Source organism: Triticum urartu, chromosome 1A, assembly GCF_056163025.1.
Source record: "Triticum urartu cultivar PI428250 chromosome 1A, HENAU_Tu73, whole genome shotgun sequence".
Taxonomy (NCBI): domain Eukaryota; kingdom Viridiplantae; phylum Streptophyta; class Magnoliopsida; order Poales; family Poaceae; genus Triticum; species Triticum urartu.
The window spans coordinates 206,329,724-206,401,812 of NC_141873.1; the positions used below are offsets into that span (position 1 = coordinate 206,329,724).

Below are 72,089 nucleotides of genomic sequence, written 5' to 3' on the forward strand. Positions count from 1 at the left end.
GTGCCAACCCCTATGCATAGGTTCATGGGCGGAACCCGCAAGTTGATCACCAAAACATACATCAAGTGAATCACGTGATATCCCATTGTCACCACAGATATCCACGGCAAGACATACATCAAGTGTTCTCAAATCTTTAAAGACTCAATCCGATAAGATAACTTCATAGGGGAAACTAAATTCATTACAAGAGAGTAGAGGGGGAAGAAACATCATAGGATCCAACTATAATAGCAAAGCTCGTGATACATCAAGATCGTACCACCTCAAGAACACGAGGGAGAGAGAGATCAAACACATAGCTACTGGTACATACCCTCAGACCGAGGGAGAACTACTCCCTCCTCGTCATGGAGAGCACCAGGATGATGAACATGACCATCGGAGAGGGATTCCCGCTCCGGCAGGGTGCCAGAACGGGTCTAGATTGGCTTTTAATGGCTACGGAGGCTTCTGGCGGCGGAACCCCCGGTCTATTGCGCTCCCGGATGTTTTTAGGGTATATGGAGATATATAGGCGGAAGAAGTACGTCAGGGGGGCACGAGGGGCCCAAGAGGGGTGGAGGGTGCGCCCTAGGGGGGTGGGCGCGCCCCCTGCCTCGTGGCCTCCTCGTAAGTCCCCTGGTGTGCACTCCAAGTCTTCTGGGCTTCTTTCCTTCCAAAAATGAGTTCCGTGAAGTTTCAGGTCAATTGGACTCCGTTTGATTTTCCTTTTCTTCGAAACCCTAAAACAGGGTGAAAAAACAGAAAGTGGCACTGGGCTCTGGGTTAATAGGTTAGTCCCAAAAATAATATAAAAGTGGATAATAAAGCCCAATATTGTCCATAACAGTAGATAATATAGCATGGAGCAATCAAAAATTATAGATACGTTGGAGATGTATCAAGCATCCCCAGGCTTAATTCCTGCTCGTCCTCGAGTAGGTAAATGAGAAAAACAGAATTTTTGATGCGGAGTGCTACTTGGCATAATTTCAATGTGATTCTTCTTAATTGTGGCATGAATATTCAGATCCATAAGATTCAAGACAAAAGTTCATATTGACATAAAAATAATAATACTTCAAGAATACTAACTAAGCAATTATGTCTTCTCAAAATAACATGGCCAAAGAAAGTTCATCCCTACAAAATCATATAGTTTGGTCATGCTCCATTTTCGTCACACAAGAATGCTCTCATCATGCACAACCCCGATGACAAGCCAAGCAATTGTTTCATACTTTACTAATCTCAAACATGTAAACTTTCATGCAATACATGAGCGCGAGCCATGGATATAGAACTATGGGTGGAATAGAATATAATGAGGGGGTTATGTGGAGAAGACAAAAAGGAAGAAAGTCTCACATCAACGAGGCTAATCAATGGGCTATGGAAATGCCCATCGATTGATGTTAATGCGAGGAGTAGGGATTGCCATGCAAAAGATGCACTAGAGCTATAAATGTATGAAAGCTCAACAAAAGAAACTAAGTGGGTGTGCATCCAACTTGCTTGCTCACAAAGACCTAGGGCACTTGAGGAGGCCCATTGTGGGAATATACAAGCCAAGTTCTATAATGAAAAATTCCCACTAGTATATGAATGTGACAAAACAAGAGACTCTCTATCATGAAGATCATGATGCTACTTTGAAGCACAAGTGTGACAAAGGATAGTAGCATTGTCCCTTCTCTCTTTTTCTCTCATTTTTTATTTTTTTATATTTTTTTATTTGGGCCTTTTTCTTTTTATGGACTTTCTCTTTTTTTGGGCCTTCTCTTTTTTATGGCCTTTCTCTTTTTTTTATTCCTCACTTGGGACAATGCTCTAGAAAATGATGATCATCACACTTCTATTTACTTACAACTCAAGAATTACAACTCGATACTTAGAACAAGATATGACTCTATATGAATGCCTCCGGCGGTATACCGGGATGTGCAATGATGCATGAGTGACATGTATGAAAGAATTATGAATGGTAGCTTTGCCACAAATACTATGTCAACTACATGATCATGCTAAGCAATATGACAATGATGATGCGTGTCATAATAAATGGAATGGTGGAAAGTTGCATGGCAGTATATCTTGGAATGGCTATGGAAATGCCATAATAGGTAGGTATGGTGGCTGTTTTGAGGAAGATATAAGGAGGTTTATGTGTGAAAGAGCATATCATATCACGGGGTTTGGATTCACCGGCGAAGTTTGCGCCAACTCTCAATGTGAGAAAGGGCAATGCATGGTACCGAAGAGGCTAGCAAGGATGGAAGGGTGAGAGTGCGTATAATCCATGGACTCAACATTAGTCATAAAGAACTCACAATCTTATTGCAAAAATCTACAAGTCATCAAAAACCTCGGTACTACGCGCATGCTCCTAGGGGGATAGATGTAACGCCCCAAACACACCTGCCGGTGGTCGTTACTCCTGGCGGGATATAGACTGGCCCCATAGATCAATACTAGTATTTTCTGCGCACTTTGTGCTCACTCATGCGCACCCCGGAGCAACTTCCCGGTCAGTCACCCATCCTGACACTACTCCAAGCTGAGCACGCTTAACTTTGGAGTTCTGTCTGAATGGGCTACCAGAAAAGAAGGAATTCCTTATTGATATGAGTAGTCTATCATCCCTAATAAGCCAGGTCATCACATACACCCCCACTCAGAGGAACCGATGTCCTCGTCGGGCCACAGGAACGTTCCCTCTTGGCACATACGTATGTGCTTCCAGTCCAGTACATGTGCCATGCCGTGTGCCACGACGGGTCACAAACGTCATTAACAACATGACCATGCACCTATCCGCAACCATCCATGTAACCGCGAGGGTCGGCTCTAATACCAACTTGTAACGCCCCAGACACACCCGCCGATGGTCATTACTCCTGGCGGGATATAGACTGGCCCCACAGATCAATACTAGTCTTTTCTGCGCACTTTGTCCTCACTCATGCGCACCCGGGAACAACTTCCCGATCGGTCACCCATCCTGACACTACTCCAAGCTGAGCACGCTTAACTTTGGAGTTCTGTCAGAATGGGCTACCGGAAAAGAAGGAATTCCTTATTGATATGAGTATTCTATCATCCCTAATAAGCCAGGCCATCATAATAGATTGGTAGGAAAAGACCATCGCTCGTCCCCGACCGCCACTCATAAGGAAGACAATCAAATAACAGCTCATGTTTCAAATTTGTTACACAACGTTTACCATACGTGCATGCTACGGGACTTGCAAACTTCAACGCAAGTATTTCTCAATTTCACAACTACTCAACTAGCATGAATTTGATATTATTGCCTCCATATCTCAAAGCAATCATCAAGCATCAAACTTCTCTTAGTATTCAAAACACTCATAAGAGAATTTTATTATTAATCTTGTATACCTAGCATATTAGGATTATTTAAGAAAATTACCATGCTATTTAAGACTCTCGAAATAATATAAGTGAAGCATGAGAGTTCATTAATTTCTATAAAATAAAACCACCACCATGCTCCAAAAAGATATACGTGAAGCACTAGAGCAACAGACAAACTACTCCGAAAGATATAAGTGAAGATCAATGAGTAGTCGAATAATTATGCAACTATGTGAAGATTCTCTAACATTTAATAATTTCAGATCTTGATACTTTATTCAAAAAGCAAGCAAAACAAAAGAAAATGGCATTCTAAGAATGGCAAACATCATGTTAAGAAGCAAAAACTTAGGATCAACCAAAACTAACCGATAGTTGTTGAAGAAGAAAGGTGGGATGCCAACCGGGGCATCCCCAAACTTAGATGCTTGAGACTTCTTGAAATATTATCTTGGGGTGCCTTGGGCATCCCCAAGCTTGAGCTTTTGTGTCTCCTTAATTCCTCTCATATCAAGGTCTCCCTAAATCTCAAAAGCTTCATCCACACAAAACTCAACAAGGACTCGTGAGATAAGTTAGTATAAACCATTGCCAAAACCTTATCAAACTCTACTGTAGCAAATACCTAAAATTATTATTCAACATTGCATACTAAATGCCTCTGCATATTTAATAGTCCTATCCCTCAAATAGAATCATTAAAGAGGCAAACATATGCAAACAATGCAAACATCCAAGAGGTTCAAAACATGCGTGTTGTGCCATTGTAGTTTCGATTGGATCATTCAAATTTGAAATTAGTTTGTATGAGTAAATATAGTGATGCAATAGCAAAGGAGTATGCACCATAGCTATGGAGTCTGACCTGAGAACAATTGTACTTCTTCTTGAAGCATGGAGTTAGGGTTCATTGTGGTGGTCCTCGTGCTTTAGGAATTGCTAGCGTTTGGGTGCCCTGTGGTGAAGATGGTGTTGTGTCAACTGGAACTGGGTTACTATCTGCCGGAGTTGGAATTAGATAGGATGTAGCTGGTTCTCTAAACAATGGGGTAGGGGTACAATCTACAAGTGTCTAGGTTATTTTTGGTGGGGCTTGTTCTTGGGAAATTACAACCATGGTTTTAGTTGCATCGACAGGTAGCACTCTCTTTTCTAAAGACCGTGTTTTTACTCCCTTAGATACTGCCATCACCCTCTCCAATTCAAATGGCTGATATATGGGAATAGTAATTGGATGCATAGACCTTGTATGATAGATAGATGAATGCATAGTGTTAAATAAAATAGGGCATCGAATAATTAACATATGTTTTGTCTAAACAAACAGGATAGCATGACACAATTTCACATATATGTTGGCTAACTAAACATGATAGCATGACATAATTTCACATATATGATGGCTAACTAAACAGGATATAATGACATAATTCAAAATATAATGACTATCTAAACAACATGACATGACATAACCATATGATGTCTTTACTAAATATGTTGGCATGACATAATTCACATACATGTAGTCTAAGTAAACAAGATGGCATGTTATAATTCACATATATGATGTATATACTAAGCAGATGACATAAGCATGTATGATGTCTAAATTAAGTAAGTGGCATTGAATACTGTGTATATGATGTTGAAAGATTGAGAATAGGGGTCTAGAGGGGGGTGATTGGACCCTTAACAAGTAAAAGTGGCAGTTTTTACGATTCTTCAAGTTAAGGTTGAGTTTAGCACATGTTAATGGGAACACAATACATTTTACACAAGCATAGAAAGCGTATGGGCAGCAGAAAGATTAAAGCATGCAAGTGCAAGAATGTAAAGGGATGGGAATGGAAAGTGCAAACAAAATGGTGACGTGGAGATTTTTGGCGTGGTACCGATAGGTGGTGCTATCGTACGTCCACGCTGATGGAGACTTCAACCCATGAAGGGTAACGACTGCGCAAGTCCATGAAGGGTCCACCCACGAGGGGTCTGATTGCTTGTATATGCATTGGTATTTCCCCGAAGAGGAGAGGATGATGCATCACAACAATGGTAAGTATTTCCCTAAGTTATGAAACCAAGGTTATCAACCCATTAGGAGAACCAAGCAACACTATGTATACAACACCTGCACACAAATAACAAATACTTGCAAGCCAACGCATAAGAGGGGTTGTCAATCCCTCCTTGGTATTGAGATAGATAAAATTGTATGTGATTTGATAAATAGATCTGGCAAAAACACAAAATAAAATAGATAAATAAAAGGTGCAACAAGGTATTTTTGGGTTTTAGGAATAATAGATCTGAAAATAAGATGATAGGAAATAGATGTGGGGGCCGTAGATTTCACTAGTGGCTTCTCTCGAGAAAATAGCATACGGTGGGTAAACAAATTACTGTTGGGCAATTGATAGAAGAGTAAATAATTATGACAATTTCCAAGGCAATGATCATGTATATAGGCATCACGTCCAAGATTAGTAGACCGACTCCTTCCTGCATCTACTATTATTACTCCACACATCGACCGCTATACAACATGCATCTAGTGTAAGTTCATGGAAAAACGGGTTAATGCAATAAGAATGATGACATGATGTAGACAAGATGTATTCATGTAGGAATAGACCCCATATTTTTATCCTTACTGGCAACGATACATGCGTGTCATGTCTCCTTCTGTCACTGAGAATAAGCACTTCAAGATTGAACCCATCACAAAGCACCTCTTCCCGTTGCAACAAAATCAATCTAGTTGGTTAAACCAAACCAAAGTTTTGAAGAAGAAATACGAGGCTATAAAGATCATGCATAAAAGTATTTGGAGGAGACTCAGAAAATATTCATAGATAGAACTAATCATAAACTCACAATTCATTGGATCCAACAAACACACCATAAAAAGACATTACATCAAATAGATCTCCAAGAACATCGAGGAGAACATTGTATTGAAGATCAAAGAGAGAGGGAGAGAGAGGAAGCCATCTAGCTACTGCCTATAGACCCATAGGTTTGTGGTAAACTACTCACGCATCATCAAAGGATCACCAATGAGGATGATGAACCCCTCCGTGATCGTTTCCCCCTCCGGCAAGGTGCTGTAATAAGGCTCTATATTGGATCTCATGGTTCTAGAACTTGCGACGGCTGGAATTGTTTTTCGTTAACTCCTCTAGGATTTCAAGAATATATGGTTATTTCTAGAGCTGAGAGGCGCTGGAAAAGATCACCATAGGCCCCACAAGGCACCATGACGCGCCTGGGCCTCTGGTGCACCCTGGATTCTTGCGGGCCCCACGGGCCTCCACTGGTACACATCCTAGGCTCACTGGTCTCCTCTGGGCAGAAAAAATCTCCAAAAAGTTTTGCTGCATTTGGACTTCATTTGATATGGATATTCTGCGAAGTAAAAAACCAGCAAAAAACAACAACTGGCACTGGGCACTATGTCAATAGGTTAGTCCCAAAAAATGATATAAAGTTGCTATAAAATGAATGTAAAACAACCATTGGCGAGCGCGCGAAGGCCAGAAGCACTCGTGAGATGCGGCCCTGTTGAGCCCTAGGATGTCGATGCAGACGCGCAGCTCACCACCCTCGCCTAGGTGGGGAGCAACGCCAGGTGGGCGGCGGTTGCCGCATATTGCTCTTGCTTCCTAAAGCTCCTGAGATGCCTTGGTGATGAACTCCTGAGCGCCAGGCGCTCCTCGACCAGTGTCCTCCTGAGGGAAATGTGCCACGAAGCAGGCCTCCACGTGGTGCCCGAGCGCCTCCCTCGTGATGTTGGCCAGGTCCGAGTCCCCCCAGAAGAGAGCCCTCGAGGATGGCGCCGGGCACGCCTCCCTATGCGAGGGAGGGAGGTGCCTGATACGTCTCCAACGTATCTATAATTTTTGATTGCTCCATGCTATATTATCTACTGTTTTGGACAATATTGGGATTTATTATCCACTTTTATATTATTTTTGGGACTAACCTATTAACCCAGAGCCCAGTGCCAGTTTCTGTTTTTACCCTGTTTTAGGGTTTCTAAGAAAAGGAAAATCAAACGGAGTCCAATTGATCTGAAACTTAACGGAGCTCATTTTTGGAAGGAAAGAAGCCCAGAAGACTTGGAGTGCATGCCAGGGGACTTACGAGGAGGCCACGAGGCAGGGGCGCGCACACCCCCCTCGTGCCCCCCCTGACGTACTTCTTCTGCCTATATATCTCCATATACCCTAAAAACATCCGGGAGCACAATAGATCGGGAGTTCCGCCGCCAGAAGCCTCCGTAGCCACCGAAAGCCAATCTAGACCCGTTCCGGCACCCTGCAGGAGGGGGAATCCCTCTCCGGTGGCCATGTTCATCATCCCGGTGCTCTCCATGACGAGGAGGGAGTAGTTCTCCCTTGGGGATGAGGGTATGTACCAGTAGCTATGTGTTTGATCTCTCTCTCTCGTGTTCTTGAGGTGGTACGATCTTGATGTATCGCGAGCTTTGCTATTATAGTTGGATCCTATGATGTTTCTTCCCCCCTCTACTCTCTTGTAATGAATTGAGTTTCCCCTTTGAAGTTATCTTATCGGATTGAGTCTTTAAAGATTTGAGAACACTTGATGTATGTCTTGTCGTGGATATCTGTGGTGACAATGGGATATCACGTGATTCACTTGATGTATGTTTTGGTGATCAACTTGCGGGTGCCACCCATGAACCTATGCATAGGGGTTGGCACACGTTTTTGTCGTGATTCTCCAGTAGAAACTTTGGGGCACTCTTTGAGGTTCTATGTGTTGGTTGAATAGATGAATCTGAGATTGTGTGATGCATATCGTATAATCATACCCACGGATACTAGAGGTGACATTGGAGTATCTAGAAGACATTAGGGTTTTGGTTGATTTGTTTCTTAAGGTGTTATTCTAGTATGAACTCTAGGGCTGTTTGTGACACTTATAGGAATAGCCCAACGGATTGATTGGAAAGAGTAACTACCCTACCCTAATCTCTTCGTTCGTTCTCCGCTATTAGTAACTTTGGAGTGACTCTTTGTTGCATGTTGAGGGATAGTTATGTGATCCAATTATGTTATTATTGTTGAGAGGACTTGCACTAGTGAAAGTATGAACCCTAGGCGTTATTTCCACACATTGAAATACCATTTACGCCCGCTTTTATCATTAGTTAACTTGCTGTTTTTATATTTTCAGATTACAAAAACTATTATCTACTATCCATATTGCACTTGTATCACCATCTCTTCACCGAACTAGTGCACCTATACAATTTACCATTGTATTGGGTGTGTTGGGGACACAAGAGACTCTTTGTTATTTGGTTGCAGGGTTGCTTGAGAGAGACCATCTTCATCCTACGCCTCCTACGGATTGATAAACCTTAGGTCATCCACTTGAGGGAAATTTGCTACTGTCCTACAAACCTCTGCACTTGGAGGCCCAACAATGTCTACAAGAAGAAGGTTGTGTAGTAGACATCAATCTCTATTGTGGCGCCATTGCCGGGGAGGTGAGTGCTTGAAGGTATATCTTTAGATTTTGCAATCAAGTCTTTTAGTTTCTTGTTTTATCACTAGTTTAGTTTATAAAAGAAAACTATAAAAAAATGGAATTGAGTTTGTCTCATACGCTTCACCTTTTTAATATCTTTCGTGAGTATGATGGAAAGGATAATTGTGCTCAAGTGCTAGAACAAGAAATCTATAAAATGTTTGGCACTAAATACTTGAATGATGAGCATGATTGCAATGTTGTTAGTATGAATTCCTTGAATATCCATGATGCTAATGATATTCAAAGCCACAAGCTTGGGGAAGCTATGTTTGATGAAGATGATATTTTTTGTCCCCCAAGTTTTGATGAGCAAATTTATTATGATGAAAGCATGCCTCCTATCTATGATGATTATTGTGATGACACGTATGCTTTAAAGAATAATGATAACAATGAACCTTGTCATCTTGATCTTAATTTTCAATCACATGATAGTTATTTTGTTGAGTTTGCTCCCACTATTATTCATGAGAAGAAATTTGCTTATGTGGAGAGTAGTAAATTTTCTATGCTTGTAGATCATGAAAATAATGCTTTAGGTGCTGGTTATATTGTTTAATTCATTCATGATGCTACTGAAATTTATTACGAGGGAGGAATATATGCTTGTAGGCATTGCAATAATATCAAGTTTCCTCTGTATGTGCTTAAAATTTTGAAGTTATGCTTGTTTTGCTTTCCTATGCAAGTTGATTCTTGTTCCCACAAGTTGTTTGCTCACAAAATCCCTATGCATAGGAAGTGGGTTAGGCTTAAATGTGCTAGTCATATTCTTCATGATGCTCTCTTTATTTTTCAATTCTTATCTTTTATGTGAGCATCATTGAAATCATCGTGCCTAGCTAGGGGCGTTAAACGATAGCGCTTGTTGGGAGGCAACCCAACTTTATTTTTATTCCTTGCTTTTTGTTCCTGTTTAGTAATAAATAATTCATATAGACTCTGTTTAGATGTGGTTTTATGCTTTTAATTAGTGTTTGTGCCAAGTAGAACCTTTGGGAAGACTTGGGGAAAGTCTTGTTGATCATGCTGTAAAAAAGCAGAAACTTTAGCGCTGACGAGAATTGCTGCCATTTTTATTTGGAGAGTTATTTTTAGTTAATTCCTTTTGAAGATGACTAATAGATAAATTCCTCAGGTCCAGAAATTTATTTGAGAATTTTATGAGTTCCATAAGTATACGTTTGATCCAGATTACTACAGACTGTTCTGTTTTTGACAGATTCTGTTTTTCATGTGTTGTTTACTTATTTTGATGAATCTATGGCTAGTAAAATAGTTTATAAACCATACAGAAGTTGTAATAAAGTAGGTTTAACACCAATATAAATAAAGAATGAGTTCATTACAGTAGCTTGAAGTGGTGATTTATTTTCTTATACTAACGGAGCTTACAAGTTTTCTGTTAAGTTTTGTGTTGTGAAGTTTTCAAGTTTTGGGTAAGGATTCGATGGACTATGGAATAAGGAGTGGCAAGAGCCGAAGCTTGGGGATGCCCAAGGCACACCAAGGTAATATTCAAGGATAGCCAAGAGCCTAAGCTTGGGGATGCCCCGGAAGGCATCCCCTCTTTCGTCTTCGTTCATCGGTAACTTTACTTGGAGCTATACTTTTATTTACCACATGATATGTGGTTTGCTTGGAGCGTCAATTTATTTTGTTAGTATTTTCTTGCTGTTATTTAGAACAATGTTGTGCATCTTTTATTTCAATAAAAGTGGCATTGATACCTTTACTATGCCTAATTTAGAAGTCCACATGTTGCTGTTTGAAAACAGAAAGTTTACCGTTGTTGCAATAATTCCCTAGAAAAGTCAGAATGCGATAAAATGTTGAAACTTTTGCATATTAAGCTCTGATAAATTTACTACAGTGGGAATTTTCTTTAATAATTTTTGGAGCTAGGGAAGTATGGATGTTGCTGCATTCTTTACAGACTGTCCTGTTTAGGCAGATTGCTGCATTCTTTACAGACTGTCCTGCTTATGCTTCTCAAAAATTAAAATAGATTGATAATATGTCAATAGGCCTCCACAATGAACCCTAACTCCATGCTTAAAGAAGAAGTACAATTGTTCTCAGGTCAGACTCCATAGCTATGGTGCATACTCCTTTGCTATTGCATCACTATATTTACTCATACAAACTAATTTCAAATTTGAATGATCCAATCGAAACTACAATGGCACAACACGCATGTTTTGAACCTTTTTTTAATTGGTTTGTTGTTGTAACTTATTACTCTATGTTGATTTTAGTTTCAATTGTATAAATAGTATCTTCTCATATCATGAACAATACAACTGTTGTTAGTGATCTGTAGTTTCCCACACTTATATTATGTCTATGTTGCTTTGTCGTAAACAGATATGATTTGAACTATGTCTCTATCTTGATTTGGCAACATAAAGTAGGATGTTATATACAATACAGTGACCATAGTACATAAATCTAGGTTTGTTTCATGTTGTTATTATGTATTACTTTGCAAGGCAAGACATCTAGTATAATCATGTCCACCTTACTATTGAACTGGTTTACGAAAATGAGTTTCATATACTACATTCTAAACATGTTATGTGTCTTCTTGTTCCTCTTTTAGAATGTTGATAGAATATTGGAGAGAGTACCCCATTATGCAATGGTAAAGGAAGTAATGCAGATAAGGTTCAAGATAGTGAGATAACCCTAAACCAATTGGTTTGTTGTTGTAAGGAAAACTATCTTGAAGATAAAGAGACAACCCCACAGTATTATCTTGATGTAGTGTTCGAGTTACTAGCCAATAGTATTGGCACAAGCTCTTCAAAATCACGACCTGAATCAGTAAGGCTTCTTAAGTCTCAACTACAAGTTGAAAGCCATCGATCAATTGTGTTGCGACAAGAATCCAAATGACTCAGGAAGTCCCTACAGAATACAGATGCATACTTTCTGGTGCAATAGCATGTGCTAGAGGATTTAGTGCAAAACAAGGGAAAGCTAATAAGCTTGTTAAGCTTATTGACAACAAGGAGGGTACCCAGGATAACGTTTCTTGAGCTCTTCTAAAGTGGTTTCAGTTATGGACTTGTTTTGTTGCCACATTTATTTGAACTGGTGGCCAACTTTAACGCCTAGTGTATGTAATATGCTGCTTGTTGTTGCCTTTGTTTGCACCGATGGAGAACTTTGATGCCGAGTGGATGTAATCTGTTTAATAGCCTAACATTAGTTGCTTGCTTGTTTATTTCCTTGTACTCTTGTTTATTTATTTGCTTAGTCACTGCAGTTCTATTTTCTCAGTTTGCTAGTGGCCGCAATAACTATGTGTCGGAGTAATGGGCCACGGATAGCCTAACCCGAGTCCCTGAGCCTTTCAAGACATCGGGGCTGGCTGCTCCCCTCAAGACATCAAGAGGAAGTGCCGCCTTCTGGTGGCCGGCTATTCCAAGCGGCCGGCTGCCAGAAGGCGGCTGAGCTCAAGAAGGCGGCTCCATGACGGGCTGACTTCCTGCAAGTGGCCTCCAGAGAGGCGCTCCTAGCAGGTGGCCCACCGCGCCCTCAGAGTCTGCGCTCCCATTAAGAAGACGAGACAGTGTGAGGCTACAGTGTAGCCCATCACCCCCATATCCAGGACCAGGCGTGGCCAAAGTGCTCCGTACGGGCGGAGATCTCTGCCTGTACGTAGCACTGTTCCCACTCCATCCCCGACGTCCCTGCTGGCAGGCAAGGCCACGTTCCCACAACGACCTATCGGTACGGCCTGCAGGCGGCGGGCCCTACTGGGCAGCGAGAGCCCAGAGGTCAGCGGAAGCCCGACCAGTCGGACCTGAGGGAGGCCGGCTCCGAGTAGGCGGCCTGTTCCTCCCTCGGGGCCCGTGCACCATTAACCATATGAGACCCAGAGTGGCTACAGTGATCTCCCACCAGGCGGCGGGACTGTAGCCACGCTCCCCTAACCAAGCATTTGTCACTAGAACCACAGCTACAGTAATCAGCAGCCGGCAAGACCCGCGAGCAGCGGGAGCGGCCTGTAGGCTCCGTACAAGACCAGTCGGCCGGACCCACCAAATGGCAGGTCCCAGCAGCCGGCAGAGAAACCGGCGGCCAGAGACACTGACTGCCGGGTAGAACACCCAGCCAGATTACTATTGTACCCCTGGGGGGTAGGCCTAGATAACCCCCCCCCCCCCCAGGGCACCCATGCAAAGGGTTCCCAACCTGTTAGAACTAGACTCATACCTAGAGGAAGGAGAGAGCATGCCTGCCTTCTTCTACCTCTAGCAGACAGCTCGAGGAGCACCATTGTACCCACTAGTGCCTTAGTGATCATCCGGAGACCCCGCAGAGCAGGACAAGGGGTGTTATCTCCTAGGAGATCCCCGAACCTGGGTAAAGTATGTCGGCGTTCGTGTCTACAACTCATCCCGCTTACAGGCACCGGCGACATTCTACTCGCTCCCACCATGATAAGCCATCCATTGGCATATGTCGCACCCAACCACCGACATTTGGTGCCCACCGTGGGGCAAGGTGCACCATCTCCCGGAGACCTGTTCTGGACGGGAACCTTGTTCCTTCCTAGCGAGTGCAGCCAGCCCGGCACGCTAGACGGCGTCTGCGCCGATGCGCTGCACGGCGTGGAGGTCGCCTATGCGGCGAGCTGCCTCACCGATCTTGTTGGCGAGATTCGCCTCTCCGATGAGCCCGCGTCTGATGCGGGCACAGAAGGCACCAAGAGCCGCCTCGTCAACCTCCTCGATCAGCTCCACGTCGCCAGAGAGCCTGCTGCGGACTTGGAGTCGGTCGGCTCTACCGACCCAATGCTTGTCGACTCCAACATGGAGTTGCTTGACGCGTTCCCCCCCACCAACATGGTGGTCTACGACAAACTGCTTCCTCGCGCGGACAGCGGCGGCAGCACCGTCACGGAGGTGCTCGTCATCAGCCACGGCAAGCACTCTGGCGGAGGTGGCCAGGATCCGTTGCAGGCGGCAATGCAAGACCTGACTGCGCCCATCCCGGAAGACGCCGACCCGGAGACACTAGAGGCACGCCGCGATCAGCTCATCGAAAGCACCAACCGGCTGGCCAGCATGAGACGCCTTTCGAAGGCCTACCAGCGTGGGATGGACCATGACGTCGGTGGCACACCGGCTCCTGGAGGGCCTAGCCGCATTGGCCCGATCCGGCAGCGTGGCGCGGCCATCGCCAGCATGGTCAGGACAGATCGTACCGTCTACGCCACGCCTGCAGAGAATATACGAGCTGCCTAGGCGTCGGCAGAGGAGCTAGACAAGCTCCAGGGCGACGAGCGTTGCCATATGATGGAGCGCGTCCAGCAGCTCCTTGACGCGGCTGCTGAGCAGTAAGAGGTCAGCTGCCGAGTTGAAGCTCTTGACCGGTGAAATGATGATCCACCTCCTCGCCGGGACCAAGGCGCAACATTCCGGACACCAACTGGTGGCGTCCGCGATAGGAGAGACAAGGAGCCGGCTGCCAGCCGCAGTCGGACTTGCATCACCGTCGAGCGCGACCAAGACGGGCGCCCAAGAACTGTGTGGTGGCGAGACGACTGTCTGCCTTCCCCTCCCCATAGGTAAAGGTGCATTTTCCCTCCGCCTGTTGACCACCCGACACTCGGCGACCGCCTCGGTCTTCGGGAAGGAGTCAGAGAGAATGACACCCGCCACCGGATCGACCGCTTCAACCGATCCCAGGCACTAGAAGAAGAAGACGAGCTGGGTCCGCCTTGTTTTGGCCCCCGCATCTGAGATGAGCCCTTCCCCAAAGGGTTCATCCTCCTGAGAGATACGCCCAAGTACACTGGCTCCATGAAGCCGGAGGACTGGCTGGTCGACTACTCCACAGCCGTTAGCATCGCCAATGGCAACAAGCGCGTTGCCATGAAGTACGTTCCGCTCATGCTCCAGGGCACAGCCCGGATGTGGCTGAATAGCCTGAAGCCCCGCAGCATCAACAGCTGGGTTGATTTCACTAAAGCCTTCATCCGCAACTTCACCAGCACGTACAAGCGGCCGCCCAAGCCTCGCCAGCTCTCCTTATGCCTCCAAGGTCCCAACGAGTCGACTCGTGACTACCTCACACGCTGGGCCGAGCTGCGCAACTCCTGCGAGGGCATGCACGAGGTGTAGGCCATTGAGTATTTCACTGTCGGGTGCCGAGAAGGCACCCTCCGCAAACACTGGCTTCTCTGTGACGAGCCGGCGACCCTCGACGAACTGCTGATCATAGCAGACAAGTACGCCGCAACCGACTCCTCCATGAAGGTAGAAATCAAAGTTGACACATCTGGCAAAGTGACTCCTCAAGCTCCTCGGACTCCGGCTGGCGACACCAGTCGGTGCCCGCAACCGAATGACAACAAGCGCAAGGCCACGCTGCCGGCTTCCACCAGCCGGCAGGTGGCGACAGTCAAGGATCGGAAGCCAGAAGGGCAGCCTCCACCCAAGCGTTAGAAGGGTGGCAAGACCAACTGGTTGCCCGCCTTCTCGTACGAGCAGACTCTCGATGCACCCTGCAAGTTCCACAGCGGCGCGAAGCCATCCAACCACACCACTCGGAAGTGCCACTGGCTCACCAGGATCGCCAAGGGCGATGGGCTCCCGCCTCCTCCACCAGCCGGCCCGCCGCCTCATCCTCCCCAGCAGGCAGCGGTTCGGCTAGTCGGCGCCATACAAGATGAATACCCTGAAGAGCATGGAGCTTATATCGTGTTCACCGGCGTGGCCGGCGATAGGCACAGCAGACGGTAGCGACAACAAGAAGTAAATGCAGTCGCATCAGAGACCCTAGAGTTCATGCATTGGTCTGAGAAGCCCATCAGCTGGAGCAGAGCTGACCACCCGGAGGTGATGCCCAATCCCGGTTATTATGCCCAAGTTTTGGATGACACTTTTGCCATAGAGAGGCGGGCTGCTCACTTTTCTCGAGTCCTGATAGATGGCGGCAGCAGCATCAACATCCTGTACCGAGACACTATGGTGAAGCTAGGAATCAAACAGAGGCAGCTTCAGCCCAGTCGGACTGTATTCCATGGCATAGTTCCTAGCCTTTCCTGCTCACCAATCGGCAAGACTCAAATTGACTTCCTCGTCGGAGACAAGGAACACTTTCGCCGAGAGCTGTCTGGTTTGGGTGGTGGACCTTGATAGCCCTTAACATGCACTGCTTGGCCGGCATGCTCTGGCCAAGTTCATGGCGGTCCCCCACTATGCCTACCTCAAGATGAAGGTGCCAAGCACCACGGGAATCCTAACCATAACTAGGGACTACAAGAAGTCATCCGCCTGCGCGGCGAATAGCAGCCAGCTAGCCGAGTCCCTCGTGATCGCGGCTAAGAAGCGGCTCCTTGACCGGGTTGTGGCAATGGCAGGCAAGCAGCCGGAGATGTCACCCAAACCAAAGGAGTCGGAAGCTGAGGGCTCGTTCAAACCGGCCAAAGAAACAAAGAAGATACCCTTGGACCCGGAGCACCCAAAGAGGCACGCTGTCATAGGTGTGAACCTTGACAGCAAATAAGAAAGCGAGCTCGTCGATTTCCTTTGTGAGAATTGGGACATCTTTGCATGGTCTCCCAAGGACATGCCAGGTGTTCCGACGGATTTCGCCGAGCACAAGCTACATGTCCGACCTGATGCCAAGCCACTCAGGCAACCCTTGCGCCGCCTATCAGAGGAGAAGAGAAGAGTTGTTGGAGAAGAGATAGCTCGGCTTCTAGCGGCCAGCTTCATCATGGAGGTGTTCTTTCCCGAATGGTTAGCCAACCCGGTCCTCGTACTGAAGAAGAAGAATAAGCAGTGGTGCATGTGTATTGATTATACCAGCCTCAACAAAGCTTGCCCCAAAGATCCATTTGCCTTGCCAAGAATTGACCAAGTAATTGACTCCACAACCGGATGCGAGCTATTGAGCTTTTTAGATGCATACTCAGGGTATCATCAGATCAAGCTGAATCGGGCCGACAGCCTGAAGACCGCCTTCATCACACCATTCGAAGCCTTCTGTTACCTGACCATGACGTTCGGCTTGAGAAATGTCGGCGCCACATTTCAACGTTGCATGCAGAAGTGTCTCCTCTAGCAACTCGGCAGAAACGCCCACATTTATGTGGACGATGTTGTGGTGAAGACGGAGAAGCGCGGAACGCCGCTAGAAGACCTCAAGGAGACCTTTGAAAACTTGCGCCGATTTCAGATCAAGCTCAACCCGGAGAAATGCGTCTTTGGAGTACCAGCCGGCCAGCTTCTTGGATTCTTGATCTCAGAGCACATCATAGAATGCAACCCCGTGAAGATCAAGGCCATCGAGAGGATGGAGGTGCCCACCCGACTGTTGGATGTGCAAAATTTCACCGGCTGTTTGGCGTTCATCAGCCGTTTTATCAGTCGGCTGGGCGAGAAGGCCCTTCCCCTGTACCAGCTCATGAAGAAGACCACTTTTTTCAAGTGGAATGACAAGGTGGATGAAGATTTTTCTCCTGCTCAAGAAGATGCTGACCACTCCGCCTGTCCTGGCGGCTCCGACTGCTAAGGAGCCCATGCTTCTCTACATCGCCGCTACCAGCCGAGTGGTCAGCACAGTCATAGTTGTGGAACGCAAGGAAGAAGGCAAATCACTACCAGTCCAGATGCCGGTGTATTACCTGAGCGAAGTGATGTCCGCCTCCAAGCAGAACTACCCACACTATCAGAAGATGTGCTACGGCGTACACTTCACCGCCAAGAAGCTGAAGCCATACTTTCAGGAGCACCCAATTACTGTTGTCTACACTGCTCCTCTTGCCGAGATCATTGGAAGCCGAGATGCTTCGGGCCGAGTGGCCAAATGGGCCATAGATTTGGCCCCCTACACCATCTACTACCAGCCTCGCACCGCCGTGAAGTCACAAGCACTGGCCGACTTCCTCGTCGACTGGGCCGAGACCTAGTACCTGCCGCCAGCGCCAGACTCTAGCCATTGGCGGATGCACTTTGATGGTTCCAAGATGCGCAACGGTTTGGGAGCCGGCATCATCCTCACCTCTCCCAAAGGCGACAAGCTCAGATATGTGCTGCAAATCCACTTTGCCGCCTCCAACAACGTTGCTGAATATGAAGCACTCATTCACGGGCTCCGGCTTGCCAAGGAACTCGACATTCGTCGGATCTTGTGTTATGGAGACTCTGACTCGGTGGTCCAGCAATCTCCAGGCGACTGGGACGCCAGAGATGCAAACATGGCAAGCTACCGCTTCCTCGTCCAGCAACTTAGCAGATACTTTGAAGGGTGCGAGTTCCTACATGTTCCAAGAAATGAAAATGAGCAAGCAGATGCCTTGGCACGAATCGGCTCCACCCGGCAAGCAATACCAGCTGGCGTCGCCTTGCAACACCTCCTTAAGCCGTCTGTCAAGCCATCGCCAGAGTCAGATTCCATCTTCGTGCCGGCTCCTCCCGAAGCAGTCAGATCCGACTTGAGGACCTCAGCAGCCAGCACGGGAATTTGGCAGGTGGCCCAGGGACTGCAGCAGCCGCACTCGGCCCGGGGACTTCAGAACCTGGTCCGGGGACTGCAGCAGTCCGCCCGGGGACTTCATTGACTCGACAAGTGGCAGCCGACTCCAACCCACCGGCTCCCGGCCCAACCGCCATCATGCAAGTTGTAGTTCTGGCAGTCGAACAAATAGCAGCACCATCATGGGCGCAACCCATCCTCAACTTTCTGGTGAACAAAGAGCTGCCGACTGATGAGATCTCGGACCGGCAAGTCCAACGTTGGGCATCACTGTACACCATTGTCAATAGAGAACTTATGAGGCGCAGTGTCATAGGTGTGTTCCAGCGCTGCGTGGAGCCAGAGCAAGGTGAGGCAATCCTCAAAGATATCCACCATGGCGAGTGTGGCCACCACGCGGCTTCAAGAGCTCTTGTTGCCAAAGCTTTCCGCCATGGGTTTTTCTGGCCGACTGCTCTAGAAGATGCCAAAGGCTTGGTCTAGAAATGCAAAGGGTGCTAGAAGTTCCGCTCTAAGCCACATCAGCCGGCTTCTGCACTCAAGACCATCCCCATTGCCTGGCCCTTCGCTGTCTGGGGGCTGGATATGGTGGGACCATTCAAGACAGCACGCGACAGCATGACTCATCTGCCGGTCGCGGTGGACAAGTTCACCAAGTGGATAGAAGCAAAACCAATCAAGAAGTTGAATGGTCTGACTGCTGTGACTTTCATCGCTGACATCACCATTTGGTATGGCATACCACACAGCATCATCACTGACAACGTCACAAACTTTGCTAAAGGCGCCTTGACTTGTTTCTGCGCGACGCAGGGCATCCGACTGGACTTAGCGTCCGTTGCCTATCCGCAGTCAAACGGCCAACTGGAGCATGCAAACAGCCTCATTTTGTCTGGCATCAAGCCCCGACTGGTCGAGCCTCTGGAGCGCTCGGCCGACTGTTGGCTCGACGAGCTGCCGGCCGTCCTCTAGAGCCTACGCACAATTTCGAACAAGTCAACTGGCTTCACGCCCTTCTTCCTCGTCTACGGTGCCGAAGTCGTCATCCCGAAGTCGTCTAGAAATGCAAAGGGTTCCCAACCTGTTAGAACTAGACTCATACCTAGAGGAAGGAGAGAGCATGCCTGCCTTCTTCTACCTCTAACATACAGCTCGAGGAGCACCATTGTACCCACTAGTGCCTTAGTGATCATGCGGAGACCACACATAGCAGGACTAGGGGTGTTATGTCCTAGGAGAGCCCCGAACCTGGGTAAAGTACGTCGGTGTTCGTGTCTACGCCTCATCCCTCTTCCAGGCACCGGCGACGTTCTACACGCTCCTACCATGATAAGCCATCCATAGCCATATGTCGCACCCAACCCCCGACACCATGGGTCACATATGTACCATGGTAACCATTGGCCTCCTACCTACAGTAGTGACCATGGGCCTCCTACGTGCCGCGGGATTCATGGGCCACGATGGATGATACTGTACATGGGCCACACCCGGACCGCAATATGGGCCATAAACAGGCTAAAAGCGAAACGGTCTGCTTATGGGCCTAGAAAAAAATGGGCCAATAACAAGCCATAACACATCATGAGCTTAATATTGTCGACAGGCATAACGATACATTAACGGGCTGAAATACACGATGGGGATAAACGACCCAATGGATCAATGAGCCACAAATGGGCCGAATGTAACCACATGCTGAATTTGGCCCAGTAGCAGAACAGATAGGTAATGGACCAAAAGTAATTGTGGGCCCAAAATGAGCCTAAGAAATTATGGGCCCTTAATAGGACGAAAGAGAATGCGGGATGGAAATGGACCAAATGGATCATGCGCCGTTAATGGGTCCAAAGCCATTTACTCTTTATGGGCCGGAATCACCATGGGTCGTTAAAAGGCCAAGAGATACCAAAGTCCTCATATGAGCAGAAAGACATCACGGGCCACACATGGGCCAGAAGTGTCAATGGGATGGCATCATATTGGATGTCCCACATTACCGTAATGGGCTAAATTCTGACATGCCATAATGGGTCGCGTGTACCCTGGTCGTCAATGGGCTATATGCAAACAGGTCATTAATAGAATTTCAATGGGCTGGCCCGCTAACTTTTGACCAAGTCAAGTGGGCTGATCATTTTAACCTAAATATGCCACTATTGGGCCTTGCAATATGTCGATGTTTCATAGGCGTGTCTCAACCGCTGGATGGATGACATCTATCGCAATGCATAGCTGACGTGTGGTTCCGTTTGTGAATGAGAAAGTGACACATGGAAAATCGTTATTGGTCAGGCCTATTAATGGGTATCAAATCCAAAACCGACACCCGATAGCTTAACAGCGACCCATTATGGTGGCTGCCATGTGTCGGTTACCCTTGATGAAATCACTTCCATGATGTGTCACTTCCGTGATGATAAATTGATTGTTGTCATGGAACACTTCTGCGAAAGCACATGCATGACTATTTTGATTCTATCATAAAATAGTCATGGATGTACATGCATGACAGAAAACGTGACCTACCGTGACAAACGTGTATCATCACGGAAGTGTTTTCTTGTAGTGGTCGACCGGGCGCGAGCCCTCCGGATAGATCGTACTACTCTTGTCGCCCCCGGGTAACTACTCCGGCAAGCCACCGGTGAACGGACGGCCTGGATGCTCTCTTCGCGCTAGGAGAGCCCAGGGAGGTGGGTACTCCACCATACTTTATATGAGTAATTTTTGAAGAATCCATTGTTTCTAGTACTGAAATTCAGGCTTATGTTGCTAATCTTGTTGTACCTACTACTTTTATTGAAAGGCCACCTTTTCCTGTTAGAATCAAGGAGCATTCTAAGGATACAACTATGGTTCATAAAAGTAATAATAAGGCATCTAAACCTTCTGAACAAATTAAAGTAGAACCGCAATTGCAATGGTTAATTAAAGATCTCTTGGTTGAAAATGTTGATGGGCATGTCATTTATTTTTGTGAGAATGCTCTAGAATTGCTAAACCTGCTAGAAATAAACAGGATGAGAAAAACAAAAATGTTGAAGTTTATTGGTGACTCGAAGGTTTCATTTCGGTTTGATTTGAGTCGTAGGACAATTGCACTATTAATAGGGGTGAAGGTGGTTGAATTTTGTGTGTAAGTGCATCTAGTGCCACCCCTAGTTGGTTTTGGAGTATTGACGACAAACCTAGTTGAGGGACTAATGTGTCTGTGAGAATTGCAAGATAACACAGGTAGAAGTCCCTCATTGATTCGGTTTTACTACCAGAGATGACCCCTAAAAACGTATGAAGACATTGAAGCCAAAGGTGGTATATGAAGATATTCACATTGAAGACTATGACAAAAGAAGACACGTTAGGAAGCCTATGAAGCTCGAAGACTTAGATCTTTCGTAGTCTTTTTCTTTTGTGTTGAGTCATAGGAACCACCGTACTGTTAAGTGGGGTCCAGGAGAACTAGTCAGAATGACTGAAGTGATGCCTAAACCAAAAACCTATGTCTTCGAGTGAAGACAATGAGAGAGAATCTTGTCCAGAGCCGGACAAGTCAGCTTTGCTTGTAGCCCAAGTAAAGTTGCCATGAGAGTTTAAAATCTGACCATTGCGAGACGTGTCAGTTCCTTAGTGACCCAGGGTCATTTCAGACAAATCAAGTCGGGTTGCCAAGTGGCTATAAATAGCCCACCCCCTACAACCATAAATGGTTGGATGCTCAGATTTCAGTGCACGGCTTTTGTCGTTTGAGAGCAACCCACCTCGAAGCCTTTGAGAGAAAATTCCTACCGTGGAGAAAAGCCCTAACCACCCAGAGCCAGAGAACATTGGGCATCACTTAAGTCTTCTTGTCTGTGTGATCTGAAGACTTATTACACTTGAGGACTGTGAATCCTCCAGACGGTTAGGCGTCGCGTTCAGAGCATCCAAGAGACATTGTGGATTGCTAGTGAACGAAGTCTGTGAAGGTTTGGGAGTCTACCTTGAAGACTTACCAGAGTGATTGGGCGAGGACTATGTGACCTTAGATCAAGGAGAATACGGTGAGGACTTGGTGTCCTGAGCTGCGTGTTCAGGACTGGGTGTCCGGGACTGTGTGTCCTAAGGTTTAAATACCTAGCCGCTCCAACCAGACGTACAGTTGTCACAGCAACTGGAACTGGTCCAACACATCATTGTCTTCAACGAGTCACTGGTTTCATCTTCACTTCCTTTCTCTTACTGTTATTCAATTTGAAGCCATTGCTTGCTTGCTCTATCTTTTGTCTTCACAACGTGAATGTATGATCTGTTTGGCTTCATAACTTCTTCCCACCTGATCCTTATTACACTGCAGCTTTTTGTCATTGCGCTTTCACTTTATTGAATACTTGACCATGGCTGGCCTAGTGTAATCTAACTTCCGCTGCATAGTAATAGGCATAATCTTCTCTGTTTGTCTTCATAACTCCCGTGTTTTGAAGACTTTCATAAAAATCGCCTATTCACCCCCCCTCTAGTCGATATAACACACTTTCAATTGGTATCAGAGCTAGGTGCTCCCTTGTTTTGTGTGATTCGGTTTAACCACCTGGAGTTTTAGCTATGTCGACTGCAGGGATAATCAAAGTCTCCGCTGCGTGCCCCGTCTTCGATGGAACTGAATATCCCTACTGGAAGAATAAGATGCGCATGCATCTTGAAGCCATTGACGTCGACCTATGGTATGTCGTCGAGAACGGCCTTCCCAAGGCTGGAGAAGGTGTCACTGCTGCAGATGTCAAGAAGTTCACTCAACTGGACTCTACTGCCAAAAATATCATCTGTGGTCATCTGACAAAAGGACAGTATGGCCGTGTGAGTGCCTTGAAGACATCCAAGCTGGTCTGGGACTGGCTCTCCAAGGTCAATGAAGGCATCTCAACCCAGAGAGATCAAAGAATCAGTGTTCTTCGCAACCTCTTCAACTGCTTCAAGCGAAATGACAATGAGAATGTCTAGCACACATTTGACCGGCTCACTGACATCACAAATGAGCTTCAAGCCCTCGGCGCCACTGAGATCACCAAACATGAAATCGTCAAGACGCTGCTGAGATCACTTGATAGTTCGTTTGACATCCTAGCCCTGATGATACAAGAACGTCCTGATTTCAAGACACTCGATCCGTCTGACATACTTGAGAGGCTCAACACACATGAGTTTCAGCTTTCTGAGAAAAGAGATATCTACGGTCCAAACTATGGGCGAACTCGTGCCTTGAAGGCAAAAGCTGTTTCCTCATCTGAAGAAGAATCTGACAGCAGTTCTGATGATCCTGAAGATATTGGAAGGGAACTTGCAATGCTAGTGAAGAAGTTCCAAAAATTCACCAAGAAGAAAGGCTTCAGAAAATCTTCACGATCAAGCTCAAGGAATGATGAAGCTTCTGCTCATGACTACAAGAAGAAAACATGTCACAAGTGCAAGAAAACTGGACACTTCATCTCTGAGTGTCCACAGTGGGACAATGAGAATAGAAGGAAGAAGAAGAGCAAGGAATATGATTCTGACGACATGAAGAAGAAGAAATACTCAAAGTCTTCTTCCAAGTCTTCCTCAAAGTCTTCATCACACAAGAAGAGCTCATCTGGCAAGGCACGTGCGTTTGTTGGCATGGAAATGGATTCAGAGGAGGAGTCCGCTTCTGAGGAGGCAGAGGTGGAATCTGAAGAGGAGTCTGATTCTGGCATTGCGAGTCTGGCTACAGCATACGTCGCCAAGTCCATCTTCAACACTGAAGACAATGACTTCATCACCGACACTGATGCAAATGACAAGAACGACTCCACTCCTACCTACTGCTTCATGGCACGCGGTGCCAAGGTAAACACACGCACTACTCGCTATCAAACATCTAGTGACGATGACTCTGACTGTGATTCAAAACCCAGCTACAAAACACTTGCTAAAATTGCAACTGAACAACAGAAAGCTATGGAACACATTCAAAAACTGTTAGACAGAAGCGATGATCTGTTGGGTGCTGAAATGACTCGATCTGAATCCTTAATTGAAGACATAAAAAATCTTCACGTTAAGTATCAGGAACTTGAAGATCGTCTTGATACTCTCTCAACAACTCATGAAAAGCTTTCCTATGATTATCTTCAAAGGAAGAAAGAACTTGAGAAGTTGAGAGCGGCTCATGAAGATCTTCAAAAGGAAAACGAGTCACTTTGCGCCGAGCAGATCAGTTCTGCTCAGGAAGGATTTGAACCACCATGTCTTAAATGCATTGAGCGTGATAATGCTACTTCTGTTGCTGAATGTTCCACTGCTACTGCTGTTGCAATATCTTCAATTGTTGATGTGGTAACTAACCCCTCTGCTGAGGATACCACTGCTATTGCTGATGAGAATGCTAGGTTGAAGACATTGCTTGAAACAGGGATGTACAAAAGTCTTAAAGGACATCAGACATTATGTGATGTCCTCAAGAAGCAGATTCTGAACCGAAACCCTAGGAAAGAGGATGTTGGGTTTGTAAGGAAAATAAATGTAGATGGCTCTTACTGGAAACCTGAGCAGTACCCCAAAACCACATGGGCTGCTGCAAAGGAACCTTCAGCAGATCCATCCAATTTATCTGGCTTCACATGTGCTAACCCCATTATTATTGATGAATCCTTTGATGCAAACTATAAACTGTTTAAGAATCAGAATGGTGAAGTGTTTGCCAGGTACATTGGTACTAACTGCAGGAATGGACCGCCTATGAAGAAGATCTGGGTTCCGAAAAAGTGTCTGGAAAATCTTCCGGTGAATGTCTTCATGACACCTCACTTGAAGAAGACAAACCTCAGACCAAAAGCTTCATACGGTCCAAAGGCTTCATACAATCAGAGGACTCACCAGAGTCACACTAATGCAAATGTTTTGCAGGGAAACCATACTCAGGCATATGAATATGAGAGCAGTTCATCGAACCGTCATGTTCATATGACCAAAAATTATTCTGCTTATTCCTATGAGTATTATTGTCCACCTGCAAGACTATTTGCTAAGGCTTCAAAGCCAAAATTCTCAGATGCCGCACTTAGACTTATTGCTTCTAAGCCACCCTTGAAGATGTGGGTGGTTAAGAAAGCTTAACTCTCTTTTGCAGGGAAAGGTCTCCAGCAAAAAAACAAAATCTTCTGACGCTATTGCTGGGGACCTTAAAAATCTTGTAGGGTGCAAGATAAAATGCCCGAATGGCATCATTATGTACTTCGTTCCTAAATCGCATGCTAATCTCCCTATTAGTCCTAATCTGGATCTAAGTTTTCATAACCCACTTGTTCGTCAAATGTTTTTGCTTCACAATTCTCTTCGTGAAGCCTATCCCCCTAACTGCACTGTAGGGTACGACACCAGCGTCTTCAAAGTCTTCAGAATGGATTATTGACAGTGGATGTACAAATCACATGACTGGCAAAAGAAGCCTTCTTATGGACTCAACCTTACATTTGCTGACACTGGTAAAAGTAAGGTATTGGGTCTAGGTAGAGTTGCAATCTCAAAGGATCAACACATGGATAAAGTCATGCTTGTTGAATCCCTTGGCTTCAACTTAATGTCTGTCTCAATGCTTTGCGATTTGAACATGATCGTAATGTTTGGAAAATATCATTGCCTAGTACTAATGGAATCTAACAAGTCTCTAGTGTTTGAAGGGTATCGAAAAGATGATCTGTACGTGGTAGATTTCTCAGCAGGGCCACAACTTGCAGTATGTCTTCTTGCAAAAGCTTCAGAATGCTGGCTTTGGCATCGGAGGCTTGGGCATGCTGGCATGAGGAACCTCCACACCCTTGCAAAGAAGAAGCATGTCATAGGCATCGAGGGCGTCAAGTTCAAGAAAGATCATTTATGCGGTGCCTGTGAAGCAGGTAAGATGACAAGGGCAAAACATCCTTCGAAGACAATCATGACTACTACTCAACCCTTCGAACTGCTCCACATGGATCTTTTCGGTCCCACTCACTACTCAACTTTTACTACTACTGCTTGCCTCTATGGCTTCATCATTGTTGATGATTACTCTAGATATACTTGGGTGCACATAATCCTTTACAAGACTGAAGTGCAGGATGTCTTCAGACGCTTCGCCAATCGAGCTATGAACAATTTTGGCGCCAAGATAAAGCACATCAGAAGTGACAATGGCACTGAATTCAAGAACACTGGCCTTGATACATATCTTGATAACTTGGGCATCACACATGAATTCTCAGCTCCATACACGCCACAGCAGAATGGCGTCGTCGAACGCAAGAACAGAACACTCATTGAGATGGCCAGAACGATGCTAGATGAATACAAGACTCCAAGAAAATTCTGGACTGAAGCCATTGATACTGCATGTCATACAATCAATCGTGTTTATCTTCACAAGCTTCTGAACAAGACATCTTATGAACTCCTAACTGGCAAGAAGCCAAATGTCAGTTACTTCAGAGTATTTGGCTCAAGGTGCTGGATCAAGGACCCACACCACACCTCAAAGTTTGCACCAAAAGCACATGAGCACTTTATGCTTGGATATGGAAAGGATTCGCACTCCTACAGAGTCTTCAACCTCTTTCATACAAAGTTGTTGAAACAGTGGGTGTGCGGTTCGATGAGACAAATGGTTCACAAAGAGAGCAACTGCCAAATGTGCTAGATGAAGTTCCAGCTAGTGAATCAATCAAGCTTATGGGAACTGGAGAGATTATACCTTCTGAAGCTCATCCTGAAGAAGAACTTATCATCTCAGCACCTGATCAACATGAAGACAATGCTCAGCCTGAAGACATTCCTCCCAACATCAACACAGATCAGCAAGAGCAAAGTCTTCGCCCTGTACATCCTCGTGTTGCCAATGAAGTGCAGATTGACAGAATAATTGACAACATAAATGCACCTGGTCCACTCACTCGTTCAAGGGCAACTCGGCTAGCAAATTTCTGTGGGCACTTCGCATTCGTCTCAATATCAGAACCCAAGAAAGTTGAAGAAGCCTTCATGGAACCTGAATGGATTCAAACTATGCAAGAAGAGCTTCAACAGTTTGAGCTGAATAATGTATGGGAACTGGTTAAGCGTCCTGATCCGCGGAAGCACAACATAATGGGCACCAAATGGATATACCGCAACAAACAAGATGAGCATGGTCAAGTTGCCAGAAACAAAGCTCGTCTCGTTGCTCAAGGATATACTCAAGTGGAAGGCATTGACTTCGATGAAACATTTGCTCCCGTGGCTAGGCTTGAAGCCATACGCATTCTGCTGGCCTATGCAAATCATCATAACATACTTCTATATCAAATGGATGTGAAAAGTGCCTTTCTCAATGGCAAGATTGAAGAAGAAGTGTATGTTGCACAACCGCCTGGCTTTGAAAAGCCAAAACATCCTGACATGGTATACAAGCTCAAGAAGGCACTGTATGGCCTCAAACAAGCCCCTAGGGCCTGGTATGACACACTCAAATACTTCCTGAAGAGCAAAGGCTTCATACCTGGTTCCCTAGATCCCACTCTTTTCATGAAGACATATGACGGTGAACTGTTTGTGTGCCAAATATATGCGGATGACATTATCTTCGGCTGCACCAATCAGAAGTACAGTGAAGAGTTTGGATATATGATGCAAGAACAATATCAGATGTCCATGATGGGGGCGCTGAAGTTCTTCCTTGGTCTTCAAATACGACAACAACGCAATGGCATCTTCATATCTCAAGAGAAGTATCTCAAAGATTGCCTGAAGAAGTTCGGTATGCAAGACTACAAAGGCTTCACAACACCAATGCCAGCCAAACATCATCTAGGTCCTGACGACAATGGTAAAGAGTTCAATCAAAAGGTATACCGCTCCATGATTGGTTATTTGCTTTATTTATGTGCATCTAGGCCAGATATTATGATTAGTGTTTGCATGTGTGCTCGATTTCAAGCAGCACCAAAGGAGTTGCATCACTTAGCTGTGAAGCGAATTCTTCGATATTTGGCTCACACCCCAACTCTAGGATTATGGTATCCAAAGGGCTCAGAGTTTGATTTGGTTGGATTTTCGGATGCTGATTATGCTGGTGACAAAGTTGATCGCAAGTCTACATCAGGCACATGTCACTTTCTGGGACGATCACTTGTATGTTGGTCTTCAAAGAAGCAGAACCGTGTATCTCTCTCCACTGCTGAATCTGAATATATTGCTGCTGGATCTTGCTGCGCTCAGCTTCTGTGGATGAAGCAAACACTCAAGGACTATGGCATTCATCTGAAGCAAGTACCACTTTACTGCGACAACGAAAGCGCCATCAAGATTGCCAACAACCCAGTTTAGCACTCGAAGACAAAGCACATTGAAATTCTTCATCACTTTCTCACAGATCATGTTGTGAAGGAAGACATTGATATCATACACGTCAACACTGAAGAACAATTGGCACATATCTTCACCAAGCCCTTGGATGAGAAGAGATTTTGCAAGTTACGGTGTGAGCTAAATATCCTGGAATCCTCAAATGTCCTGTGATCAGGCACACATCCTAACACTTATGCATATTGATGACTTAGATGTGCAACACACGAAGTGAAGTATATCTTCAAATCAATGAAGACATACATTCTAAGTGTGAATACATTAATGTGGAATTTGACTTCAGAGCGCCACGATAATTGTGCGCCGTGTCTGGGTCTAATACTTCCTATACCGTGGGTAACGCCACCACCAAACGTTCTATTTTAAAGTGTTTCACTCATGGCGTTACCGTGCAATATCTTCACATTTGGTTTGGCTTCGAACTTAACATATCTTCATGATTATCTTCACTACATTGATTATATAGATATATACATACTAGTGTTCTATCCTCTACAGCATTCACTTATAGCTATGTCTTCTTGGTTGAATCTTTTGAACTAAGTGAATGTGATTGGACCCTAATCTCTCTATGCTTTCTATCTCAAATTCTATCTCTCCAAGTCATATGCATTCTATTGAAACTGTCGAATGTCTTCACTGCGTCCTTGTCAGCAGAGGATATAGAGACAACCATAAAGTCCGTTTTCAATACTCATTCCTCCACATAAAATACGGAGAAGCAGGAACGACCGCCCGACAATCCAGGCGTGCGTGGGACGTGGAACAAACCCCAAACTTCCGCAAACTGGCCACGCGTTTCTCAGATGCGAATCGCCAGGGGCACCTGTGTAATAGCACAGTGCCGCCCCTGTGCCTATAAATTCACACTTACCGCGGTCATTATCTCCTTCTTCCACCCTCGCACGAACCCTAGCACCACCGCTAGCTCTCGACGATGCCGATGATGAAGCGCTTCGCTGCCGCAACCTCTCCGACGCCGTCCTCACGCCGATCGCGGACATCGTTCTCTCTGCCGTCGCCGTAGGTGTCTTCCGTCGCCAAGTTAGGGCACGGAGGACTGAACTGCTCGGCATCATCTCCCACTTCCGTCTAGCAGTTCCAAGTGTGGTAAATAAAACTTCTTTTTACAGCCCCTTTTGATCTCATGGTTCTGTCACTTTCTACCATAAGAAGTTTATCTTCACACAAGTTAGATCTCTCAATCTGCATCCCATAACATGCCTAGTATATTCACTTGTGCTTCATGAAGTAGTTAGATTCCTCACTTGTACTGATCTGTGGGTTCGTACAAATCTGGAACCAACTTCTTATCTATGAGTGAATGTCTTCGCACGATGAGGTCAATGTCTTCTAAACTGATTAATCTTCAAAACCTTCTGAGAATGCATATGACCTCTTCCCCTTCCCTCGCACCTTAATGCTGTCACAGGTACATGTCCGTGGGAGAATCCTTCGGTTCTCATAGTCTGCATTCATTTGCAGAATTCCTACAGCATCACATAAATTCTCCTGAAGCTAGTTCCTGTTGGTCTAGCAAAAGAAAAGCCTTTGAAAGTTTTGAAGCCTTTCAAGTTAAAGTTTATGGCTTCAGAAGCAGCAGCAAGGAAGGGGGGCAGACAGTGACGTGAAGGAACTTCCAAAGATCTGCCTGAAGACCTGGCAGAAATGTATAAAACAGATCCTAAAGAGAATTATGGGCAGCGCAAGACCAGAATCCAATGGATTCGACGCTACTGGGCAGAACAATGGTTCAAATACCGCTTCACAACCCAAGAGTATGCTGAGAAAAGTGCCATCAAGAAACCGTGGGGGGTCATCATTTACAAGAATCTCATACCCAGGACCAGAGATGAAGCCATTGCTCAAGGCTTCTACCCATGCATGGTCCGAGGACCACAGCCTGATGATGCACATCCGTCGTCACTACTCTGTTGTCGTGACGACAATCTGTTCAAGCGCAACTTCCAGTTTGCCCAACAATCAGCGAAGCAGAACAAGAAGAAATTTGGGTTAGACTTCAACCCTGGTCCCTCCGCACCAAGGGCAGATGGCACACGCGACGCAGAACCCAATATCATCGGTCCGTTTGCCAACCTTGAAGGTCTCATCACCCACATCTTAGTCCAAGGGACTGCCATGAATGACCCTCCAGCTGACTTTGAGTCTGATGAACCTCCTGCTGTACCGAAGCCAAAGCAATCAAAGAAGCCAAAGCTTCAAAGCCGGCCCCTTCCTCAAAAATCTCAAGGGTGAAGCCATTGGCAACTGCACCTCCTGAAGACAGTGTGCAGTCTGAAGACGTATCCCGCGTCTCCAAGCCCTAGAAGGCCAAAGTGCCTCAGCCACACACCGGCAAAGAGCTCACAGCTGCTGCCATCCTGCGCAGCGAAGCCATAGATCTGTCAAGTGATGAAGATCTTGGAGATGACGCTCTAGAGCAGCTCATCAAAAGCAAAGAAGAAGTTGAAATCTTCAACAATTTGCCTCTCTTTGATGTCGCCATCATCCACAATTTCATCGACGAATGGTTTGCCTCACCAGACATCAGCTTCAAAGATCTGCAGCTGGCCGTTAGCCTCAGCGTCGCATTCCAAGACGCTATTGCTTCAGAACTTGCTATTGCCCAGCGCATTGTTGAACTGAAGCAGAAAATTGATCATGAAAAGGCTCAGTTCAAGAAGCATATGGCCAAGCTCAGCGTGCAAGAAGTGAAGAGCTTCAAGACCATGTTGCATGAGCTCAAAGAAAAATTCTGAAGAAGCGTGCAGAAGCTCAGGGCTCACGTGAGCGGATGAAGTCTCTGGCTGAAAGATGTGTACAAGCCTACAATGAGGCTGAGAAGCGCAAGGCACTTGGGCGTCCTGGCATCGACCCCAAGATGGCCGCGAAGAAGAAGAAGAAGCCTGCTATGGCTGAACCAGAGGCATCTAGGCAAGAAGCAGTTCCAATTGTCTTCCCAACTACAACGACTGGCTCGAAGCCAAAGAGCCGGTCAACAGCTTCAGAGCTCAAGAAGACAAGAACTGCTGAAGCTGAAGCCAGAAAGAAGAAGAGCTCTGAAGCCTCTCCTACTGCCCCCAGCAAGAAGAAGAGAAAGATCAAGAAATCTCGGGCTGCTCCCATAGAGCCCCTCATAGTTGAATCTATTGCTATGGTACACCCGAACGCAGAACGTCAACTGAAGGTTCATGAGCCTGCTTCCACAGAGGCTCCTGAAGCTGAAGACATACCAGCAGCCGACCCCATTGCTGCTGAAGACATTGGTCATCAGGACAATGTACAAGATGATGCAGCCATTCCTCAGTATGAACAAAGCGAGCTCATCAGCATTGGTCGTCCTCTGACGCCAATTGCACAAGATGCGTCATGGGCGGATCGCCCTCAAGAGGAAGAAGACATTGAGGCCCAGCCCACTCCAACCCCACAGGCGTCGTCTGCATTCCACAGGCTTCGCAAAGGTCCAAGGCCTCAAGTCTATGCTGAAGACATTCCGGCTGCATCAGCCGAAGAAGAAGCACCACAAGAGCCCACTCCAATGCTCCACCAAGAAGCAGTTCTCTAGGAGAACGTGCTTGTGACTGACCCTCCAGCTAGTCAAGTGGAGGCTGAAAATGTTGAGGCTGCCACAACACACACTGAAGCCAATGTGGAGCCCTCCCCACCAAAAGCTTCAGCAGACAGCGAAGCTACTGATCCAAACACTTCTGTTCCTGAGTCTGCTGCTGGTCCTCAATTTGATTACCATGTTGAGCACAGGCCTCCTGTCCAGAAGCCAGTCCCAAGGCTGCCAAGATTCCTAGGTCCTGCATCAGCACCTGGCTCCTTTGACATCAATAGCTTCAGGGCAGACAATACGTTCTTCAACAGCTCCAAGAACCCCTATTCAAGGGAAAGGATTTCATCAGATAGGTTCTGGAGCTATCCTCAGCGCAGCTACTATTCATGCATCCTATACAACCAAGGTCGCATCTTCCCTCACAAGCACCTTGATGTTGAAGCCATTGCTGGTCTGCCCTGCCTAGAGGAAGCTTTGGATTGCTTTAAGCAAGTGGGTCTGCTGCAGTTTGTCACTGATGAAGAGCACTGGAATGAAGAGCTTCTGCTTCAGTTCTATGCCACCCTCCACATTAAAGGATACAACAGAGATCCGAAGACTTGGGTCCTGGAGTGGATGACCGGCAATTTCCATCATGAAGCCAATGCATTTGATATCATTGAGCTCACCGGCCTGCCCACTCCTGGCGAATTCTTCGAGGAAGGCTGTCAACTACATGCTGAAGCTATTGAGAGCATATTCCAGAGGCCTGAACCAAATATGAGTCAGATGCTCTCAATGATGAAGCCATTGCCCCATGATGCACCCTATCCAACTGAGTTCTTCGTCGAAGACCTTGAGTACCTGCCCAGGACCATATATCACATCATCCGGCAGACTCTCTGGCCCATTAAGGGACACTCTCCACATGCCAAGATTGAGGGTGCAATGAAGACTCTCATATTCTATATCGTTCATGGCAAATGCTTCAACGCACAGGATTTCTTCATACGCCAACTTGCAGCGTCAGGCTCAGATTTATTTGGTTTGAAGTTCTATGCTCCTTGGGTGATGAGGCTGATCAAACTGCACTCTGCGATCTCGTATCAGCCCTCAGCCCGAAACCATCGGATCTTCTTGCCAGATGTGGATACCTCTGCTGAAGCTATATATCCTGAGCCTGCCAAGCAACCGTTGAGTCTTCAGAATGCAGAACACCAGAGCTTCACTCAGAACGATGAAGGTGTTGAAGCCATCTCCAGGGTGTATCCTTTGGCTGGCACTACACGTGCGCCACACCCTGCTTCAACTGAAGCCACTGATAGTGCAACTGCTTCAAGACCCAAGAAGCGCACTCGTGTTCTCAATGACCGAGAGCTTCTTGTCGCCCTTCATCAAAACAAGATAGGCATCATGATTGGGTAAAGCGTCAGATGAAAAGCCTCTTGGTGGATGTTAATCGTCTTTGAAATCTTGCCACCAAGAATGCTTTCGTCACTCATGAAACAAGTCGTCGTACATGGAAAGGGCTCTCAATGATGTGTACTGAAGCTGAACTTGAAGAGGATGGCTTCACTGAGCGATTCAAGTTTGACACCACACCTCCTAGAAGGGCTGTGATGCGCACACCATCACTTGAAGACTCTGAGTTTTCTTCATCTGCTGCCACAGTCACTGCCAGAATCATTGATGAAGAAGACGATGCTACATCACCGCCACCTGCTTCAGCACCTCCCAGCTCTTCTGCACCGCCAAAAACCTTCAACGACCCTGCTGCTCCTGGGAACGAGTACTCTATGTCTTCAAACCTTTTTGGTCCTTGCTGACAAAAGGGGGAGAAGCATATGGGTTGATAGTCTTCAAGCGGGTCCATATGGGTGGGTGCTTTATGTTTTGCAATATTTTGCTTCGTGCTTACAACTCTCGTTTTTGCTTCATTTGGTTCTTTGAGTTGTAACACTAAAACTCGATGGTCGTCTGCTACTTGTTTGCCACCCTGTTTTGCGAAGATAAATTCCGCATGTGCGACGATAAATTCCGCACTTATCTCATTCCGCAGACGTCCATTTTCCATTATGCATGTCATTATCTTCATATACTTTCACATGCATAGTGAATTGTCATCATAAGCTGAAGTGGATCTCCACAAGTACAACCTGCCATGTGCATTTGCATTCCAAAAGCAAATTAACTTATGCACATCTTCAGGGGGAGCCCTTGCAACTTATGAAGACAATTCCTTATCCTTTACAATTTCACAGACTATATTACCCGTTGAAAACTTCAACTAGTTTGTCATCAATCACCAAAAAGGGGGAGATCGTAAGTGCATCTAGTGCCACCCCTAGTTGGTTTTGGAGTATTGACGACAAACCTAGTTGAGGGACTAATGTGTTTGTGAGAATTGCAGGATAACACAGGTAGAAGTCCCTCATTGATTCGGTTTTACTACCAGAGATGACCCCTAAAAATGTATGAAGACATTGAAGCCAAAGGTGGTATATGAAGATATTCACATTGAAGACTATGACAAAAGAAGACACGTTATGAAGCCTATGAAGCTCGAAGACTTAGATCTTTCGTAGTCTTTTTCTTTTGTGTTGAGTCATAGGAACCACCGTACTGTTAAGTGGGGTCCAGGAGAACTAGTCAGAATGACTGAAGTGATGCCTAAACCAAAAACCTATGTCTTCGAGTGAAGACAATGAGAGAGTCTCTTGTCCAGAGCCGGACAAGTCAGCTTTGCTTGTAGCCCAAGTAAAGTTGCCATGAGAGTTTGAAATCTGACCGTTGCGACACGTGTCAGTTCCTTACTGACCCAGGCTCATTTCGGACAAATCAGGTCGGGTTGCCAAGTGGCTATAAATAGCCCACCCCCTACAACCATAAATGGTTGGCTGCTCAGATTTCAGTGCATCGCTTTTGTCGTTTGAGAGCAACCCACCTCGAAGCCTTTGAGAGAAAATTCCTAGCAAGGAGAAAAGCCCTAACCACCCAGAGCCAGAGAACATTGGGCATCACTTAAGTCTTCTTGTCTGTGTGATCTGATGACTTATTACACTTGAGGACTGTGAATCCTCCAGACAGTTAGGCGTCGCGTTCAGAGCATCCAAGAGACATTGTGGATTTCCAGTGAACAAAGTCTGTGAGGGTTTGGGAGTCTACCTTGAAGACTTACCAAAGTGACTGGGCGAGGACTATGTGACCTTAGCTCAAGGAGAATACGGTGAGGACTTGGTGTCCTGAGCTGCGTGTTCAGGACTGGGTGTCCGGGACTGTGTGTCCTAAGGTTTAAATACCTAGCCACTCCAACCAGACGTACAGTTGTCATAGCAACTGGAACTGGTCCAACACATCATTGTCTTCAACGAGTCACTGGTTTCATCTTCACTTCCTTTCTCTTACTGTTATTCATTATGAAGCCATTGCTTTCTTGCTCTATCTTTTGTCTTCACAACGTGAATGTATGATCTGTTTGGCTTCATAACTTCTTCCCACCTGACCCTTATTACACTGCAGCTGTTTGTCATTGCGCTTTCACTTTATTGAATACTTGACCATGGCTGGCCTAGTGTAATCTAACTTCCGCTGCATAGTAATAGGCATAATCTTCTCTGTTTGTCTTCATAACTCCCACATTTTGAAGACTTTCATAAAAATCGCCTATTCACCCCCCCTCTAGTCGAGATAACACACTTTCAGTGTGGGAACATTCTAAAATATATACACTAGCCTTTTAACACCTACCACTAGAAGTTCTCCTTCATCCATTTCAATGTGCATGTGCGGAGTGTCCATGGGGTTGGTATCAAAAAGTTCTCGGTCACCATGTATGCTTGAGGTAGTTGGCAACTCTGTAATCTATAGATACCCCATGCGTATGGGGTCCTAGACCCCCGTGTGCATGGGGTGATGTCTGTGCGTCTAGATACCCCATGCACACGAGGCTGACTTAGCCCGTGCACACGAGGACCAACGGGGAGAAACTCCCACCTCCACATTTGCACTATTTAATGGATTTTTCTTCCTCCTCCAAACCTAATCCTTTTACCTTTTTTAGCCCACCATTGCCAAACCTTCTTATTCTAAAAACTCTCAATTTCTCCATCCAAACTTGTTGAAATTTGGAGATTGAGGGAGCAAGGCATGATCTACACTTTGACCAAACCAATTTGTGTTCCCCACAACATTTATTCATAGTTGACTTGTTACTCTTGGAGTTTGGGATCCTAGGAAGTTAGGGTTCCTCTGGAAGCTTCCTTGCTTGTGGTGTGCTCCAGAAATGTATGTCAAGATGTGGTGGTAGCCTTCAAGACCAACCCCAAGTGATCCGAGGCTCATCAGTTGCAGTGACTCGAGGAGAATACGGTGAGTCTTCCGTGGTGTTCTCGAAGCCTTGCCTCAGTCACTGCTCCAACAAATACTAGCACTTTGATGCGTGTCCAACGTATCTATAATTTATGAAGATGTTTACAACAATTTTATATGGTTTTAGTGCAATTTTACATGATTTGAAGGGAACTAACCTGGACTGACGATGTTTTCAACAGAACTACCATTGTATTGTTTTTTGTGCAGAAATAAAAGCTCTCCAAATGCAACGAAACTTTTTGACAATTTTTTTGGAAGAAAAGAGACACTAGAAGCTTCGTGGGAAGGCCAGAAGAGTCATGAGGTGGCCACCACCCACCAGGGCACGCCTAGGGGGTAATGGTGTGCTGGTAGGTGGTGGGCTCCCTGAGGGGCATCTTAGCGTGAGACCGACGCCAAAAAGTGCTATAAATACATAAACCTCTAGAATTAACGCTGGATGAGAAGCTCCATTGCCACAAGCCTCTATGTCCATGCAAACTCAATCAGGAGCCCTTTCTGGCACCCTACCGAAGGGGGAAATCATCACTGGAGTCCATCTTCATCATCACGGCAGCCACCATGATGGATCATCTTAGAGGGAGTAGTCCGCCCTCCGGGCTAGGGTTTTGTACTAGTAACAATGTGTTTGATCTCTCTCGCTCTCTCTCTCTCTCGTGTTCTTGATTTGGCATGATCTTGATGTACCGCGATCTTTATTAATATAGTTGGATCATATGGTGTTTCTCCCTCTCTATCTTGTTGTGATTAATTGAATTTTTACCTTTGAGGTTTCATTATTATCGAATTGAATACTTTTATGGATTTGAGAACCCTTGATGTATGTCTTGCATATGAATACATGTGGTGACAATGGTGTATCATATTGATTCACTTGATGTATGTTTTGGCACTCAACTCCCGGATTCCCGAGGTGACCTTGGGGTAATCAACGCGTAGGGGTTGATGCACGTTTTCGTCTTGGTTTCTCTAGTAGAAATCTTGGGACACTCTTTGAAGTTCTTTGTGTTGGATTGAATATTATGAATCTGAAGTTGTTTGACGCATATCCTATAATCAACTCACGGATACTTGTGGTGACATTAGACTATATAGGTGACATTAGAGTTGGTTGATGTGTATCATATGGTGTTATTTTAGTACGAACTCTAGGACTGTTTGTGACACTTATAGGAATAGCTCAATAGATCGATCGAAAAAGATAACTTTAAGGTGGTATCATAACCTACAAACAATTTCATCTTATGTTTTCTGCCATATAAGAACTTTGGAGTGATTCTTTGTCGCACGTTGAGGGATTGTTATATGATTCAACTATGTTAGCATTGTTGAGAGATTGCACTAGTGAAAGTATGAACCTTATGCCTTGTTTTCAACCATTGCAATACCGTTTGTGCTCACTTTTGTTACTTGCTACCTTGCTGTTTTTTAATGTTCCCACTACAAAAATCAATATCTACTTTCATTACTACACTTGTATCACCGTCTCTTCGCCGAACTAATGCACCTATACAATTTACCATTGTATTTCATGTGTTGGGGACACAAGAGACTCTTTGTTATTTGGTTGCAGGGTTGTTTGAGAGAGACCACCTTCATCCAACACCTCCCATGGGTTGATAAACCTGAGGTCATCCACTTGTGGGAAAATTGCTACTATTCTACAAAAATCTACGCTTGGAGGCCTAACAGGAGTCTACAAGAATAAAGTTGCGTAGTAGACATCAAGCTCTTTTCTGGCACCATTTTTTAGGAGGTGAGTGCTTGAACGTATATGTTTGGATCTTGCAATTGAATCTTTTAGTTTATTATTTTATCACTAGTTTGGTTTATAAAAGAAAACTACAAAAATATGGAATTGAGATTGCCTCATATTATTTATCTTTATCATGTCTTTATTGAAAATGATGGAAAGGAAAAGTGTGCTCAATTCTTAGAAGAAGAATTCAATAAAAAATGTTTGGCATAAAATCTTTGAATGATGAGCATGATTGCAATGTTGTTAGTATGCTTGCTATGAATATCCATGATGCTAGTGATATGCAAAGCTATAAGCTTGGGGATGCTATATTTGATGAAGATCGTATTTTTAGTCCCCCAAGTTTTGATGAGAAAAATTATTATGATGATAGCATGCCTCCTATTTATGATGATTATATTGATGAAATTGGATTTGGAAGAGTGTCAACTATAGGTGCTAACGATCCCACTATTTTGGAGGGTGTTGAATCTTATACTAATAATTTGAAAGTGGATTTGGAGAGGTCATAACTTTATTTAGTAACGAATCCACTATTTTGGAAGAGGTTTCAATTGATTATGATGAGAATAAAGTTGCTATCTATGATGATTATGGTGATGACATATATGCTATAAAAAGTAATAGTAACCATAAACTTGCCATCATGATTTTAATATTCAATTTGGTTATGTCAATCAAGTATATCATGCTAGTTATTTTTGTTGAATTTGCTCCCACCACTATTGATGAGATGAAATGTGCTTATGTGGAGAGTAATAAAAAAATTATGCATGTGGATCCTGAAAAAAATGCTTTATGTGATAGCTATATTGTTGAATTCATTCATGATGCTACTGAAAATTATTATGAGAGAGGAACATATGCTTTTATATATCGCACTAATATCAAGTTTCCTCTCTATGTGTTGAAAGTTTTGAAGTCATGCTTGTTTTGCCTTCCTATGCTAGTTGATTCTTGCTCCCATAATTTGTTTGCTCACAACATCCCTATGTATATGAAGTGGGTTAGACTTAAATTTTCTAGTCATATGCTTCATGATGCTCCCGTTATGTTTCAAATTCTTTACTTTTATGTGAGGATCATTGAAATCATCATGCCTAGCTAAAAAGGCATTAAAGAAAGCACTTGTTGAGAGAGAACCCAACACTATTACATACTACTTTTTGTGTTCACATGATTAAGCTATTGTAGTAATCATGTTTTATAGTATTTGTTTCAATAAGGTGCCAAGTAAAGCCTTTGGGATAGTGTGGATGAGAGTTGACTTGATTTTGTGCAAAAACAGAAACTTTTGCTCCTAGTTACAGAATTGTTAAAATTCACCGGAATGCGATAAAGTTCTGATTTTTTACTCATCATTTCTATGAAGATTTCCTACGTTGTACTAAGTTTCAAGATTTTTTGGATTTATAGAAGTATGGTCATTGTTTAGATCATTACAAACTCTTCTGTCTTTGACAAATTCTGTTTTCAATGCATAGTTTGCTTGTTTTCTAGTTTCTATGGCTTATATTGCTCAATATTAATTGTGGAAATGATAAGGTACGACAGGAATTGTTTAAGAACAATTATGAATCTTGAATTTGACACTACCAAAGTGATTGATTTGTTTTATCATACTAACCTATCTCACGAAGTTCCGTTAAGTTTTGTGTGACTGAAGTTTTCAATTTTTGGATGGGATATTGATATGAGGAGAATAAGAAGTGTAAAGGCCCTAAGCTTGGGGATGCCCAAGGCACACCAAGGTAATATTCAAGAAATATCCAAGCAACTAAGCTTGGGGATGCCCCAGAAGGCATCCCCTCTTTTGTCTTCAATATTATCGGTAACCTTACTTGGAGCTATATTTTTATTCATCACATGATATGAGTTTTGCTTGGAGCATCATTTTATTTTGTTTTGATTTGCTTGCTGTTATTTAGAATAGTGTTTTTATCTTTTATTTCAATAAAAATGTCAAGTATAGTCTTTACCATGCTTATTTTGCAAGTCCATATGTTGTTGTTTCAAAACAGAAAGTTTTCTATCATTGTCTGTATTCTTCTGGGATGTCAAAATGTGATAAAATCTTGAAATTTTACACAGTATGCTATGAGAAATTTTATACAGTGTGGTAATTTTTCCTAATTTTTAGAGTTAAAGGAGTATGAATCGTCTTGCATCCTTTATAGACTGTTCTGTTTAGACAGATTGCTGTTCTGTTTGCATTGTTTGCATATGTTTTCTGGATTATCGAGGATAGGAATATTAAATATGTAGAGGCATTTAGTATGCAATGTTACATTATAATTTTAGTGATTTTTTTACTATACATAGTAGGGAAAACTCCCCGCTGCAATTTTTATTACCATAAAAACAAAGAACAGAAGTCTAACAAGGCTTGAGGTAAGCCTACAAAAGAAAAGAAAATAAAGAGAAGCAGAAGAATAAAAAAAATAAGAGAAACTAATGGAGAGAAAAAAGAACAAAGAAGAAAAAACAAAAAAAATTACAAGAGGTTCTCTAGGAAATATAATTTTAGTGATTTGCTAGAGTAGATAATGATAAGGTTTTGCATTGATTTATACTAACTTATCTCACGAGTTCTTGTTGACTTTTGTGTGGAAGAAGTTTTTGAGATTTAGGGAAACTGTGTTATGAGACGAATTATGGTGTCGCACCCTAGATCAAAGCAATCGGTTTACCCTGCATTGCAAGCCCAGAGATCAAGTCTTCTGGCAACACACAACAACTTGGTACAGAAAACAACCACTTTATTGATGCTAGTGGAAACATAGGTTCGATAATACATCAAGTAGTGAGGCCAAGCGGCACACACGGTCCGGCTGAAAAATAAGTACATTATTTGATGAACACAAAGGGGCCTCGATCATGATAACTATGTGGCAGTGGAACGACGACGAAGCGGAACTCCATAGAACAAGGACACTGATGTGGACACGATCTAGACGCGGGAAGCACTCCGATCCAGTAAGACTTTCCTGAAATCTAGCATGACACGCCATGTCAGTAAATTGATTGTACTTGCAATCTCACAACAAGCATAAGCATAACTAAGGGAGTCCTGGGTTAGGGGGTCCCCGGGCGTCCGGGACATGTGACGTGGGCCGGACTGCTGGGTCGTGAAGATACAAGATAGAAGACTTCCACCCGTGTTCGGACAGGACTCTCCTTTGCGTGTGTCGTAAGCTTGACGTCCAGATGTATGGTTTCCTTCCCCTGTAAACCGACCTTGTACAACCCTAGCCCCCTCCGTTGTCTATATAAACCAGAGGGTTTAGTCCGTGGAGGCAATCATACTCATACAAGCTAGACATCTAGGGTTTAGCCATTACGATCTCGAGGTAGATCAACTCTTGTATCCCCTATACGCATTAAAGTCAATCGAGCAGGACGTAGGGTATTACCTCCATCAAGAGGGCCTAAACCTGGGTAAACATCATGTCCCCTGCCTCCTGTTACCTTTGATCCTTCGTGTTGTCGATAGAAGGATCGATGGCTCGCTAGTCCTCGACGACAAAATCACCTCTGGAAGAGACCTAGTTCTTGGGCAGATCCTCCACACTGGCAATTTCACCATAGGCGCCCGTCCGGCCATTAAGCCCAAGGCGGTCCCCCGGATTGCCAAAAATTATCTTCACATCAACCCCGAAGGCATCTATAAGATGGATCCGATAGATGTTTCATCTTTAAATGAACTGCTAGATCGCATCGCCGCCCTTGGGGTTGCAATAGATTGCGATCTGGTTGAGCTTAAACACGATCAGAGGGAAATCAGGTCTCCACCTGTCACCCACCTGGTGACTGTTGTGGAAGAGCAAATTGAGGATACCGCCCCTCCTATGCTAAAAAAACTATGTTTGGATCTCCGAGCCCTATGAGTCAGACACTCATCTTCGAGAAGGGACTATCTATCTTCCGAACATAGAATCCGGCGTTGAGTCTAAAAACCCCCTGAACACTCTGGACCCTGGACCAATGATCTTAGAAAATTTTCAAAATCTGAATTCCACAATGGGTCAAGGTTCGGATTTAAGCCCACCCACCCACCACAATCAATACTCTCCAAGCAATTCAGGTCACCCAGACATATGCGATTTAATGTATATATGACAACAACCTCTGGAAATAGTCCATCACTTTTGGGCTAGATTCCTACTTGTTAAAAACAAGATCAAAGATTGCTGCGACAACGATGTAGTATCGGTCTTTTGCCACATCTGTACAGACGAGGGCATCCTCAACGCCCCCAATCGGCACTGCATTCTGCACTTTGCAGATTTGGCACACATAGTACAGAAGTACTGCGCAATGGAAAGCGCCTGGAAAGCCCAGACAGCTCGGTGGCAGCCACCGTCCTTTAAGCCACCCACCAGCCGAACAAAAAGGATGCACCCTTACGGGGCACCTGATCATTCTTCCACGGAAAAAACAATTCAGCCCTTAACGAGACACAGAACCATCCTTGATGGATGGCTCGACAAGCCCTGTCAGATACACGTGATGCCAAATTCCAAGCCAACTCATAACCTTCGGGCATGTTAGATACTCCGGTAGGTGGCTAAAAGCGGGGAGGCTATCCTCACCAACACTACTACGACAAGGCATTCCCCCGAGGATAACGACCTTGGTGTGTTTACGGTCTTCGACACCTTTTCTTCAAACAAACGGCGCAAAAGGGCGCTCCGCAACCTCGCCGAAGTCAATCGCGTAGCCGCAATAAATCCTTGGAACGATATGGCAATAACCTTCAACGCCAACGATGAGCCAAGGGCCCGATCAATCCGAGCACCAGCCACTTTGGTTCTAAACCCAATTGTAGATGACTTTTGCCTTGCTAAAGTGCTCATGGACAGTGGCGGCAGACCGAACCTCATCTACGAAGACACGCTCAATAAAATGCATATGGACAGGAGTCGCATTGAGCAAAGCAATACATCCTTCCGAGGAATCATCCCCAGTCGGGAAGCAAGATGCTCAGGGAAATTTAAACTAGATGTGGTATTTGGCACGCCATAGAATTATAGGTCCAAAGAGATAATCTTCCAGGTGGCCCCTTTCAACAGTGGATATCATGCCCTGTTAGGGCGAGATGCATTCACACGCTTTCAAGCCATACCTTATTACGGGTACATGAAGCTCAAAATGCCCAGGCCCAACGGTGTTATCACTATCTCCAGCGATCCGTACATAGCACTCCGCGCCAAAATCAAAACCGCATCCCTGGCCCTCGAGGCACTGAGCGAAGCCCTGGCGGCTGAGGAGCTCACCGCTCTGCATTCCACGGTGAATAGAGACGACGTAATTCTTGATAAAAGGCGTAAATCCACTTCTTTCAAGCCAGCAGATGACATAGTCAAATTTCAAGTTCACCCGACGGACCCCAAGAAGACAACTTCCATTGGGGCACAGCAGGATCCAGTGGTCGTCGCCGCATCGCGTGCGTTCTTGAGCGAGATCTGGGACATCTTCTCCTGGCATCCCTCGGATATGCCGGGAATCCCACACGCGCTGGCCGAACATGGTCTCAACATACTGAAGGGATACAAGCAAGTCAAGAAAGCGCTGCGGCAATTTTCCGAACCCAAATGACAGTCTATGGGGGAGGAGCTAGCCAAGCTACTCGAAGCCGGGTTTATCAGAGAGATCAAACATCCGTATTGGCTAGCAAATCTGGTCATGGTGCCGAATAAGGATAAATCCTGGTGCTTGTGTGTCGACTTCAAGGACCTTAATAAAGCCTTCCCTAAGGACCCCTTCCCACTACCTCGCATCGACCAGACTATTGATGCAACAGTAGGGCACGACTCACTGTGCTGCCTCGACACATATTCTGGATACCACCAAATCAAAATGAAAGAATCCGATCAAGCGACAATGGCATTCGTCACCCCATACGGGCCCTTCTACATCAACACCATGCCCTTTGGGCTCAAAAACGCTGGCGCCACATACCAATGCATGATGTAGCATATGTAGATGATGTAGTCATCAAAACTAAGCATGTCGAATCGTTGGTGGATGATTTACGCCTTACATTCGACAACCTCCGAAGATATGACATACGACTCAATCCGGAAAAGTGCATTTTCGATGTTCGCACCGGAAAAATACATCGTTTCCAATAGGGGAATCGAAGCAAACCCAGCCGAAATCCAAGCCCTGTCATAGTTGGCTACACCAACAGACCTCAAATAGGACCAAAAACTACCCGGATGCATAGTAGCTTTGAGCCGCTTCATCTCCGGATTAGGAGAAAAGGCACTGCCATTCTATCGCCTGCTCCGGCGCACTGACCACTTCGCGTCGATGGATGCTGCAACAGTCGGACTAGAAGAAATAAAAGCTTTGTTAGCAAGGAACCCAATCATGGTCATGCCAAATGTTGGCGAACCCATGTTGTTGTACATATCTACAACACATCGGGTGGTGAGTGCAGTGCTCGTCGTCGAACGAGACGAAGAGGGACATAAATTCCCACTTCAAAAACATGTATACTATGTGTTGACGGTCCTCACACCATGCAAATCCCGATACCCGCATTATCAAAAGATAGCATATGCGGTCTTCATGGCATCCCATAAGCTGTGGCACTACTTCCAAGAGTATTTGATCACGGTGGCATCCGAGGTACCACTTAATGATATCATAAACAACCAAGACGCCACCGGCCGGATTGCCAAATGGGCTATTGAGCTCTTACCATTTGAAATAACATATAAGCCACGCCAAGCCATTAATCTCAGGTTTTGGCTAACTTCGTTGCCGAATGAACGGAAGCCGAACTCCCTAAAGATTATGGCACATATTCCAACTGGGTGATGCACTTCGACGGCTCTAAAATGCTAGCCGGACTTTGGGCTAGTGTCGTCCTGACATCCCCCATAGGAGATACAATGTATTATGTGCTCCAAATACTATATACAGACTCTAATAACGTAGCCGAATATGAGGCCGTATTGCATGGCCTTCGGATGGCTGTCTCTATGGGCATACAACGCCTCGAGGTGCGGGGGGATTGAAACCTTGCAATATCCCAAATAAACGTAGAATTTGATGCCAAAGATCCGAAGATGGCGGCTTACCGCAACGCCGTACTTAAAACATCAACTCGGTTTGAGGGGCTTGAGTTTCATCACATGGCCCGAGAGAGTAATCAGGCAGCAGACATCCTTGCCCGCATGGGCGCTAAGCGCGACCCCGTCCCACCCAACACCTTCGTGGAAAGGCTCTTCAATCCATCCGTGGTATGGCTGGACGAGAGCAGCAACGCCAGTCCGGATCCAATCATACCCCCAGATTCAGAACACAACCCCGATATCATCGGGGGCTCAGCCACACAAATAACACCATTGGCTCTTGCAATCATGGCAGTAATCGCCCCATGGACCGAACCCTTCCTAGCCTACCTCAATAGGCGAGAGCTCCGCAAGGACCAGAATGAGGCTCGATGCATTGTTCGATACTCAAAAGCCTACAAGGTTCATGAAGTAGAACTCTACAAGAAAAGTACTATCGGAGTCCTTCAAAGGTGTATCTCCGAAGAAGAGGGGCGGCACCTCTTGGCTGAAATCCATGATGGTCTTGGTGCATCATGCTGCAACTCGGGCCCTTGTAAGTAAGGCCTTCTGAACTGGCTTTTTTGGCATACGGCCCAAGCAGATGTGCAAGACCTCGTCCAACGGTGTGTAGGATGCCAGCTTTTCGCCAATCAAAGCCATATGCCGCCTACTGTCCTACAAACAATCCCCATTACTTGGCCTTTTGTGATATGGGGGCTTGACATGGTCGGACCCCTTAAAGCGGGAAGCCATAAGAAAAAATATTTGTTAGTCATGGTAGATAAATTCACCAAGTGGATAGAGGCCAAACCAGTTAAAACTGCCGAAGCCGGACTAGTGATAGACTTCATATCCGGTGTCATACACCGTTATGGTGTCCCACACAGTATCATCACTGATAACGGCTCTAACTTCACAGCCACGAAGTAAAAAACTTGGTGCGCTAATCTGAGCATCAAGCTCGATTATGCCTCGGTCTATCACCCTCAAACAAACGGTCAAGTCAAACAGGCTAATGGCCTGATAATGAGCGGCATTAAACCTAGACTAGTGTGGTCCTTAAAGGAGTCCGGTAAACACTGGGTTGAGGAGCTCGACTCCGTACTCTGGGGGCTGCAGACCACGCCCAATCGCACGGCCGGATACACACCGTTCTTTATGGTGTACGGCGCAGAGGCTATCTTGCCCTGCAATATTATTCATGACTCAGCTCAACTACGCATGTACGAGGAGAAAGAGGCCGAGCTCGATCGGCAAGATGACTTAGACGGCCTGGAGGAGCGCGATATCGCAAAAGCTCGTTCAGCATTCTACCAACAACAAGCTCGAAGATACCAAAGCAGAGAAGTGCTAGCCAAGACATACAATGTCGGTGAACTCGTTCTACGCCTACCAGAGAAGAAAAAGGACAATCTCAAGCCCAAATGGGAGGGTTCCTTCATTATAGATAAAGTTCTCACTGGAGGAGCCTATCGCCTTCGTAATGCATTGGATAATCGCTTAGAGCCGAACCCTTGGAATGCTGCCAGACTCCGTCGATTCCACACCTAAGTCCGGACTCACAGTTCGTTACCTTTTTTCTCTTTCTTTCTCCTTCTTCTTTTCGTTTTTATACGATTTCTAGCCCGTGTTTGGGTAAACTGCACACTTAAGGGGTATACATCCTTAAATGTACATACCCCCCAATACCTGGGGGCTTCTTGTCACAGAAGCTTCTGATTATTTTTCGAGCATCAAGCTCACCATATATATGCGTCGTCTTCTCATATATGTCTTTTCTTTGCCATTATATGCACCTTTATGACTTAAATTTTGCCAAGCTTGGTTGGCTGGCTCCTGTTCTTATGCCCTACGTTCTCGTTTGTTCGGCTAGGGCATAAAGGGAGCACCTCTGTGATTGTTACAGCCGGGTTATCCGGACGTGTACCTCAGACGGGTGAAGCCGAAAGCTAGCATTCTTAAGGGAATAATAGGTCGGTGAACAAAAGATGAACTGCACTTGTTGCGTTGCAAGCCCCCGAAATATAACATACTACGATTTTTAGCATCACAACTCAAGCATGCACAACAACACACGCTGGCCCAAGGAAAGGAACCCTTAATGGAACTATTCCCTGTGGAAGATGTTTCTTATGATCAAATGTAATATAACATAACTCCCCGAATACAACTTGTCTGTTCAAGCAACTATGACTGCACTGCCTGGTTTCCGGACATACTTCGATGTTTACCCCCAGTACAGTATTTGGAAACACTCCAAACTTTGGATTTAGGAGGTTAAAGCGGAAGGTCTGACATGAAAATTGTTTTATAATTCGGCTGGAGATACGTTTGCCGATAAACGTACATTACTACTTGGACTCGAAAACTTCCTCCTCCTCTAGACCATCTAATAAGTTGTCTAGCTTACAATCTTGCTGAGAAAACTATCTTTACTTGGTCATATACTAAGCTAACAGGAATTTCCTGTCCATCTGGTCCCCGAGGCCCGACCCGGGCCATATGATTCGGATCAAGTCCGGTGTACCGTGTTTTCACCATGGCCCAGGCCTCTCGTGCACCTTCTCGGCATGCTGATATATTCCATAGTCCAAAGCAGCGACGAGCTCCTTTGAATAAATTCACGAGCCCCTCCATACTTTCTAGGAGGAGAATCGGCTAGCCATATAGCTTTAGCAATGTTCCTCATTGCCTTCCGGGCTCGCTCATGCACTCTGGACAACTCTTGTAGCAGATCCCCTTGAAATCCGGACACCTCTTCTTCGGGTTGCCTAGTCAGCAGACCTATAGGAAAAACTTGTTTACACCTTGCATTAGGGAACTGTACGAAAGTAAGGTTAAAAGGCATACTGAATATGCCGCCTTTCATCTTTCTGTTCTCTTTCAAGGCATCCGCCAGTTGGGCCCGTACATCCTTCAGCTCTTCGGCTTGCTTGGTGTTAGCATCCTGAAGCTTGTTCTTCTCATCCCTGGTCCATGTAAGTACACATTGACCAGCGGCGTCTTGCCTTTCGGCATGCTGTTTATCCGCCTTCATGGCCCTTAGTTCCTTTTCTAACTGATCCGCCGATCCTGCTGCCGTAAATGCAACGGCGCTTATGTTAAAACATCGCAGGCATGGAATCATATTTTCCGGACAGTAGTTGACATTACCAGTCGGTGCCTTCTTGGATTTCTCCAGATCAGTGGTGACTGCAGTTAGCTGGGACTTACACTTTTCAAGCTCCTGAGATAGCAGGTTGTTCTTTTCCGTGATTACCTAAATTGTACAATGATTCTTAAACCAGTTGTGCAAACTTCTTTAAGTCTCTGGGGCTACGGGTGCATACGATTATTGAACCTACACAAAAGTCTTACCCGCATATCCTTTGAAAGCTGGTGAGTGGCTCCAGCGAGCCCATCCAGATCAGCTTGGATATAAGCATCCACTGAGCTGAAGGCATTGAATGCCTCATCGGTGAAAGCTGCATCACGCATAGCTGCCCTCCGGCGCCAATGATTCATCGCACTCTCCACTTCAGAGTTGGTAACGGATACATCATCTGAGTCCTCGGGAAGAGGACAATCCGGCGTCGCACCTGTATCAACCCTAGTCCTTGGAACGGGGTCTGGGGTTAGATTGGGTGGTGTACGACCAGCGAGGCCTCCTGACATAGTTCGTCGTATGTTTTTCCTAAAAACAATATGGCACAGTGGGAAGCATCACAATTCGGTATACCTGCCAAGGGCATATAAAAACCATACCTTTTTGATGAAGGTGGTGGCTCGGCAGTATCGCCATCCACTTTTCTTTTTGAAGATCCGCCCTGCGCAGGCATCGCTTTCTTAAGGGACGTTTCGGATGCGGCATGGCGAGACGAGAGCCGCCCCTTTGGAGCACGAGATAGTGTGGTGGGTGAGGCGCGATGAGAAAACTCTTGTGAAAGAGAAGTCTCCTAGGTACTTACATGGGAGGAGGGGAAATGCCAGGATAATCGGCTATGATGGCCACTTCTGTGCCGTCATAGCTTGCCTAATAAAAAACCCTCCTTGAACTCTATGAATATATCTGGATCCTCTCCAAATCCAGGATCCAGGTCTCGGATATGATCCTCTGGCTGCGGAGCGGGGCTATAGATCCCTGCGACAACCTTCCTCCATTCCTGTTAAGAATAGTCCGATTAAGTTCAACTAGGTGTGAATCAGGAAGAGGATTGAGTAAGGTTACGAAGCGAAATATCGCCCAGCTAGGAGGGTTGTACATGGAAAAGCCCTCTCGGCACATAAGGAAAGTAAAATATTCTTTGTCCCCTTTAAAAAGATCAGCCAACATGGCGGCCAAGGCGGCAAAGGTGTCCGGACCCTTGCGGCCGCAGCGTGATGCATCATCTTCCCCGTTGTAGTGCCACATGGGGAGTCCTATGGATTGAAGTGGTTGAATGCCTCACATTATTGAAATTGCCATTACTTCAATTATGGATAGTCCGGATTGGGTGAGTGCCTTTATCTTGCTCATTAACTGCTTAACCTCCGCACTGTCCTCCTCTTTGAACCTCCGAGGACGCCAGCTGTGGTATTTCTTTAACAGAGCATTGCCAAATTCAGGAAGGCCTTGCCGGATTAGGTCTGGGAGAACAACGTCTTCGATATAAAACCACTCTGAAGGCCATTCTTTGAATGCCTTCTTTGGAGTGCCGGACAGATATCCTATCCCGCCTATGCATCATACTTCGGCACCACCTACCTCGAATATAGATCCCTTTTGGGAGTAGGGGACGAGGCAGAAAAGTTTGCTCCACAATTCATAATGGGCCTCGCAGCCAAGAAACAGCTCACAAAGAGCAACGAAGCTGCGATGTGCAGAATGGAGCCCGGCGTGAGATTGTGCAGCTGAAGGCCATAGTACTCCAGGAGACCTCGGAGGAAAGGGTGGATTGGGAATCCAACGCCTCTTAAAAGGAAGGAAACAAAGCACACTCGCTCCCCTTCTGAAGGATTGGGGAAATTTTCTTCCAGGGTTTCACCATTTATGGAAGTCAATCCCGCCCAGATGGGGACTAGGTCTGCGGGAGGGAGATATCCTTGCACCTGGAGCTTGGCCAGCTGTGTGTGGGAGACCGAGAAGCTCTCCCAATCGCCCTTTTGAGGGTCGTGAGGGCGTGAGGAACAACTGGGAGCACTAGCCATGCTGGTGCAGTTTTTTTATGGCCAGCTCTAAGTATTTCCTCGCTTGGTTGAGTATGGCATCTGAGATCCAGTCTCCTTAAATAGACGCCTTCCATATGTCTTCATGGTGTTATTTGTAAAAACGCTAGGACCCTTCATATTCGTATGACACATGGAAGCCGAGGTGACAGCGGCACAGAAGCTGAAGGGTATTATATTTAATGGGAAAGCCCTCTCGGCCATAAGGAAAGTAAAATATTCTTTGTCCCCTTTAAAAAGATCAGCCAACATGGTGGCCAAGGCGGCAAAGGTGTCCGGACCCTTGCGGCCGCAGCGTGATGCATCATCTTCCCCGTTGTAGTGCCACATGGGGAGTCCTATGGATTGAAGTGGTTGAATGCCTCACATTATTGAAATTGCCATTACTTCAATTATGGATAGTCTGGATTGGGTGAGTGCCTTTATCTTGCTCATTAACTGCTTAACCTCCGCACTGTCCTCCTCTTTGAACCTCCGAGGACGCCAGCTGTGGCATTTCTTTAACAGAGCATTGCCAAATTCAGGAAGGCCTTGCTGGATTAGGTCTCGGAGAACAACGTCTTCGATATAAAACCACTCTGAAGGCCACTCTTTGAATGCCTTCTTTGGAGTGCCGGACAGATATCCTATCCCGCCTATGCATCATACTTCGGCACCACCTACCTCGAATATAGATCCCTTTTGGGAGTAGGGGACGAGGCAGAAAAGTTTGCTCCACAATTCATAATGGGCCTCGCAGCCAAGAAACAGCTCACAAAGAGCAACGAAGCTGCGATGTGCAGAATGGAGCCCGGCGTGAGATTGTGCAGCTGAAGGCCATAGTACTCCAGGAGACCTCGGAGGAAAGGGTGGATTGGGAATCCAACGCCTCTTAAAAGGAAGGAAACAAAGCACACTCGCTCCCCTTCTGAAGGATTGGGGAAATTTTCTTTCAGGGTTTCACCATTTATGGAAGTCAATCCCGCCCAGATGGGGACTAGGTCTGCGGGAGGGAGATATCCTTGCACCTGGAGCTTGGCCAGCTGTGTGTGGGAGACCGAGAAGCTCTCCCAATCGCCCTTTTGAGGGTCGTGAGGGCGTGAGGAACAACTGGGAGCACTAGCCATGCTGGTGCAGTTTTTTTATGGCCAGCTCTAAGTATTTCCTCGCTTGGTTGAGTATGGCATCTGAGATCCAGTCTCCTTAAATAGACGCCTTCCATATGTCTTCATGGTGTTATTTGTAAAAACGCTAGGACCCTTCATATTCGTCTGACACATGGAAGCCGAGGTGACAGCGGCACAGAAGCTGAAGGGTATTATATTTAATGGGAAAGCCCTCTCGGCCATAAGGAAAGTAAAATATTCTTTGTCCCCTTTAAAAAGATCAGCCAACATGGCGGCCAAGGCGGCAAAGGTGTCCGGACCCTTGCGGCCACAGCGTGATGCATCATCTTCCCCGTTGTAGTGCCACATGGGGAGTCCTATGGATTGAAGTGGTTGAATGCCTCACATTATTGAAATTGCCATTACTTCAATTATGGATAGTCCGGATTGGGTGAGTGCCTTTATCTTGCTCATTAACTGCTTAACCTCCGCACTGTCCTCCTCTTTGAACCTCCGAGGACGCCAGCTGTGGCATTTCTTTAACAGAGCATTGCCAAATTCATGAAGGCCTTGCCGGATTAGGTCTGGGAGAACAACGTCTTCGATATAAAACCACTCTGAAGGCCATTCTTTGAATGCCTTCTTTGGAGTGCCGGACAGATATCCTATCCCGCCTATGCATCATACTTCGGCACCACCTACCTCGAATATAGATCCCTTTTGGGAGTAGGGGACGAGGCAGAAAAGTTTGCTCCACAATTCATAATGGGCCTCGCAGCCAAGAAACAGCTCACAAAGAGCAACGAAGCTGCGATGTGCAGAATGGAGCCCGGCGTGAGATTGTGCAGCTGAAGGCCATAGTACTCCAGGAGACCTCGGAGGAAAGGGTGGATTGGGAATCCAACGCCTCTTAAAAGGAAGGAAACAAAGCACACTCGCTCCCCTTCTGAAGGATTGGGGAAATTTTCTTCCAAGGTTTCACCATTTATGGAAGTCAATCCCGCCCAGATGGGGACTAGGTCTGCGGGAGGGAGATATCCTTGCACCTGGAGCTTGGCCAGCTGTGTGTGGGAGACCGAGAAGCTCTCCCAATCGCCCTTTTGAGGGTCGTGAGGGCGTGAGGAACAACTGGGAGCACTAGCCATGCTGGTGCAGTTTTTTTATGGCCAGCTCTAAGTATTTCCTCGCTTGGTTGAGTATGGCATCTGAGATCCAGTCTCCTTAAATAGACGCCTTCCATATGTCTTCATGGTGTTATTTGTAAAAACGCTAGGACCCTTCATATTCGTCTGACACATGGAAGCCGAGGTGACAGCGGCACAGAAGCTGAAGGGTATTATATTTAATGGGAAAGCCCTCTCGGCCATAAGGAAAGTAAAATATTCTTTGTCCCCTTTAAAAAGATCAGCCAACATGGCGGCCAAGGCGGCAAAGGTGTCCGGACCCTTGCGGCCGCAGCGTGATGCATCATCTTCCCCGTTGTAGTGCCACATGGGGAGTCCTATGGATTGAAGTGGTTGAATGCCTCACATTATTGAAATTGCCATTACTTCAATTATGGATAGTCCGGATTGGGTGAGTGCCTTTATCTTGCTCATTAACTGCTTAACCTCCGCACTGTCCTCCTCTTTGAACCTCCGAGGACGCCAGCTGTGGCATTTCTTTAACAGAGCATTGCCAAATTCAGGAAGGCCTTGCCGGATTAGGTCTGGGAGAACAACATCTTCGATATAAAACCACTCTGAAGGCCACTCTTTGAATGCCTTCTTTGGAGTGCCGGACAGATATCCTATCCCGCCTATGCATCATACTTCGGCACCACCTACCTCGAATATAGATCCCTTTTGGGAGTAGGGGACGAGGCAGAAAAGTTTGCTCCACAATTCATAATGGGCCTCGCAGCCAAGAAACAGCTCACAAAGAGCAACGAAGCTGCGATGTGCAGAATGGAGCCCGGCGTGAGATTGTGCAGCTGAAGGCCATAGTACTCCAGGAGACCTCGGAGGAAAGGGTGGATTGGGAATCCAACGCCTCTTAAAAGGAAGGAAACAAAGCACACTCGCTCCCCTTCTGAAGGATTGGGGAAATTTTCTTCCAGGGTTTCACCATTTATGGAAGTCAATCCCGCCCAGATGGGGACTAGGTCTGCGGGAGGGAGATATCCTTGCACCTGGAGCTTGGCCAGCTGTGTGTGGGAGACCGAGAAGCTCTCCCAATCGCCCTTTTGAGGGTCGTGAGGGCGTGAGGAACAACTGGGAGCACTAGCCATGCTTGTGCAGTTTTTTTATGGCCAGCTCTAAGTATTTCCTCGCTTGGTTGAGTATGGCATCTGAGATCCAGTCTCCTTAAATAGACGCCTTCCATATGTCTTCATGGTGTTATTTGTAAAAATGCTAGGACCCTTCATATTCGTCTGACACATGGAAGCCGAGGTGACAGCGGCACAGAAGCTGAAGGGTATTATATTTAATGGGAAAGCCCTCTCGGCCATAAGGAAAGTAAAATATTCTTTGTCCCCTTTAAAAAGATCAGCCAACATGGCGGCCAAGGCGGCAAAGGTGTCCGGACCCTTGCGGCCGCAGCGTGATGCATCATCTTCCCCGTTGTAGTGCCACATGGGGAGTCCTATGGATTGAAGTGGTTGAATGCCTCACATTATTGAAATTGCCATTCCTTCAATTATGGATAGTCCGGATTGGGTGAGTGCCTTTATCTTGCTCATTAACTGCTTAACCTCCGCACTGTCCTCCTCTTTGAACCTCCGAGGACGCCAGCTGTGGCATTTCTTTAAAAGAGCATTGCCAAATTCAGGAAGGCCTTGCCGGATTAGGTCTGGGAGAACAACGTCTTTGATATAAAACCACTCTGAAGGCCACTCTTTGAATGCCTTCTTTGGAGTGCCGGACAGATATCCTATCCCGCCTATGCATCATACTTCGGCACCACCTACCTCGAATATAGATCCCTTTTGGGAGTAGGGGACGAGGCAGAAAAGTTTGCTCCACAATTCATAATGGGCCTCGCAGCCAAGAAACAGCTCACAAAGAGCAACGAAGCTGCGATGTGCAGAATGGAGCCCGGCGTGAGATTGTGCAGCTGAAGGCCATAGTACTCCAGGAGACCTCGGAGGAAAGGGTGGATTGGGAATCCAACGCCTCTTAAAAGGAAGGAAACAAAGCACACTCGCTCCCCTTCTGAAGGATTGGGGAAATTTTCTTTCAGGGTTTCACCATTTATGGAAGTCAATCCCGCCCAGATGGGGACTAGGTCTGCGGGAGGGAGATATCCTTGCACCTGGAGCTTGGCCAGCTGTGTGTGGGAGACCGAGAAGCTCTCCCAATCGCCCTTTTGAGGGTCGTGAGGGCGTGAGGAACAACTGGGAGCACTAGCCATGCTGGTGCAGTTTTTTTATGGCCAGCTCTAAGTATTTCCTCGCTTGGTTGAGTATGGCATCTGAGATCCAGTCTCCTTAAATAGACGCCTTCCATATGTCTTCATGGTGTTATTTGTAAAAACGCTAGGACCCTTCATATTCGTCTGACACATGGAAGCCGAGGTGACAGCGGCACAGAAGCTGAAGGGTATTATATTTAATGGGAAGACGAAGTTTTCTGAAGCACCAGGGGGAGCCTACTTTGCGAAGCTGAAGGTGCAAGCCGAATACAGCGTCATCGCCGAAAAGCTGAATACAGTTCCTTTTGATCAAATTGATTTGAAGTGTTCGAAGGAGGAACCCACCTTGCAATGCCGAAGACACTCTGCGCCGGACATATCGTCATTAAAGCCTGGACTACTGGGGGTCCCCAGGCGTCCGGGACATGTGACGTGGGCCGGACTACTGGGCCATGAAGATACAAGATAGAAGACTTCCCCCCGTGTCCGGATAGGCCTCTCCTTTGCGTGTGTGGCAAGCTTGACGTCCGGATGTATGGTTTCCTTCTCCTGTAAACTGACCTTGTACAACCCTAGCCTCCTCTGGTGTCTATATAAACCGGAGGGTTTAGTCCATAGAGGCAATCATAATCATACAGGCTAGACATCTAGGGTTTAGCCATTACGATCTCGAGGTAGATCAACTCTTATAACCACTATACCCATCAAAGTCAATCAAGCAGGACGTAGGGTATTACCTCCATCAAGAGGGCTCGAACCTGGGTAAACATCGTGTCCCCTGCCTCCTGTTACCTTCGATCCTTAGAAGCACAGTTAGGGACCCCCTACCCGAGATCCGCCGATTTTGACACCGACGATAATGGCAAACAATATCATGACAATTAATCAATTCAAATGCAATGTGATAACATACTACTGATGTAGTGAATCAAAATTGTGCACCAAGTCCCTCGGACTCTCTTATCAAGCGGGTTACCTCGTAACCAACATCATCATACGGTTATCACTCCCGGATCACAAACAAACCAACACTTTGGCTCCCACAATACCGTCCATCTTCATGGTCTCACAAATCTTATCATATCATCAGTGCCAAGCATATAAATTTAGTGTGCAAGATTACTTAATCATGTTGATCCATGGTGTGACTTACTCCCAAGCTATGTCCATAACCGAGGATGCGGCTATCGATAGATTTAAAAAACATTGTAGAGGTAGTACACTGGACCCACACCACGGAACCCATGGCCTCGCACTCCCATTCGGGTGGACCAATGGCATTCCGATAGAATCCTCACAATGCCATGACACTCTCTCGGCCACTCCGACCAACTCCCCTCTGGGCTAAGTCATGGGTGGCCCCGATGTCTACCAAAGACATACAACGGCCACCGTCGTGGAAAACTTAAACGGTCGCAAATGGGGACACGGTACCATAACAACAATGGGCACACAAGGTTATGTCTGCTTACCAGGATAGGGTAGCGCATGCCCATAAACTTCCCTCATTGAAGGTGCCGACCAGAGGCATGACAACGGACCGAATAAAGGCCTTTCCATAAAGGCAAATGTTGTTGCACTGGAAAAAAATGATTCAGTGGCACCATGACTCGATCAACATTATGTTCAAGTTGAATTAACATCAGGTCTAACTTGAAATGAAAATAACTCGAGTCACAATATGCCATGAACATGCAACTATTCGACATGCATCGAATATCACTTAAAGTAAACACATCAACATCCTCAAAGTTTTCTACTTGCACTAGTTATCACCAAACTTCACTGATTTCACTTCACTGATATTTAACACTCATTATTTTTAGGCGGTGGGCATTCTCGGCTCTGCCGGAGCTCTCTGGACGGCAACGCACGACGACAAGGGGCGTCAGGGAGAGGTGGAGGGGCTCAGCGATCATGCGGCAACTTTGGAAGCTGGCGGACGAGCACATGAATGAGGGCGGGCATGAAGACAGTAACACGGGTGCACTATGGCTTTGGCCACGTCGTTGCCGTGCTCACTGCGGAGGCTTCGGCACCAGGGACGGGTCAAGCTTGATGAGTTGAGGCTGGTGGCACGGTGCAACAGTCGGCAGCGAGCACTGAGACGAGCACGCGCCGAACAGAGGCTCAGGCGCAGCGCAGAGCGCATCGAACGCGCGTCGGATCCCGTGTCCACACGCGGTCACCACACTAGCTCGGCCAAAACGACACCCAGGCGATGCCAACCGTGTCTAGTGTGTTGTCGGTGCAGTGTTTAGTCTAGGAGAAGAGATGGCACACTGCCAGGCCGACCAGATTTAACAAGAGCTAACTAGCAAGTTTATGGTCAGAATCTTTGGCACTGTTTTTGGAGAGGTTCTAGAAGGGGTTTAGGGCTAATCTCTTGGGGTTAAGGTTTTCTTAGGAGGTAATGAAGCTCAAGAAAAAACAGCTTCATTAGATCAAGGAATAATATACTTGCTGTGGAAGCTGCATTTTGAGGCCAGAATAGAAATGATTTTCTGTAGCAAAAAAATCCAAATAAGTATGAAATATTTTTGCACAGGGAGGTGTGCCAAGGTTCAAAGAATATTTGGGAATTTTCTCAGATTTTGGGGTGCAAGAAAAATGAGGGTTGCTTTGGAGCATATGTTGCTGAAATGATTTTCAGAGAAGAAAAAGAATATTTTTCATTAATGAAAAATATTCCAAGGGCCATTTTGGGATTTATCAGGGAGGGAATGATGATTTTGAGAGAGATGGGTCACTTGGGTGAAAATCAAGGACATGCCCAAGTGTTTAAGTCCAAGTGAGTTGATTCAAAAACTCCAACTTCAAAACCAAAGACAAAGAAATCCGGAAAAAGAGAGAAGGCAAAAACCAGGCTATCACATATGGAGACACAAGAGCTCAAGATTGGGGATTACCAAGGCATCCCAAGATAATATTCCAAAAAGTCCCAAGCATCTAAGCTTGGGGATGCCGCAATAGGCATCCCACCTTTCTTCATCAACAATTATCGGTTAGTCTCGGATGAGCCTAAGTTTTTTCTTCTTCGCATGATTTGTGCTATTCTTGGAATGACATTTTATTTTGTTTTCCTTGTTGTCTGAATAAAATACTTAAAGATCTGAAACTTTTAAATGAGAGAGAGAGTCCTCACACAGCTACTTAATTATTTAACTACTCAGTTGATCTTCGCTTATATCTTTTTGGAGTAGTTTGTGATTTAATCTTGTGCTTCACTAATATCCTAAGAATAAATTGTTGAATGAATTGAATATCATAAAGTTGAAATTATATGTGCTTCGTATGCTACTATCATACCTAGTAGTAGCTTCACATCGGTTTTAGAAAGTGAATCTATTGAAGCTTGACAACCACAATATTGGTCATCCAAGCAATTCATGAATGATTAGTACATGGAAGAGAACTTTCACATATAAATATATTATATTGGACATCTTCTATGATTGTGAATACCCATTAATTATTTTCAAACTTTAGCAAATTAGTTGAAGTTGGACAAGGAACACAACGTAATGAGTTATGTCTGGGTATATTTGCATAGATGTTATATTGTTATGGATCCTCCAACATGTGGCGCTTGCTTAGGATCTTTTGCTAGACAAAAATTCATACTAAGTAGAGATACTACTTGTGCATCCAAAAACCCTTAAACCTAGTTTCTTTCCATGAATGTCCACCATATCGGTCGTGGTTTTGTCACGGCAGATGCCCTTTTGAAAGGACTTAGGTGTGGGGCCATCGCAACGTAGGTTAGCTTGAAGGGGTTGAACGGGACAAAGGACATAGGGTTTACCCAGGTTCAGCCCCTCACAATGAGGTAAAAGCCTACTCCTGCTTTTGTTGACTATTGCTTGAATATCGATTACAAGGGAGCAAAATCGCTTGACCTAGCTATCGATCAATTGTTTCTTGAGTTAACCCGCCGTAGGGTCTCACCTTTATATACACAGGTCGAGACCTTGGGCGTACAAGAGTCCAAGTTGGATCACATAACGTGACCAACTCAGTTTCTAAGTCGCCTTGCCTTATCAAGCAAGCCACCATCGGGTGGCTCACACCTCTAGGTCTTGGGCCTTCAACAGGCCCTCCTCTTAAGCCGCCTCTAGTCTTCATGTCTCCTCAGGCCCATCTTAAGCCTTTTATTGTTGAGTCGCCAATAGTGTAACCCGGTCCCTCCTGGGTGCGTCACAACGCAGGGTTATATCCTCAACATTAGGCCTCATATTGATTTGAACTTGTTCATGTCAATCTTCGCTACTTCTGGTTGGCGAGTCTTATTTCCAATGGTTAACTTTGAACAAGTCAATGTAACCCGCCATGACGTCATGCAAAAATAAATCCAGAAAAACCTATGACATCACAACAGATCTTTTGCATTAATTGGACGTCCAAGAATTGAGGTGCCTCCTTTGTTGAGATAATCATGATGGCTCCTCGATTTCTGTGCCTGCCATTTCATTGCTTCACTTTTTCCCTTATAAATAGGCACGAAGGGGTTCCTTATTCAATTTTAACCCTTACGCCTCCACTTCTTCTTCCTCCTCGAGACCTTTGCCGCACAAGTGCTTCGCCGCTTCAACTGTTCATCACCAGCGAATCTGACAAAGGTCGCTGCATCAACCTAACCGGACCAGATAACAGGGGCGCACCGCGCTCTTCTCCGACTTCGTCAGGTATTCCTCCCTTGCCACCTCAGATCCTCATTAGGTCATAGTAGTTCATGTAGTTCATCAGTCTGTTCATCGCAGTTTTCTCAAGTGCATTCAGTTTCTACTTTGGAGAGCTTAGTTCGATCCAGAAACAAGTAGACGTGGGGCGGTAGCAGTTTTAGCCTTTATCTTGCATGTTGTGTAGATCCCCTTTACTTAAGAATCCATGCGCAGCTTGCCACTTTTGCCGCTACTGTACCTTAGGTTTTAGAATTGTTCTTCATCTCCTCAGCTGCCGTAGAAACAAAATTATAGGCACAATCTGTGATACTTGTTTGTCTCATACTTAGCAGAATTTCACAATATTGACCTCTGATGACCCACAAGTATAGGGGATCTATCGTAGTCCTTTTGATAAGTAAGAGTGTCGAACCCAACGAGGAGCAGAAGGAAATGATAAGCGGTTTTCAGCAAGGTATTCTCTGCAAGTACTGAAATAAGTGGTACCAGATAGTTTTGTGATAGGATAAATTGTAACGAGCAACAAGTAACAAAAGTAAATAAAGTGCGGCAAGGTGGCCCAATCCTTTTGTAGCAAAGGACAAGCCAGAACAAACTCTTATAATAGGAAAAGCGCTCTCGAGGACACATGGGAATATCATCAAGCTAGTTTTCATCACGTCCATATGATTCGTGTTCGATACTTTGATAATTTGATATGTGGGTGGACCGGTGCTTGGGTGCTATTCTTACTTGAACAAGCATCCCACTTATAATTAACCTCTATTGCAAGCATCCGCAACTACAACAAAAGTATTAAGGTAAACCTAACCATAGCATGAAACATATGGATCCAAACCATCCCCTTACGAAGCAACACATAAACTAGGGTTTAAGCTTCTGTCACTCTAGCAACCCATCATCTACTTATTACTTCCCAATGCCTTCCTCTAGGCCCAAATAATGGTGAAGTGTTATGTAGTCGACGTTCACATAACACCACTAGAGGCTAGACAACATACATCTTATCAAAATATCAAACGAATACCAAATTCCCATGACTACTCATAGCAAGACTTCTCCCTTGTCCTCAGGAACAAACGTAATTACTCACAAAGGATATTCATGTTCATAATCAGAGGGGTAATAATATGCATATAGGATCTGAACATATGATCTTCCACCAAATAAACCAACTAGCATCAAGTACAAGGAGTAATCCACACTACTAGTAACATACTAACACCAATCCCGGACTTTGAGACAAGAATTGGATACAAGAGATGAACTAGGGTTTGGAGATGGGATGGTGCTGGTGCAAATGTTGATGGAGATTGCCCTCTCCCGATGAGAGGAGCATTGGTGATGATGGTGATGATTTCCCCCTCCCGGAGGGAAGTTTCCCCGGCAGAACAGCTCTGCCGGAGCTCTAGATTGGATCCGCCAAGGTTCCGGCTCGTGGCGGCGGAGTCTCATCCTGAAAAGTTCCTTCCTATTTTTTTCTCATCGAAAGACCTCATATAGGAGAAGATGGACGTCGGAGAGCCACCAGGGGGCCCACGAGGTAGGGGGCGCGCCCTAGGGGGGGGGGCGCCCCCCACCCTTGTGAGCAGGGTGTGGGCCCCCTAGCCTTCATCTTTGGCGAGGATTTTTCTTTATTTATTTTAAGACGTTCCATGGAGTTTCAGGACTTTTGGAGTTGCGCAGAATAGGTCTCTAATATTTGCTCCTTTTCCAGCCTAGAATTCCAGCTACCGGCATTCTCCCTCTTTATATAAACCTTCTAAAATAAGAGAGAATAGCCATAAGTATTGTGACATAAAGTGAAATAACAGTCCATAATGCGATAAATATTGATATAAAAGCATGATGCAAAATGGACGTATCAACTCCCCCTCTCTTATCCTCAAGCGAAAAGCCGATAACAATAAATATGTCCTCATGTTTAGAGGTAGAGGCGTCGATAAAAATAAAATACGGACATGAAGGCATCATGATTATTCTCATAACAGCAACATATATAGATTTTGTCATATGATTACTTATGTTCAAGTGATGATCTATTCACAATGCAAAAGTATAAATCATAAACCTTATTGGGCTCCGACAAACTATAATATCAGTCATTGAAGCAATTGCAATTTATAATAACATCGGAAAGAGTCTATGTCAGAGCTAAAAAGCAAGTCCACATACTCAACTATCATTTAGTCCTCCATAATTGCTAACACTCACGCGATACTTGTGGTTACGGAGTTTTAATCGGACACAGAGAAAGATAGGGGCTTATAGTTTTGCCCCACAACCTTTTACCTCAAGGGTAATGTCAACAATAATGGTTCATGCTCCCCTACATCCAATTAGATATATATATATATATAGATATCATGTTCTTTCCAACATGCTGAGCTTGCCAAAGGATAAAATGAAAAAGAAAAGGTGAAGATCACCATGACTCTTGCATAAGGTAGAAGATAATAATAAAGGATAGGCCCTTCGCAGAGGGAAGCAGAGGTTGCCATGCGCTTTTATGGTTGGATATATAAAATCTCAATGCGAAAGAATATCACTTTATATTGCCCCTTGTGATATGAACCTTTATTATGCAGTCCGTCGCTTTTATTACTTCCACATCACAAGATCGTATAAAGCTTATTTCTCCCACACCAATCAATCATACATATTTAGAGCAACTTTTATTGCTTTGCACCGATGACAACTTACTTGAAGGATCTTACTCAATCCATAGGTAGATATGGTGGACTCTCATGGCAAAACTGGTTTAAGGGTATTTGGAAGCACAAGTAGTATTTCTACTTGGTGCTTAGAATTTGGCTAGCATGAGGGGGAAAGGCAAGCTCAACAAGTTAGAGGATCCATGACAACATACTTTATCTCAGATATAAGAAAGACATAACTCATTACTTGTCTTCCTTGTCCAACATCAACTCTTTTAGCATGTCATATTTTAATGAGTGCTCCCATTCATAAAAGATGTCAATGATAATATATCTATATGTGAAAACCTCTCTTTCCTTATTACTTCCTATTAATTGCAACAATGACCAAAGCTATGTCTGCCAACTCCCAACAACTTTTAATCATCATACTCTTTCTATGTGAAGTCATTACTCTCAATAAGACAATATGAATTTTTTGTTTCTTTTTATTCTTTTTCTTTTTTCTTTTACTCACCCAAGATCATGGCAAAATAGTAAAGCCCTTAATTCAACACTAATCTTTATTATATATAGCTCACGGACTCGATTACATAGAAGGATCATAAAGCAAAACTCAAAACTAGATCATGCCATAAACATTATTCTACTAGATCAAGATAGTACTAATAGGATCGAACTAAGAAAAGCGGTAAAGATAGGAGTTGTGATTGTGATACGATACCGGGGCATCTCCCCCAAGATTGACAATTGCCAAGGGGAGTGCCCATACCCATGTGATTATATCTCCTTTGTCGGTGAAGAAGGTGGTGGTGAAGGATAATCGCACATTGAGCGTAAGAGGTCCTCCAGCTTGCGAATAATGCCCTTGAGTGCGACAATATGCTCATTCAACAAAATATTTTCTTGTGTGAGATACTTGTTTTGTATACGAGCTAACTCAATCATCTTGAAAGCTTCAATCTCAGTTGGGGTAAGAAGGTTATGATCAAGTTGGAGGGTGTCTTTCGCTTCTGGAGCTTGATCCTCCATGGCCTTCTTGATCTTTTCATCCTTGTTGACCCTCATGGGTTCTTCCCTCTTCAGATCTATCTTCATCAGCCAAGCATCGTTGTCACCATTGTTGGAGGAGGGAGACGACATGATGCCTAGCCTGGAGAACCCTGACAGAAAACAGCTCGAAACAAGAACAGAGGAGGTTTGCGTGATACGGGAGTCAAAACCGTCGGGAGAATATATAATCAATTTTTACCGACCAAAATACGTAACGTGCAAGAAAACGGAGTCCGGAAGGCACACGAGGTGCTCACGAGGTAGGGGGGCGCGCCCAGGGGGGTAGGGCGCGCCCACCACCCTCGTGGGGCCCTCATGTCCTTCCCGGACTGCTACTTATTTTTCTATTTTTCTAAATATTCCAAAACGGAGAAATATTGCCTTAAAAATTGTTTTGGAGTCGGTTTACTTACCGTACCACATACCTATTCCTTTTTGGAGTATGAAACGTTCTGGAAAGTGTCCCTTATGTATTCCTCCGGGGTTACGGTTTCAATAATATTGGTTTCAACATTTATGGGATTACCTGAGATATAATGTTTGATTCTTTGACCGTTTACCACCTTCGGATTTGTACCTTCGAAGTTGCTGATCTTTATGGCACCGGAACGATAGACCTCTTCGATAACATAGGGGCCTTCCCATTTAGAGAGAAGTTTTCCTACAAAAAATCTTAAACGAGAGTTGTATAGCAATACATAATCACCTACATTAAACTCACGCTTTTGTATCCTTTTTCATGCCATCTTTTAACTTTTTCTTTAAACAACTTGGCATTTTCATAAGCTTGGGTTCTCCATTCATCAAGTGATCTAATATCAAATAACCTCTTTTCACCGGCAAGTTTAAAATCATAGTTGAGCTCTTTAATAGCCCAATATGCCTTATGTTCTAGTTCGAGAGGTAAGTGACATGCTTTTCCATATACCATTTTATACGGAGACATACCCATAGGATTTTTGTATGCAGTTCTATAAGCCCATAATGCATCATCAAGTTTCTTAGACCAATTATTTCTAGACCTATTAACAGTCTTTTGCAAAATTAATTTCAGCTCTCTATTGCTCAACTCTACTTGACCACTAGACCGAGGGTGATAAGGAGATGCAATTCTATGATTAACATCATATTTAGCAAGCATTTTATGGAAAGCACCATGTATAAAGTGTGAACCACCATCAGTCATTAAATATCTAGGGACTCCAAACCTCGGGAAAATAACTTCCTTAAGCATTTTAATAGAAGTGTTATGATCAGCACTACTAGTTGGAATAGCTTCTACCCACTTAGTAACGTAACCAACAGCAACTAAAATATGTGTGTATCCATTAGAGGCAGGAAATGGTCCCATATAATCAAAGCCCCGAACATCAAACGGTTCAATAACAAGAGAATAATTCATAGGCATTTCTTGACGTCTACTAATATTACCAATTCTTTGACATTCATCACAAGACAAAACAAACTTACGGGCATCCTTGAAGAGAGTAGGCCAATAAAAACCAGATTGCAATACCTTATGTGCAGTTCTATCTCCAGTGTGGTGTCCTCCATAAGACTCCGAATGACACTTGTGTAGGATCTGTTCCTGTTCATGCTCAGGTACACAATGTCTAATAACACCATCTACTCCTTCTTTATAAAGATGTGGGTCATCCCAAAAGTAATGTCTTAAATCATAGAAAAACTTTTTCTTTTGCTGGTATGTGAAGCTAGGTGGTATAAACTTAGCAACAATATAATTAGCATAATCATCGTACCATGGAGTACTACGAGAAGTACTTATAACATTTAATTGTTCATCAGGAAAGCTATCATTAATAGGTAGTGGGTCATCAAGAATATTTTCTAACCTAGACAAGTTGTCTGCAATGGGGTTCTCAGCTCCCTTTCTATCAACAATATGCAAATCAAATTCTTGTAGCAAGAGAACCCATCTAATAAGTCTAGGTTTAGCATCTTTCTTTTCCATAAGATATCTAATAGCAGCATGATCAGTTTGAATAGTTACTTTAGAATCAACAATATAAGATCTGAACTTATCACAAGAAAATACAACTGCTAAGAGTTATTTTTCAGTATTAGCATAATTTCTTTGTGCATTGTCTAGAGTCTTACTAGCATAATGAATAACATTTAGAACAGCACCTACAGCATAATCACTAGCATCACACATAATTTCAGAGGGTAAATTCCAATCAGGTGGCTGAACAACAGGTGCAGTGACTAATGCTTTCTTAAGTATATCAAATGCTTCTACACAATCATCATCAAAGACAAATGGTATATCTTTTTGCAATAAATTAGTCAAAGGCCGAGAAATTTTTGAGAAGTCCTTAATGAACCTCCTATAAAATCTGGCGTGAGCAAGGAAACTTCTTATACCTTTGATGTCCTTGGGACATGGCATCTTTTCAATAGCATCAACCTTGGCTTTATCAACTTCAATACCTCTTTCAGAAACTTTGTGCCCCAAGTCAATACCTTCATTAACCATAAAGTGGCACTTTTCCCAATTCAAGACAAGATTAGTTTCTTCACATGTCTGCAAAACTCGATCAAGATTGCTCAAGCAATCATCAAAAGAGGAACCATAGACGGAAAAGTCGTCCATGAAAACCTCACAAATCTTTTCAGAAAAGTCATAGAATATAGCCATCATGCATCTTTGAAAGGTAGCAGGTGCATTACATAAACCAAAAGGCATACGTCTATAAGCAAAAGTACCAAAAGGGCATGTAAAAGTAGTCTTTGATTGATCTCTAGCCGACACAGGTATTTGAGAGAAACCATAATAACCATCTAGAAAGCAATAGTGTGTGTGTTTGCATAATCTTTCTAGCATTTGATCAATAAAAGGTAAGGGGTAATGATCTTTCTTAGTAGCTTTATTTAATTTGCGGAAATCAATTACCATCCTATAACCTGTGATAATTCTTTGTGGAATCAATTCATCTTTATCATTAGGAACCACAGTAATACCTCCCTTCTTAGGGACACAATGGACAGGACTTACCCACTCACTATCGGCAACGGGATAGATTATACTGCCTCTAGAAGCTTTAGTATTTCTTTTCTTACCACTTCTTTCATTTTAGGATTCAGACATCATTGAGGATCATGAACTGGTTTAGCATCTGCTTCCAAATTTATTTTATGTTGACATAGAGTGGGACTAATGCCCTTAAGATCATCAAGAGTATATCCAATAGCAGCACGATGCTTCCTCAGAGTTTTCAATAATCTTTCTTCTTATGCTCTGAAACGTTAGCACTAATAATAACAGGATATATTTTCTTTTCATCAAGATAAGCATATTTAAGATTATCAGGCAAAGGTTTAAGCTCAAACACGGGATCACCCTTGAGTGGAGGAGGATCCCCTAAGATTTCAACAGGCAAGTTGTGATGCAGAATAGCTTCCTGTTTAAAGAATACTTCATCTATTTCCCTTCTTTCATTCATGAACATATCATTTTCATGGTCTAGCAAATAGTGTTCTAAAGGATCACTAGGAGGCACGGCAATAGAAGCAAGACCAATAATTTCATCCTTACTAGGTAATTCTTCCTCACGATGTTGTTTACTAAATTTAGAGAAATTAAACTCATGTACCATATCATCCAAGCCAACAGTAACAACATTCTTTGTGCAATCTATGGTAGCATTGACAGTATTTAAGAAGGGTCTACCAAATATAATGGGACAAAAGCTATCTTGTGGAGAAGTAAGAACAAGAAAATCAGCAGGATATTTAGTTTTCCCACACAAGACTTCAACATCTCTAACAATTCCAATTGGTGAAATAGTATCTCTATTAGCAAGTTTAATAGTAACATCAATATCTTCTAACTCAATAAGTGCAATTTCATTCTTAATTTCTTAGTATAAAGTATGCAGTATAACACTAGCACTCGCACCCATATCACATAAGCCATGATAACAATGACCTCCTATTTTAACAGAAATAACAGGCACGCCTACCACAGGTCTATGTTTATCTTTAGCACAAGGTTTAGCAATTCTAGCAGTTTCACCTTCAAACTGAATAACATGCCCATCTATATTATCAGATAAGAGATCTTTAACAATAGCTATATTAGGTTCTACTTTAACTTGCTCAGGAGGTGTATAAGTTCTAATATTGCTTTTACGAACAATAGTTGAAGCTTTAGCATGATCCTTTATTCTAACAGGGAAAGGTGGTTTCTCAACATAAGAAGTAGGAACAATAGGATCATTATAAGTGACCGTATTTTCTTCAACTTTAATAGGTGCAGCTACTTTTACTTCTATGGGAGGATGATATTTAAACCACTTCTTCTTAGGGAGATCAACATAAGTAGCAAAAGATTCACAGAAAGAAGCTACTATCTCAGAGTCAAGTCCATATTTAGTGCTAAACTTACGGAAAATATTGGTATCCATAAAAGATTTAACACAATCAAACTTAGGTGTCATACCTGACTCCTTACCTTCATCGAGGTCCCAATCTTCAGATTTGCGTTTAATTCTATCCAATAAATTCCATCTGAATTCAGTAGTCTTCATCATAAAAGAGCCAGCACAAGAAGTATCGAGCATGGTGTGATTGTTATCAGAAAGTCGAGCATATAAATTTTGAATAATCATTTCTCTTGAGAGCTCATGATTGGGGCATGAATATAACATTGATTTAATCCTCCCCCAAGCTTGAGCGATGCTTTCTCCTTCGCGAGGCCAGAAATTATATATATAATTGCGATCACAATGAACAAGATGCATAGGGTAATACTTTTGATGAAATTGCAGCTTCAATCTTTTATAGTCCCATGATCTCATATCATCACATAGCCTATACCATATCAATGCGTCTCCCTTCAAAGATAAAGGGAAGACCTTCTTCTTAGCAACATCATCGGGTATACCTGCAAGCTTAAATAATCCACAAACTTCATCCACATATATTAAATGCTCATCAGGATGCTTTGTTCCATCTCCGGTAAAAGGATTAGCTAGCAGTTTTTCTATCATACCCGAAGGATACTCATCAGGAATTTCATTTTCAATAGGTTCAGTAGGTCGAGGAGCAACTCTTTGCTCTACTGGTCGGGGTGAAGATACCCCGAACAAGCCCCTCAGAGAATTACTTTCCATAGTAACAAGTGACAGTAAATTTCAGCACACTATATAAATTTTTCCTTACCAAATTCCACCTACCAAAGGCGCTACACTCCCCGGCAACGGCGCCAGAAAAGAGTCTTGATGACCCACAAGTATAGGGGATCTATCGTAGTCCTTTCTATAAGTAAGAGTGTCGAACCCAACGAGGAGCAGAAGGAAATGATAAGCGGTTTTCGGCAAGGTATTCTCTGCAAGTACTGAAATAAGTGGTACCAGATAGTTTTGTGATCGGATAAATTGTAACGAGCAACAAGTAACAAAAGTAAATAAAGTGCAGCAAGGTGGCCCAATCCTTTTGTAGCAAAGGACAAGCCAGAACAAACTCATATAATAGGGAAAGCGCTCCCGAGGACACATGGGAATATCGTCAAGCTAGTTTTCATCACGTTCATATGATTCGCGTTCGATACTTTGATAATTTGATATGTGGGTGGACCGGTGCTTGGGTGATGTTCTTACTTGAACAAGCATCCCACTTATGATTAACCTCTATTGCAAGCATCCGCAACTACAACAAAAGTATTAAGGTAAACCTAACCATAGCATGAAACATATGGATCCAAATCAGCCCCTTACGAAGCAACGCATAAACTAGGGTTTAGGCTTCTCTCACTCTAGCAACCCATCATCTACTTATTACTTCCCAATGCCTTCCTGTTGGCCCAAATAATGGTGAAGTGTTATGTAGTCGACGTTTACATAACACCACTAGAGGCTAGACAACATACATCTTATCAAAATATCAAACGAATACCAAATTCACATGACTACTCATAGCAAGACTTCTCCCTTGTCCTCAGGAACGAACGTAATTACTCACAAAGCATATTCATGTTCATAATCAGAGGGGTAATAATATGCATATAGGATCTGAACATATGATCTTCCACCAAATAAACCAACTAGCATCAACTACAAGGAGTAATCAACACTACTAGCAACCTACTAGCACCAACCCCGGACTTTGAGACAAGAATTGGATACAAGAGATGAACTAGGGTTTGGAGATGAGATGATGCTGGTGAAGATGTTGATGGAGATTGCCCTCTCCTGATGAGAGGAGTGTTGGTGATGACGATGGTGATGATTTCCCCCTCCCGGAGGGAAGTTTCCCCGGTAGAACAGCTCTGCCGGAGCTCTAGATTGGATCCGCCAAGGTTCCGCCTCGTGGCGGTGGAGTCTCGTCCCGAAAAGTTCCTTCCTATTTTTTTCTCGTTGAAAGACCTCATATAGGAGAAGATGGACGTCGGAGAGCCACCAGGGGGCCCACGAGGTAGGGGGGCGCGCCCTGGGGGGGGCACCCTCGTGAGCAGGGTGCGGGCCCCTGGCCTTCATCTTTGGCGAGGATTTTTTATTTATTTATTTTAAGACGTTCCGTGGAGTTTCAGGACTTTTGGAGTTGCACGGAATAGGTCTCTAATATTTGCTCCTTTTCCAGCCCAGAATTCTAGCTGCCGGCATTCTCCCTCTTTATGTAAACCTTGTAAAATAAGAGAGAATAGCCATAAGTATTGTGACATAAAGTGAAATAACAGTCCATAATGCGATAAATATTGATATAGAAGCATGATGCAAAATGGACGTATCAACCTCCTAGATAACTTGACCCGCCATTCTCTGTTTAGGTGGGGTAATCATGAATTTATAACTTGCCAAGAAATCCAAAGTTTGGTATAACCCACCGGCAATGCTTGTCGGCTTATACCTTCTCAACTTAACCTGCCATATACTTATAATCTGTTAATTGCTCCGTTCCATGGCTGGGGTGGCTCACAATCCTTTCAATAGCCTATAATGCATAGCCTTTTAATTATGTCCAGCTCATCATTGTTAAATTGTTGTATGATCATTCAGGCGGTTTATCATCATATATTAATCCGCCAGACCTTTATTCTGAGGCTGTAATTTTTAACTCGCCATCATGACTAAGACTCCCACCTCTTGTGACTAGATTGCCTCCAAAGTCACGGAGAGCACACTCAATGATTTTATAACCATGGGGGTTTTACCTCCCAAAGAGGTCATCCACTAGCGGGTTCCAGGCTCCGAATGCCCCCCTGAGCTTCAAGAAGGGGAGGTTGTAGTTTTCACAGATCATCTTCTCCGTGGTCTCTCGTCCTTGGGTCAAAATTCTTCCGGGATGTTTTACATTTCTACAATGTTCATCCACAAGACATTGGCCCCAACAACATATGCAACTTCCAAGTGTACTGCGAGGTGTACCATGGGGAAGAACCCTCTGTTAATCTGTTCAGAGACTATTTATACATCAACTGTCAACCTGAGATGTCAGATGGGCCCAGTATTGAACTCGAAGGCGTTTCTATCCAGAGGCGAAGAGACAAAGTTTTTCCTTCAGCCGCCCTGCCTAGTCACCCCAAAGACTAGAGTTTCACCTGCTTCTACTGCAAAGATACCTCCCCATCTAGAGAATACCCCTTGCCGGGATTCCGTCCCTACCGGCTCATCACCACCGGCCAGATTCCAGGTCATTTAACTGCTATCGAGCACGCTCCCTTTGCTGCAACCTTTTCAAAGATAAGGGCATTACTCGCCAACAGCCTAACTGGGATTGACCTGGTTCGCTGTTGGGTCGCCTGGACGATTTTGCCGTTGAGCCGGCGTTGCGACTTAATGTGCCATTATACTGGTGACCCAAAAGACCCATAGTGCTATAAGGCAGCTCGTCTGACTAATAAAAATATTAATGAGATGGTCATGATGCTGCTCGGCGAGTCTCTAGAAAGCTGCAGGAAAGTGGTATTGAATCCCTTCTGCACACTTAACCCGGCTCCTCATGTAAGTCATTAGTTCAAACTTCATCATGTTTTCATCAATTTTGGTAACTTTCTCCTTATTTCAATTTTCTATTGCTCATTTGTATACAGGTCCACTCTCTATTCTGGAGAAGGAAACATCAAGTCGTCGCCCTAGTTAAGAAGAACAAAACAAAAACTCGTGGTCCAGGCCGCCCCAAGAAACAATCAGCCGAAGAAATGCTCCATCTTGATGATGAGTCGGAGGTAGAACTTGAATCCCTTGGCTTTCTTTTCATGCAACTTATTGATGCTGCTTCCTCTGAGGAAGAGGCAGAGACCAGCCCTGCAGGCGTAGCAGAGGTGACTATAATTTCCTCTGGCTCAGAACCCTTACCAATCAAGAAAATTCGATGGGTCGTCCGGAAGGTGAAATTTTCACATCCTCTTGCTCACTTGGATCCCAACTTTCTTTTGAAGAAACAACAACATGAATCAAGGAGCCCGACCCAGAGTGGCGGTTCTCATGACCTAATCTCTATCATACCAAACACGCCTGCTCCTTGCAAGCATCGATATGAGGTGCCACATAAC

General features: G+C 44.8%; 1 protein-coding gene across 1 annotated transcript; it reads left to right on the forward strand.

Moving 5' to 3' along the window:
- Positions 1 to 17,908: 17,908 nt before the first annotated feature.
- On the forward strand, positions 17,909 to 47,818 carry LOC147990604 (uncharacterized). The gene is given in 3 exon segments (XM_087538314.1): positions 17,909 to 18,395; positions 18,479 to 19,148; positions 47,761 to 47,818. Coding segments are annotated over 3 exon segments (1,215 nt in total).
- Positions 47,819 to 72,089: the final 24,271 nt, after the last annotated feature.